We start from the raw sequence: 71,430 nt of genomic DNA on the forward strand, positions 1-71,430 counted from the left end.
CGGTCCCCTCTCTCCCCCTTTCCCCTCTCCTGGCCCCCCTCTCCCCGGTCCCATCTCTTCCCCTTTCCCCTCTCCTGGCCCCCCTCTCCCCGGTCTCCTCTCTCTCCCTTTCCCCTGTTCTGTTTCTGTGCAATAACTAGTTACCGATAAAAGCTCTCTGCCTGAAATGTCTTCTAATTAGGTTTACAGACCATACTGACACCCATCTCCCTCGCTCTCTCTCTCTCTGTGTCTCTCTGTCTCTCTCTCTGTCTCTCCCTCTCTCCGTGTCTCTCTCTCTCTCTCCTGTCTCTCTCTCTCTCTCTGCCTCTCTCTCTGTCTTCCTGTCTCTCTCTCTCTGTCTCGCTCTCTCTGTCTCTCTCTCTCTCTGCCTCTCGCTGTCTGTCTCTCACTCTGTCTCTCTCTCTGTGTCCCTCACTTTGTCACTCTCTCTGTCTCTGTCTTTGTCTCTGTCTCTCTCTCTCTCCCTCTCTCTCTATATTATTATATACTAGCTGAGTGCCGGCGGTGCTGAGGGATTTTGAGGGCATGTTGTTGTTGGAAGAGAGAGAGAGAGCGACTGGGGGGAAGAGAGAGCACGACTGGGGGGAAGAGAGAGAGCGACTGGGGGTAAGAGAGAGTGCAATTGGAGGGAAGGGGGGAAGGGGGGGAAAGGGGAGGGGGGAATGGAGGGGAGGGTGGAGGGGAGGGGGAAGGGCGGGGAGGGTGGAGGGAAGGGGAGGGGGGGAGGGAAGGGGAGGGGGAAGGGAGGGGAGGGGGGAAGGGAGGGGGGAAAGGGGAGGGGGAGGGGGGAAGAAAAGGGGGGAAGGGAGTAAGAAGGGGGGGAAAGGAGTAAGAAGGGGAGGAGGGGGAAGAAGGGGAGGAGGAGGGGGGGAAGGGGGGAAGAAGGGGAGGAGGAGGGGGGAAGGGGGGAAGAAGAGGGGGAGGGGGGAGGAGGAGAGGGGGGAGGAGGGGGGGTGCAGAAGGAGGAGGGGGGTGGAGTGGGTGGGGGGGAGGAAGGGGAGGGGGGAGGGGGGGAGGAAGGGGGTGAGGAGGGGGGAGCGGGGTGGGGGGGAGCGGGGAGGGGGGAGGGGAGGAAGGGGGGTGGGGGGAAGGTGGGGGGAGGAAAGGGAGAGGGAGCCAGCAGACCCTCTCCTCTCTGCCGGCGATGGGGGGGAAGGAGGGGGAAGGGGGAGAGGGGTTAGTCCCCGAGCCCCGCCCCCGATCTCCCGATGTCCCGCCCCCCGATCTCCCGATGTCCCGAGCCCCGCCCCCCGATGTCCCGAGCCCCGCCCCCCGCCCTCCCGAGGCCCGATCTCACGAGGCCCGATCTCCCGAGCCCCGCCCCCCGATCTCCCGAGCGCCGATCTCCCGAGGCCCGATCTCCGATCTCCCGAGCCCCGCCCCCCATCTCCCGAGGCCCGATCTCATGAGCCCCGCCTCCACCCCCACAAGCCCGGATCTGCCGAACCCCGAGCCCCGCCCGCCACCCGAGCCGGCTTCAATAGCAGAGAGAGAGACGCTGCCGCGCAACCTACCGCGTGAGGCCGGGCCGGACTTAAGTCACGCGCGCTGACTCCTGCCCCACCCACCTTTACTACGATGGCGGCGGTGGCGACGCTCGGCTCAGGCCCGCCCCCTCCAGCCTTCACAAAGATGGCGGCGATCGCGAGCCGTTTGTTGAGCGCGACGGGTGGTGCCTCGCTCAGGCGTGGCTGGGCAACAGAGGCCCAGGCTTACAGGCCTGGAAAAACGGTGAAAGGTAGGAAAATTCTAGATGTTAGAGAAAAGATTGACAAATTAATTAACTTTTTTAAAAACAATTTGTGTTTTAATAGCTACTTTTTTTTGCTGGAAATGTAGATTTGAAAAGAAACACACAGAAAGTGGAAAAAGAAATGAAAAGTTTGGAATCAAGATGGCGGTGACTCACCTCGGTTCATAATGATAAGGCCCGCCCACACATGCACCGATTGGTCAACCGTCAGGTCACTGAACTGTACGATTGGTCAATCATCACATCACTCAACTGTAGGATGGTCCGCCCGCTCACACAATGAACCCGCCCCCACTCGATGCAAATGAGCAGATAATGAGAGGAATTTTGAACGTTTTTTGGATACTGTCGGCACAATTTTTGTCCAACCGTCGGCACAATTTTTGTCGGAGAAAAAAGTAAATACGCCTACAAGAGTCCCCTAATGATGAGCTTTCTTTTGATATAACATATGCGTAGGTACGCTCTATAACTTTTGATTGTATAGCCGGCCAGAGAGACAGACAGAGAGACAGACAGAGACAGACAGATAGACATATCCTTTTATATATATATATAGATATATATATGTGTATGTCGCTGTCCCTGTCTGCCTGTTGGCTAGTCTCTCTCTCTGTCTTTCACTCTCTCTGTCTGTTTCTATCTGTTTGTGTGTGTCTCTCTCTGCCTCTCTCTCTCTGTCTCTGTCTCTCACTCTCTCTCTCTGTCTCTCTCTCTCTGTCTCTCTCTCTCTGTCTCTCTCCCTCTCTGTCTCTCTGTCTCTCTCTCTCTTTGTCTGTCTCTGTCTCTCTCTGTCTCTCTCTTTCTCTCTTTCTCTGTCTCTGTCTGTCTCTCTCTCCCTGCCCCTCTCTATCTCTCACTCTCTGCCTCACTCTGTCTCTCACGCTCTGTCTCTCTCGCTCTGTCTCTCTCTTTTCTCTATCTCTCTCTCCAATTCCAATTCAAATGCTTTATTGGCATGAAAGTTTACAGAGAACCATATTGCCAAAGCTTACATAGCAAAAAAGGTACAGTTTTCCAACATTCTGTAGGTGTCAATCGATTTGACATTTGTTGGGTACATACAATATTACTTTTAAACAATATTAATTTTAAACAGTCTTTGTACTTCATTTGGTACGTTCAATAATAATTTTAAACAGTCTTAATTTTAAACAGTCCTCAGGTTGTGACATGTTGTTACATATTTGACCCCAAGGTATGGTCTGTCTCCTTCTCCCAGGACTCTCTCTGTCTCTGTCTCTCTCTCTCTCTCTCACTCTTTCTCTTTTGTCTGTATCTCTCCCTCTCTGTCTCTCCCTTTCTGTCTCTCTCTCTCTGTTTCTCTTTCTGTCTCTCTCTCTCTCTCTCTCTCTGTCTGTCTCTCTCTCTGTCTCTCCCTCTCTCTCTCTGTCTCTCTCTCTCTGTCTGTCTCGCTCTCTCTCTCTCTCTCTCTCTGTCTCTCTCTCTCTCTCTCTCTCTCTCTCTGTCTCTCTCTCTGTCGCTGTCTCTCTCTCTGTCTGTCTGTCCCTCTCTATCGCTGTCTCTGTCTCTCTCTCTCTCCAGTTTGAGGATGGGTGTTGTTACCTATGTTTCTCCTCAAAATGATACCGTTGACATCATTGAATGTCGAAGTTCACAGAATTATGGAACACACAGTAATAACTGTCATTGGCCATAATAAGCAATCACTTGACAGTGGCACTTACTGCAAAATCTTGTGAGTTTCAGCTGGGAACTGCAAAGCAGGTTACAGTCCAAGCGTTGAGTTCTTGTTTGACCTAACCTTGAGCCAATTCCACAGCACCTCTCCTCACACCTGCATTTTATACCCTTTTCTTTTCATTGTTCGTGACCCACTATGCATTTCCGCAGTTCCACATTACCCACTGCAATTAACCCGGCCCTTGCCCTTGTCAATAACTTTAGTGTCAGTGATTTTTTTTCCATAGACCAACTCCTCTCAGGGCCATTGACCTGAAACGTGAACTCTGTTTCTCTCTCTACAGATGATGCCTGACCTGCTGAGTATTTCCAGCATTTTTTTTGTTTTTCTTCCTCTATTGCATCTATATTCATAATCTCTCTCCCTCCCTGTCTCTGTCTCCCTCCAGGGCCGCAATCTCACCAACCAAGGCGGGGTCGGTGTCATGGTCTCAGTCTGCAGCCTGCTCCATCCCGCTCTCTTTGGGCTTGTTAAGCCCCGCCCTGTGTGATTCCTGGCCAATTAATAGGAAGCAGCCGGTTTCCTTAAAGGGTCCATGTCCAAGTTTACTTTAACCGTTGTGCTGTCATTGAGGTGCTGCAAACACTGACGAGCTCTGCACAAAGGTGCACGCTGCACCCAGGCTCTCCCATGACTCCCTCCATATGCTTATAGCATGCAGGGAGGTTCTCTTCCCTTCCTATGGGCGGAAGACTGGTTGTGCATTGCACAGGAGGACACAAGCAGGGATGTGGTCAGGAGGACCAGGCTGCAGTGGTGCAAGCCTTTCAATGATCTCAGTAGATCAGAAAACATTAATGCCAAGCCACACTCAACTTCATCCTGCTTTGCCACTCATCACATCCACATCACTCTGCCTTCCCTACCCTACTCCTGCACATCCTTACTCACACCAACTTACCTTGCACTGCACCCATCCCTTTCTACCTACATTATCCCTTCCCCGCACACTAGCCACACCTCACACTCACCCTCATCCTAGTGCAAGCATACCAACTAGCAACACACAGGGGCAGGCACTTGGGTGTTTAGCCAATGTTCATGTGAAGTTTCTGGTAATGTGCTGTCAAACATTGAAACCTTTATTGGTGAGACATAGGGGTACCACCCCCCTACCCCTGCAATGGTGATTAGTGTAAAAGGAATGGGCATTGTAGAGATGCTTCATGGTGTTTGTGTGGGATGGTGCCAACCTGGCGCATCATGTGGCAGCCAGGGTGTACAGCGTCAAGTGAAGCAAATCTGGCCATGGTGAGGCCATCCCTGACCTCCCGGGCAGCAATCTGGTCGGGTGCTGAGGCCCTGTGTCCTGTGCAGCATCAGTTGATTGCCGAGAAGGCTGATCTTGTAGTTGTTGCTGCTGGTGTGATCAGTGATGCTGGTGTTGGGCTGATTGTGGTAGGATTCTGAGGACCAAGGTGAGATATTTTCAAGGGCAACGATGCTGATGGAATAGATGGCAGGTGAGGTTGAGATGACAGAAGTGACCTGTCACTGGTCAGAGAGGTTGTTCCAAAGAGGTGGCACTGGATAGAGAGTTGGCTCCAAACACTTGCAAGCTGCAGAAAGCTCAATGGGGAAAAATTCAGTATCGCCCCGTTTGGGACGCCATTATCGGCCGTGCGCAAAGTTTAGCGCCTGGCGCTAATTATCGCCTCGACAGCAAACTTGGATTTTATCGCCACTGGGGGTGATTGGAGCGCTAAATCAGGTGCTTCACACCTGTCTTAAGGTGCTAACGCTGAGGAGCGAGGCGCTACCTCAGAGCGCTGGCGAAGCAAGGAAGGGCAAATCAAAATCAACCTGCAAAGTGCTGCTCAGTATCCAAAACTCCTTCACACAGCGTTGAATCTCTCCAGAGTCTCTCTCTCTCTCTCAGAATGCGTGGTGCAAAAATGTCACCAACCAAAAAAAAGGCAGGAAGCGGTCACCTTTAAATAGCGCTCCCCCAGTCCCTTCCTGACTGCAAAACGCTCCCCTCAACCTGTCGTTGCTAGCGGCAGGCGGTAAGGCAGGGGGCGCCACTCAATATCCGGTCCGGGGCGCTACCTGAGCGTTGCGCACTCAACTGATGTCATGATCTGCTGGCGCAAGAGATCGTGGCGGTCGTGCTTAGCGCCACCGCAAAATGTCTAGTTAATTTCGCGAGCGGCAGAAACATTGCTGCGCCCAGGCGCTAGTTGCTTTGCGCCCCATTAGTGCCCTCTTAAGGCGCTAACAGGAGGTGCAAACAACTGAATTTTTCCCCCCAATGTGTCTTCCAAACGCAGTAAGCAACAGCTTCTGAGCTTGGAAAGTGAACAGCTGTAACATGGGATCTTTTATATAACTTTGACAGCTGTCAGATCATTAGATAATTCAAATGCTGAATCCGAGCAGCGGGTAACCCGTGGGGCAGCACGTAAAATTGAAATGTAGGTTTAAATAACAGTTAATTGGATGTTAACAACCCATTTAATGATGCAAATTGCTCCACTGCCGCTTGGTGTCGGGTCTGTTCAGCACCGACAGACCCGACACCTGGTAGGCTCGCGTGAAGGCGGGTTGACAGCGTGGTCGCTACCCACTGTCAATCTTTGCTATTTTGATAGCGGACCCACCTCTGAACCCGTCCTCTGAGCACCGGCAAAATTCAGCCCGCTCTCTCTCTCTGTCTAACATTATCTCTCTTTCTCAGTCGATGTCTCTGTATCTGTTTCTCTTCCCTCCCCCTCTCCCCCACCCACTCTCGCGCTCTCTCTCTCTCTCTCACTGTTCCCCTCTTTCTCTTTCCCACTCTCTCTCTCCCCACTCTCTCTCTCTTCCCACTCTCTATCTCTCCCTCTTCCCCTTTCTCTCTTTCCCCCTCTCTCTCTCTTCCCCACTCCCTCTCCCCCAACCACTCTCTCTCTCTCCCCATTCTCTCCCCCCACTCACTCTCTCCCTATTTCCCTCTCTTCTCTCTATCCCCACTCTCTTTCTCACTTTTCCCCTCTCATCTCTTCCCCCTCTCTCTCTCTCCCACCCACTCTCTCTTTCTCCCCCCATTCTCTCTCTTTCCCCCACTCTCTCTCTCACTTTCCCTCTCTCTCTCTCTCGCCCACCACTCTCTCTCTCTCTCTATCCCCACTCTCTCGCTGTCACTTTCCCCTTCTCTCTCTCTCTCCCCACCCCACTCTCTCTCTCCTCTTTCCCCACTTCCTCTCTCTTCCCCCTCCCCCCTTCCTCTCTCTCTCTCTCCCTCCCTTCTTTCTCCCACTTCCTCTCTCTTTTCCCCCTTCCTCTCTCTCTCTCATTCAGACACATATGCACGTCGGTAAAATAATGACATATGTGAGTTAAGTTCCTGTCTGTAAAAATAAAGCTGACACTAACTACTGGAAAGTTAATATATAGTGTCGCTGCCAAAAGATCTGTGCCCATTAAACACTCGGGGAATGTCATGGGGCGTCAGTTGTGCTCATGGTGGAATCGTTCTGCACTGGTGGATCGCTGGCATTCCATATTTATTTATTTTGCTTCGACAAGTATTTCTCTAACTGCTCTACTTCCTGCAGGGAGCCAGCTCTCGACGACCCAACCCCCCGGCACCAATAGCATTAGATCAAGACCTGCTCCATTTGTAGCAGACTGACGGCCTGGTCAAGTTGATTTACGAGACCTAAGGGGTTAATTTTGGTGAAAGAGTGAAAACAGGCACTAAATGGGTGCTGTGCTAATAAGTGTCTGGTTTTAACACGCAATTTTGGGCCGAACTGCTGATTCCCATAACTTGAATTTGCCAGGAGGTGCTAAAACAGAGACACCTGCAGGTTTAGCACTCAAGCGCTGATTAGATGCAATTTTTCATGGAGCGGTATCTGTGGGCTCCACTCACTCACTTCCACTGCAGGTTTGGAGTGTGCTGGCGGACACACAATGGCCCGTTTCAGGATGGCTCGGGGTCGCTGTTAGGAGAGGGCGTTAGGTAAAGTGCTATCCACCATGTACAGCCTCTTTAAATGAGCGCTAGCAGGCAATCAGCCCCTTAACGACACTCCAGGCGGCTGTTCCTAGCGATGGCTTCAACTCCTTTACCAAGATGGCGTCTTGTGGTAAGTGCATTCTAAACCAGCGTTGCAGTTTAAGACCACATCTTGGTCACCTCTTTGGCGCCTAAAGCTTAAGGCCAAACTAGCCCCCTTTTTGTGTTGTGTCCTACTGATTGGTTTTGAAGAATAGCCACAAACCAGGCAGCCAATTTGTGAACAGCAGATCCCACAGCAAGTGCAATAAATCACTAGTTAACCTGTTTCTGGAGGTGTTGGTTAATGGTTGATTATTGGCCAGGATATTGGGAGAACTCCCCTGCAATTCCTCCAATATTGCCACAAGATCTTTTGCATCCACTTGAACAGGCAGACGGAGCCTCGTTTTAAAGGGGGCGATTTTAAACCTGTGGGAATACTGACGAGATTGGGGGCAACGCTGCTTTTACATTCCCCCCGCATTCTCTCCCTGTTGGAGTCAATGGCGAGTTATATTGGGCGTTCCATCCCATCCTTTGGGCTTCCCGGGGAAGTTAGGTTAAAATTCCCCTCAATGCCTCATCTGAAAGTCTGTTCCTCCCACAGTGCAAGGCTCGCTCAGTACTGGAGTGTCAGCCTGGATTATGCGCTCAAATCCTGGAGTTCACACTGTGAGCTTGTCATTTGAAGGTGAGCGAACCGCCACTGAGGGCAAGTTGATTCATTTCAAGCACATGCACCGCAAACAGGGTCAATACGGTCTGCCCAGATTGGGCATATTGTACCCAGTGAGCGAAGTATTATCTGTCGTAAAGGTTGGTCTGTGAGTTTTTATTCCGTTGCCATTTGATAAATGTTACTATTTCCCTTCCAGAGCCTTTATCCTGGGATGGATTCGTTCTTAATAATAAACATCTTGATATATCTGGGTGAGTTGTGAAAGATCTATTATTACTATTTAAAACGTTATTGGTGCCCTTGATACTTATTTGAGATCTAAATGTGATATTTGACCTCATTAACATTCAGACCATTTGGCGCAGTTTGATGTTGAATTCCCAACATTATACTTGCTGGATTAGACAATGGGTAAAGTGTCCTGATTTTGTCACAGCAGCTTTAGCGTTGAAATCAAGCGCCCAACAACTGGACTCAAATTGATCTTCATATTTCATCTGATGTAGCAATTGAGACCTTCAGAACCCAGATTGCTTCAACCTTTCTGTGTCTGGGTAGAAATTCACGGTCAGCAACTCGAAAAACACACAAGGAAAACGTGTTTTATCCATATTTACATTTATGCTGAGTAATGTATTAGCCGTGGCTCAGTGAGTGGCACTCTCACCTCTGAGTCAGTGGGTCGTGGGTTCAAGGCCTACCCCAGAGACCTGAGCACCAAAGTCTAGACCGACACTTCCAGTGTCTGTACTGAGGGAGTGCCGCACTGTCGGAGGGGCAGTACTGAGGGAGCGCCGCACTGTCGGAGGGTCAGTACTGAGGGAGCGCCGCACTGTCGGAGGGGCAATACTGAGGGAGCGCCGCACTGTCGGAGGGGCAATACTGAGGGAGTGCCGCACTGTCGGAGGGGCAGTACTGAGGGAGCGCCGCACTGTCGGAGGGGCAGTACTGAGGGAGCGCCGCACTGTCGGAGGGGCAGTACTGAGGGAGCGCCGCATTGTCGGGGGGTCAGTACTTGAGGGAGCGCCGCACTGTCAGAGGGGCAGTACTGAGGGAGTGCTACACTGTCAGAGAGGCAGTACTGAGGGAGCACTGCACTGCTGGAGTGGCAGCACTGAGGGAGTGCCACCCTGTCGGAGGGGCAGTACTGAGGGAGTGCCACCCTGTCGGAGGGGCAGTACTGAGGGAGTGCCGCACTGTCAGAGGGGCAGTACTGAGGGAGGGGCAGTACTGAGGGAGCACCACACTGTTGGAGGGGCAGTACTGAGGGAGCGCTGCACCATTGGAGGGGCAGTACTGAGGGAGCGCCGCACTGTCGGAGGGGCAGTACTGAGGGAGCACTGCACTGTCGGAGAGGCAGTACTGAGGGAGTGCCACACTGTCAGAGGGGCAGTACTGAGGGAGCGCCAGACTGTTGGAGGGGCAGTACTGAGGGAGTGCTGCACTGTCGGAGGGGCAGTACTGAGGGAGCTCCGCACTGTCGGAGGGGCAGTACTGAGGGAGCACTGCATTGTTGGAGAGGCAGTACTGAGGGAGTGCCACACTGTCAGAGGGGCAGTACTGAGGGAGCACCACACTGTTGGAGGGGCAGGACTGAGGGAGCGCCACTCTGTTGGAGGGGCAGTACTGAGGGAGTGCCGCACTGTCAGAGGGGCAGTACTGAGGGAGCGCCGCACTGTCGGAGGGGCAGTACTGAGGGAGCGCCGCACTGTCGGAGGGCAGTACTGAGGGAGCGCCGCACTGTCGGAGGGGCAGTACTGAGGGAGCGCCGCACTGTCGGAGGGGCAGTACTGAGGGAGCGACGCACTGTCGGAGGGGCAGTACTGAGGGAGCACTGCACTGTTGGAGGGGCAGTACTGAGGGAGCGCTGCACTGTTGGAGGGGCAGTACTGAGGAAGCGCCGCACTGTCGGGGGGTCAGTACTGAGGGAGCGCCGCACTGTTGGAGGGACAGTACTGAGGGAGCGTTGCACTGTCGGAGCGGCAGTACTGAGGGAGCCTTGCACTGTAGGAGGGGAAGTACTGATGGAGTGCCGCACTGTCAGAAGGGCAGTACTGAGGGAGCGCCGCACTGTCGGAGGGGCAGTGCTGAGGGAGCCCTGCACTGTCAGAGGTGCCATCTTTCGGATGAGATGTTAAACCGAGGCCCAGTCTGTCCCCTCAAGTGGACGTAAAAGATTTTATTGCACTATTGGAAGAGCAGGACGTGCTCCCCGGTGTCCTGGGGGCAATATTGATCCCTTAATCAACATCACAAACAAATAGGTTATCTGGTCATTTACCTCATTACTGTTTGCAGAAGCTTGCTGTGTGGAAATTACCTGCTTTCCTACGACAGTTCAAAAGTCTTTAATTGGCTGTAATTTCTTTAACAAATCGCTGACTGAGAGTCACACGCAGGTACCTGTCGGTATGTTATTGGTTTCAAAGTTCCCCGCCCATTCTTACCTGGGTATGTGCATAGGTGAATTAAATTAAATAACATTTCTGATTTGTTCCAGGGTTCACCGCAGCTGTGACCGCCCAAGGTAAATATACAAAATACAGAGGAGATTGCTGACAGACCCGCTCTGATTGACATGTGGGTGTGGTGGTGCGGGGCTGGGAAGGTAGTGTAAATAGCTTGGGTGAAGGGGCGACAGGACTGAGGTACGTGGCATGTGGAAGAAGCGGCATTGATGGGCCGATTGGTTTTTTCTTACATAAGAGCATCAGAATTAGGAGCAGGAGTCGGCCATTCGGCCCCTCGAGCCTGCTCTGTCATTCAATAAGATCATGGCTGATCATCGGCCTCAACTCCACTTTCCCGCCCGATCCCCATATCCCTTGAATCCCCGAGAATCCAAAAATCTCGCGATCTCAGCCTTGAATATACTCAATGACTGAGCCCCCACAGCCCTCTGGGGCAGAGAATTCCAAAGATTCACCGCCCTCTGAGTGAAGAAATTCCTCCTCATCTCAGTCCTCAATGGCCGAGCCCTTATCCTGCGACCTCTGATTCTTGTCCAAAGCTTTCTTATAATCTTGTGGTCACTCTGCCTTTGAGACCATCAGCCTGTTCAATGAGACCCCTTCCGGTCCATATTACAATAAAATGGAAAACAGTTTCTCTTTTGAACGTGGCTGGTGAAATATCCACCAAAGGACATATTAAGGAACACGCAGGCAGTGCCTCTCCGCCCAGTAACGATAAGGCCTCCAGGCCTCGCCTCCCACAGGCTGCACCGCCCTTTCCAAACGAAATCCAGTGGGAGAGGCCCACAGAACAAGGCGGCTAACGGTGGGAATGACAACGGCGGAATTCCGAACCGATCCCAAATGTCAATCACAGGATTCCTGGTGACTTGCAGTGGCTCCCCTCACTCAGAAAGATTCAGTGACCAGAACAATGATTCGCCTCTTACAGAAACCTTTACCGCTCACGGTGATTTATTCATGATATAAATATTCAATTAGTTTCCCAAAATATCAAAAGATATCAATAAAATTTACACCTTGTCATAAACCTCATCATCGAGAAACTACCTATGAAATAACACTGGACGGCCAGCTGGTGGCGCCGTCCAAGGAGTATAAATACTCGGGCGTTGGCCCCAGCTTGCCAGGGACATTTTGTAAAGACAAGGAGCTAGTGAAATACAACTAGACTTCCATGTTCTGAAACAAGTTGATTAAAGCCTTGCTTAATGCTCACACCAAGTGTGTAGTGAGTTTTATTACGTCACACATTTTCTCCAGAAGGAGTCTTTAACTGTTTGAGGGAGGTTTATTTTGCAGCCTTACTTAGAACAGGGAGGTAAGAGCGTTATGTAACTGTCTCCAAGCACTTCTATTGGTCCCTTATAACTTGGTAGAACATGTTCACTCTGCTGATTTCTAAATCTTTTTCAGCCTTCAACACCACGCCAAGTCCAGGTAAACTTGCAATCCCATTCATTGCTGCTCTTTGTCAAACAGTTTAAACTCTCTCTCCCTCCCTGTGCCCCGTGTGTGAATCTCCTCTCCCGCATCTTATCTAAAGCCACATCCCTTCACTTTAATGCCAGGGTTTCTTTTTCTGCTCCACCCTGCTCTTATTTTATATATTGGAGTAGATTTTCAACTTTAAATGAATGCATTTAAAAAGCATGGTTTCTATAAGACCGGCAACTCCCTCACTGCACCTTTCCGTACGCGAGAAGATGGAAATCTACACCATTTAGTTTGACATTAATTTTGTGCATATTAAAGTGAGAACCACAGTGATTAGCAATAGACATTCTTGAGGCATGTGATGTCATCATCAAACACTCCCAGGGCAGGTACAGCACGGGTTAGATACAGAGTAAAGCTCCCTCTGCACTGTCCCATCAAACACTCCCAGGGCAGGTACAGCATGGGTTAGATACAGAGTAAAGCTCCCTCTACACTGTCGCATCAAACACTCCCAGGGCAGGTACAGCACGGGTTAGATACAGAGTAGAGCTCCCTCTACACTGTCCCATCAAACACTCCCAGGGCAGGTACAGCATGGGTTAGATACGGAGTAAAGCTCCCTCTACACTGTCCCATCAAACACTCCCAGGGCAGGTACAGCACGGGCTGGATACAGAGTAGAGCTCCCTCTACACTGTCCCATCAAACACTCCCAGGGCAGGTACAGCATGGGTTAGATACAGAGTAAAGCTCCCTCTACACTGTCCCATCAAACACTCCCAGGGCAGTTGCAGCACGGGTTAGATACAGAGTAAAGCTCCCTCTTCACTGTCCCATCAAACACTCCCAGGGCAGGTATAGCACAGGTTAAATACAGAATAAAACTCCCTCTACACTGTCCCATCAAACACTCCCAGGGCAGGTACAGCACGGGTTAGATACAGAGTAAAGCTCCCTTTACACTGTCCCATCAAACACTCCCAGGGCAGGTACAGCACGGGCTGGATACAGAGTAGAGCTCCCTCTACACTGTCCCATCAAACACTCCCAGGGCAGGTACAGCATGGGTTAGATACAGAGTAAAGCTCCCTCTACACTGTCCCATCAAACACTCCCAGGGCAGGTACAGCACGGGTTAGATACAGAGTAAATCTCCCTCTACACTGTCCCATCAAACACTCCCAGGGCAGGTACAGCACGGGTTAGATACAGAGTAAAGCTCCCTTTACACTGTCCCATCAAACACTCCCAGGGCAGGTACAGCACGGGTTAGATACAGAGTAAAGCTCACTCTACACTGTCCCATCAAACACTCCCAGGGCAGGTACAGCACGGGTTAGATACAGAGTAAAGCTCCCACTACACTGTCCCATCAAACACTCCCAGGGCAGGTACAGCATGGGTTAAATACAGAATAAAACTCCCTTCTGTCCTCCTGCACCTTATGCTGTTAATTACCCATCCGTTCACAGGTTTGACGCCTGGTATTTACAACCTGCTAGTTCGATTATCAAACTGTTGTGAAGAAACAGGATAAATCTCGAGCTATGATGAGCAGACAAAAAGTCAAGAAATCTGACATATTTTCTCATAAATTGCTCTGTAACTTTGTTGTCGTGGTTTATTTTTGATTGTAATGGTAATTATATTTTGGAGGTAAGTTATGATTGTTTAAGGTAGGCGTGATCGGTGGCGGAAATTTGGGGTAATTATTCGCGTCGAAATCTTCTTTCCCATTTCTGCCGCATTGTGACATTTCACTTTCACTGCAGCCGTTCTGAACAGTGCGGGAGGTTTATCCCTGACTCCCCCTGGCTGTGCCCAACTTTACATCTGTGTTGTCATGTCTCTAATTCTCTGTAATTATATAAATAGAATATAATTGGCTTAATCCTCACTCCAGACCGTGATCCAAGGCGAGATGACGAGAACTGTTTATAACACAGCGAGTTGCTGTGATCTGGAATGTGCTGTCTGAAAGGGCGGTGGAAGCAGATTCAATAGTAACTTTCAAAAAGAGAATTGGATAAATACTTGAAGGGGAAATATGTGCAGGGCTGTGGGGGAAACAGCAGCGGGGAGTGGGACTAATTGGAGAGCTCGTTCAAAGAGCCGGCACAGGCACGATGGGCCGAATGGCCTCCTTCTGTGCTGTAAGATTCTCTGATTCTGTGATTCTACGGGGACACAACAGTTCGCCATTCAGTGTCCGGGATGCCAGTCTCTAATGAGATGTCCAACACTGGGCTGGATGTTCCTGTTCCCAGTAACACCGACACTGCTCGGTGTTGCCCTGTGCTCCCAGGCCATTTGCTGCAGGTGATGTCATCTGACACATTTCGGAGGTGTGTTCAGCGCTCTATAAGGGCATTTATTGTTAATTCATTCATTTAAAATATGTTAGGTTGACGCTTCCTGCGGTTGTATTGATGATAGCGCCGATATCAGCTCTTCTAATTGTTGCTTTTAATATTGTTCTGCTCTGCAATATACTCAAAACTGATTCCAGCCTTTCATTTCATGGTTCGAGCACCACTAGTATTGGTGGTTGTGGAGCTTATCCCACCGTTCTCACAAGTACAATGGTTATTTCCTTTTTCGATTCCTTCAGCGTTGCACGAGGCTTGTGCAGAAGAATTTTGCACAGAGGGGGAGACGTGCGGTGAACGAAATGGAAAGTTTGGCTGCGTTTGCACCAATGTGTCTGACAGCGGGAGCAGCAACAATTATGGTGAGTTGGATTCTGCCCCCAACCAGAGGAAATAGTTTCTCTCTCTCTCCCCCTATCGAATCCTTTTAACATTTTAAACCTCTCGATTAGATCACCCCTTAATCTTCTAAAACTCGAGGGAATACAAGCCCAGTCTGTGCCAACCTGGCCTCGGAATTTAACCCTCTAAACCCCAGTATCAGTCTGGTGAATCTACGCTGCTCCCCACCCCCTTCAAGGCCAAGATATCCCTCCTGCGGCGCGGTGACCTTCAGAAATAAGAAAGAATTAGGAGCAGGAGTCGGCCATTCGGCCCCTCGAGCCTGCTCCGCCATTCAATCAGGTCATGGCTGATCTTCGACCTCAACTCCACTTTCCTGCCCGATCCCCATATCCCTCGATTCCCCTAGAGTCCAAAAATCTATCGATCTCAGCCTTGAATATACTCAATGACTGAGCTTCCACAGCCCTCTGGGGCAGAGAATTCCAAAGATTCACCGCCCTCCGAGTGAAGAAATTCCTCCTCATCTCAGTCCTCAATGGCCGACCCCTTATCCGGAGACTGTGACCCCTGGTTCTAGACTCTCCAGCCAGGGGGAAACGACCTCTCAGCATCGACCCTGTCAATCCCCTTCAGAATCTTAGACCTTTCAATCTCATTCTTCTAAATTCCAGAGAGTATGTAAAGTAGATGAGTCGAGATTTCTCTGCCCGGTTTATAATCTGAGCACTCTTGGATTCCAGACTATGCCTTGAGGTGTAACGGTGCCGACAGCACAGTGTCCCTGTCCCGGTGTATGTTATTTGATGCTGGATTCTCCAGCAGTGCCTTACATCTGAATGACCCCAATTGTGTGGGAAATATTAGCCAAGGGCGCGTGGTGTTTCCATTTGTGAGTAACAGAATAACCTGCGGCAACGACCTCAAGGTGGGTACAATTCAACTTGCTTTCTGTTTCTTTTCTCTCTCAATGCATTATTGCTTCTCTTTGCTGAAGGTGCTGACTGGGACTGGGTGCAGGTTCCGTGGGAGTCAGTCAGTCCACAAGCACCCATCCTCCCATCCAAGTGTCCATTCTTCCCGGCCTATGCAGCGCCCGATTTTAACTTCCTTTGTATGACGGGTATTGCTTTCGCCCATTTTACACAATCGCCAAAAGTCAAAATGACCCCACCAGCATGCCTGGTTCAAGTTGGAAAGTGCCTGATGTTTATAACGGTGGAAACAGTGTCTTTTCTTTTACTGATAAGAAATTAAATGTCTGCCACATTCAGGTAGAGAAGGGAGTGTATGTGGTGCAACATTGGCATCTACTGGCGAAGTGGCACATGACACTCAGGCTTCACTGTTTCAGAGCAACTCACCTAACATTGATGCTAAACTTCAGTCCGAGCTACTCGGCATCCCGTGCTGAGAATGACTTGGCCTGGAGAGGTCTCAGACCCCATACGGTGCCTGTGAGCAGGTGGGTGTGTCGACTCGCTTGTACTCGCCTGGTGGTTATACGGGGTGAAACCGTGACAAAGCGGGAAAATGCGACAAGGTGGTCCAACCCTGATCAAGACCCAGTCAGAAGTGCTGGCGGAGCCGCCTGGTAGTGAGGGGAAGGTCCGAGCTCTGGTTGGGGGAAGGACGGAACTGATTAATGCTCACATGGGCGATGCCCTTAAAACTATACCCCAGTAACAGCACCTTCATGACAGGGAGCAAGACAACTGTTGAGGGAAATAAATCTAATGATTTAGTACCTGATGAATGTTGAACCTAATTAACTGTTGATGTACATCAAGGTGAACAGCACACACTTCATATATTCCAACACCATCAGAGGTACAGCCGAGACCGAGGCTGGGTCCGGGGCAATCATCACAAGGAATCACAATTTTACCATCAATTTGTCGTGTGTTTATCCTCTAACCATTAATGTGTCCTCGTCAGTGGTAATCTCAGCGGTGCAAAGGTAAGTTACCGATAACCTGAAACATTGCCCATTGCCATCAGTAACACAAGGGTAGGTGGTCATGTTACTGGACTGTGATCCAGAGGAGGCGACTTCATAATCCCCACCTATGGCAGTTTGAGAATTGAAATTCAGGTTAAAACATCTGGAAGTAATAAAAAGTGACCATAAATTGTCATTAAAAAAAACACAACTGGTTCACTGATGTCCTTTAGGGGAGGAAACCTGCCGTTCTTCCCCGGGCTGGGCCCGTGTGTGACTCCAGTCCCACACCAACGTGGTTGACTCTTTGGAGTTAGGGATGGGCAATTAATGCTGGCCTTGCCAGCGACGCCCACAGCCAATGAATTTAAAAAATGAGGCGTGAAATAGATCGATAAAATGTTATGCAAATTACTGCTTGTTTCATAAGAACATAAGAAATGGGAGCAGGAGTCAGCCATTCGGCCCCTCGAGCCTGCTCCGCCATTCAATAAGATCACGGCTGATCTTCTACCTCAACTCCACTTGCCCGCCCGATCCCCATATCCCTCGATTCCCCTCGAGTCCAAAAATCTCTCGATCTGAGCCTTGAATATACCCAATGACTGAGCCTCCACAGCCCTCTGGGGTAGAGAATTCCAAAGATTCACAACCCTCTGAGTGAAGAAATTCCTCCTCATCTCAGTCCTCAATGGCCGACCCCTTATCCTGAGACTGTGACCCCTGGTTCTAGACTCCCCAGCCCAGGCGGGAAACATCCTCCCTGCATCTACCTTGAGATAAGAATTGTATATGCTTCAATTAGATCACCTCTCATTCTTCTAAACTCTGGGGAAGATAGATTCAATGCTGCTATCAGCCCAAAACAAAATGTTTGGTTTACAAAACGTCAAACATCTTGAAAATAGTTTGGTGAAAATTAGATATTAGAAGTTTTTTTTACCGCCACAAGATAGGTGAGACGTGGAACCGACTCGCAAAAGGAATTGGACTAATATCGGTCCAGAAAGGTTACTGAGGTAATAGAGATATTAAAGAAAACAGAAAATGCGAGGAATACTCAACAGGTCAGGCAGAATCTGTGGAGAGAGAAACAGAGTTAACGTTTCAGGTCGATGGCCTTTCATCAGAACCGATATTAATACATGGCTTTGATTCGCGGTACAGTTTGGGGAGGGTAGGGGAGGGTAGGGGGGAGGTCCAGGATGGATTAACTAGACATGAAATGTTAAACCCGAGTCCCTTCTGTTGCGGATATGGTGTTTGGAAGTTGCAGTGATGCCGATTCCAAGGTACTGACATTATTTTCCCAGTGTAATAAACATAACTTTACCATCGGGCGAGGGATCTTTTGAAACGAAGATGCTGGTTTATCGCGACCCTGGATACAATCAGCCCTTCACCCAGACACCGGTCCTGCTCGGGGTGAATGACAAAATCTACGTTGGAAGCATCGTGTCGGGAATAGATGCCGATCGGTTCATGTTGACCCTGAGCAACTGCTGGGCTACTCCGGGCAGGGAGCCAGACTCGCCCACACAATGGAACTTCATAACCAACCAGTGAGTGTTGGGGGAATTGGCGGAATATTGCAACAGAGCTTTCTTCGGGAATAGTTTTTAAATCTTCATTGGGTTTTATTAGTTGCTTTTCATGAAACAGGTGTCCTAGCACCCTTGATGGAACAGTGAACATCGAAGAAAATGAACTTACCACCGTAGCCCGCTTCTCTTTCAATGTCTTTCGATTTGTTGGCGATGCGAGTGAGATCTACATTCACTGCCAAATGCAACTATGCAATGTCCAAACTACCAGCTGCCTTGCGGTAAGTATCGGTGTCCTCTTGCGTACCAGACATCCCGTTTTATTTACACAACTGCTGAGTTTTATACCAAGACCAGGATTCTAGTACAAAACTGAAACTCAGCTAGATCAGGGAGGTTGAGGCGCAGTTAAGATCCACTAAACCTAACTTGTCCGACATCCAGTTCTGGATGAGCAGAAATTTCCTCCAATTAAATATTGGGAAAACCGAAGCCATTGTTTTCGGTCCCCGCCACTAACTCCGTTCCCTGGTCACTGACTCCATCCCTCTCCCTAACATCTGTCTGAGGCTGAACCACACTGTTCGCAACCTTGATGTCATACTCGACCCTGAAATTAGCTTTTTTTTTTTAATTCGTTTTTATGGGATGTGGGCGTCGCTGGCAAGGCCTGCATTTATTGCCCATCCCTAATTGCCCTTGAGAAGATGGTGGTGAGCCGCCTTCTTGAACCGCTGCAGTCCAAATTTTCCAAAAATCGCTTCCGACCCCATATCCACAGCATAACAAAGACCGCCTATTTCCACCTCCGTAACATCGCCCGTCTCCGCCCTTGCCTCAGCTCATCCGCTGCTGAAACCCTCATCCACGCCTTTGTTACCTCGAGACTTGACTATTCCAACGCACTCCTGGCTGGCCTCCCACATTCTACCCTACGTAAACTTGAAGTCATCCAAAACTCTGCTGCCCCGTGTCCTAACTCGCACCAGGTCCCGTTCACCCATCACCCCCTGTGCTCGCTGACCTACATTGGCTCCCGGTTAAGCAACGCCTCGATTTCAAAATTCTCATCCTTGTTTTCAAATCCCTGCAAGGCCTCCTCACCCCTCTCTATCTCTACGACCTCCTTCAGCCCCACAAACCTCCGAGATATCTGCGCTCCTCTAATTCTGCCCTCTTGAGCATTCCTGATTATAATCGCTCTGCCATTGGTGGCCGTGCCTTCTGTTGCCTGGGCCCTAAGCGCTGGAATTCCCTCCCTAAACCTCTCCGCCTCTCTACCTTTCTTTCCTCCCTCTTTGACCAAGCTTCTGGTCATCTGCCCTAACTTTTCCTTATGTGGCTCGTGTCAAATTTTTTGTTGTATAAACACTCCTGCGAAGCGCCTTGGGACGTTTCAGTGCGTTAAAAGCGCTGTATAAATACAAGTTGTTGTTGTTGTAATCACAAAATTGGAGCCTCATTATTTGGAGGCAGTGATTTGTCATCATCCCAGTATCACGGTCCCTCCCTCAGCAAATGTCGATTGACCAGGGATCTGTTTCAGGTACCTGTGCCCACTTGGAACGGCGTAGAGGCGAAACCCGTTTCATTCTAGGAATTTACATCCAGGAAAGTTCATAAACTTTCATCTTAGCGGGCTAGCTTGATTCAAACCCCAAAACCTGTAACAACCTGTTTTACACCCGGGCCCATTTTATCTCAAAACACTGGGACGAGAAGGCGCAACTTAGCGAAATAACGTTTAACAGTAACAGAGGCGTTTGGAGTACATTGCTTTGAGAAATCAATGTCTTGCAGTCACCTGTCTGGCTCTGATAAATGGGAACTGTTGCCCATTCATACCACCGCTTGTCTGCACAAGACATCTGACTCGTGGCTGCAGGGTCTGAACCAGGGTCAAGCACACTGGGGTTAAAGGATAAACCAGCAGAATAAATTTCACTCTGGGTGGGCATCCAAATATTGGATACCGGGGTCCCTGCCTTTCTGCTGGACTGTCTGGGATGTGTCTTTAGTTTTAGGGAAATGATTGACAGAAAAGTATGTCACTGCCTCGGGGTGACACTTGCCAAATTGCTGTATTGTTACTGTAATAACACACTGGCAGTGGATTGTGATGAATTCAAGACAGGCGGTTTTGTTGAGAGAATATATTTTTCGTGAATTGTTATTTAGGAGCTGAAACGAAACTGAATGTTTATTCCATTGATAACTTGTCTCTTTACTTTGTCCTAAATGCAGCAATGTCCCAGGGGCAGAGCTGGCGGGAGACCATCTAACGGAACTACTCACACCACCGGTCCCTATCATAAAAAGTTACAACACGACGGTATGGTATTGCCGAGAAATATTATTCAGCTTTGTCTGATTATGGTTTTCCATTTTTCTCCCCCCCCCCCCCCACCCGCCGCCAACAACCTCGCCCCCGCTCTCCCCCCAACTCCTCACCCGCTTTACCGTCGGATCTGACTCCGTCCGGGAGACATTCCACGGGTGCGGACAGAACAGGCATCTAATCTTCATGGGTCAGTCTAGCCGGTGAGTGTAGACAGGGGCATTCGACTGTGAAGGGATCGCAGCCGAGTTGGATCCTAATCTCAGGCGGCGCCCTCCAGGAGTCACTGGGCGGTGGTCAGGTGTGGGGTCTCTGGGTGACTGCCCTGTTAACTGAACACAACCTGGGTGTAATACCCAGTACCCCGCTGCCTCTAACCCTAACCCTAACCCATACCCTAACACTAATCCTAAACCTAACCCTAAGCCTAATGCTAACCCTAACCCTAACCCTCTAACCCTAACCCATACCCTAACCCTAATCCTAACCCAGGACCCAGCAACCTCTAGCACTAACACTAATCCTAACCCTAACCCATACCCTAACCCTAATCCTAACCCAGAACCCAGCAACCTATAGCCCTAACCCTAACCCTAACCCTCTAAACCTAATCGAACCCTAACCCAAACCCTAACCCAGGATCCAGCAACCTCTAATCCTAACCCTAACCCTAACCCGAACCCTAACCCACTGCCTCTGACCCTAATCTAAACCTAACCCATACCCTAACCCTAATCCTAACCCAGGACACAGCAACCTCTAATCCTAACCCTAAGCCTAACCCTAACCCAAACCCGAACGCTCTAACCCTAATCTAGCCCCAGCCCTAACCCTAACCCTAACACTAATCCTAACCCTAACCCTAACCCAGGACCCAGCAACCTCTAACCCTAACCCTAACCCTAATCCTAACCCAGGACACAGCAACCTCTAGCCCTAACCTTAACCCTAACCCTCTAACCCTAATCTAACCCTTACCCTAACCCAAACCCTAACCCAAACCCTAACCCAGGATCAAGCAACCTCTAACCCTCTACCCTAATCTAACCCTAACCCTAACCGGCTGCCTCTAACCCTAATCTAACCCTGACCCTAACCCTAACCCTAATCTAACCCTAACCCTAACCCTAACCGGCTGCCTCTAACCCTAATCTAACCCTAACCCTAACCCTAACCCATACCCTAACCCTAATCCTAACCCAGGACCCAGCAACCTCGAACCCTAACCCTAACCCTCTAACCCTAATCTAGCCCCAGCCCTAACCCTAACTCTAACCCTAATCCTAACCCTAACCCTAATCCTAACCCAGGACCCAGTAACCTCTAACCCTAACACTAACCCAAACCCTAATCCTAATTTAGCACCCCGCTGCCTCTAACCCTAACCCTAATCCTAACCCAGCATCCCGCTGCCTCTAACCCTAACCCAAACCCTAACCCGAACACTAACCCTAACCCTAACCCTAATCCTAACCCAGCACCCCGCTGCCTCTAACCCTAACCCTAACCCTAACCCTAACCCGAACACCAACCCTAACCCTAATCCTAACCCAGCACCGCACTGCCTCTAACCCTAACCCAAACCCAAACCCTAACCCTAACCCGAACACTAACCCTAACCCTAACCCAGCACCCCGCTGCCTCTAACCCTAACACTAACCCTAACCCTCTAATCCTAACCCTAACCCTAACCCAGGCCCCAGCAACCTCAAATCCTAACCCTAACCCTAACCCAGGCCCCAGCAACCTCAAATCCTAACCCTAATCCTAACCCAGGTACCAGCAGCCTCTAACCCTAACACTAACCCTAACCCTCTAATCCTAACCCTAACCCTAACCCAGGACCCAGCATCCTCTAACCCTAACCCTAACCCTAATCCTAACCCTAACCCTAACCCTAATCCTAACCCAGGACCCAGCAACCTCTAATCCTAACCCTAACCCTAAATGCAGTGTCTCATTACATGTTACACTTACCCCCTCATCCATGAACATTTAGATCTTTATAATAAGCCAAATCCTCATATTCAAATGCAACCTATTTCACATTTACAGAAATTAAATTGAAAATCACTGAACCAAAGGCAGCGATTGTTACTCAGGAGGGACATTTAGAAAGGTCGACTGCACCTGGGGGGTTCTGATACACAACACGTGCTGTTAGAAAACATTTTGCAAGTTTGGAATACACTAGGAGCAGAGCAAATGCTTGTGAACATTTACATAGCCTGCCAAAGGGAGAGGTGATTTATAACCTGGGATTTAAGGGGGGCTGAGATGCGGCGAGGAGTGAACGGGAATTACAATCTGCCTTTGACGGAGGTGCGTAATCTGCTGCTCAGGAACCGGGAAATTGCGACCTGTGAAATATTTAATTCTTGGTGTCTGTTTTACCGACAGGTAAATCTAACCGCGGAAATCCCAGGCAACCTACACACTGGGTCACCATGGCAACGCTGTGTGTCGCAAGAATGATTGGATATTTGCATTAATTATCCTGGGCGAGAATCGATGACCAGTTAGACAAGAATTGAAAATTAATGATTTCTCTACATATATGGGGGGGGGGGGGAACATGTCAGGGGAAAGGCTACTGAGTTATACCATTAATCTCAGCAGTAATTGCAGCATTTGATGTACTCTAGGGTTAACTATGTTTGCAAAGTATCCTGACAACAATACACTTTGTAACCCTTGATCTCTGGTGTAAATGCACGAATTGAAATAATTTTCCGGCTTGATTCCTTCCTTTTCCAGTAACGAGTATATTATCTCCTAAAAATTTCTAGCAATTGAATTGCCAATTCTAAACTGCACAAGAGGTTCCCTGGGTGACGAGGAGGAGTCGGTGGATGCCAGTGACGTGAAAGGGATTTCTCTACATTGCTCAGCAGCACTGGGTGGAAAGCCGGAGGAGTGCAAACATTCCCTGGCCTCTCGTCTCATTGAAACTTATAAAGTTCTGACAGGACTGGACAGACTAGATGCAGGAAGGATGTTCCCGATGGCGGTGGAGTCCTGAACCAGGGGTCACAGTCTAAGGATAAGGGGTAAGCCATTTAGGACAGAGATGAGGAGGAATTTCTTCACCCAGAGAGTGGTGAACCTGTGGAATTCTCTACCACAGAAGGCAGTAGAGGCCAATTCATTAAATATATTCAAGAAGGAGTTGGATATATTTCTTAAGGCTAAGGGGATCAAGGGATATGGGGAGAAAGCAGGGACAGGGTACTGAATTTGGATGATCAGCCATGATCTCATTGAATGGCGGAGCAGGCTCGAGGGGCCGAATGGCCGACTCCTGCTCCTATCTTCAATGTTTCTGTGTTTCTTCCTGGAAATCAGGGGACACAGGACAACCTGGGCCCTCTTTCTTGGAGTCTCGCTCAACCCCAACTCCAACCCCTCACCCCCACCCCAGCACAGCAATACACCCACTAGGGTAAGAACCTCAACAGCAGGACCCTCCAAACCTCTCCCCGGGCCCAACTCAACCTCACAAACCAAGGCCAAACATGCTGCTTGACCTCTGCGAGCGGTACTTCCCCCCTCACTCCATGGTACACACTGCAGCCACGGTACGCCGGTGGTGGAGGAGTGAAGGACATTGGGACCGAGCCACACAGGGAGTCAAACTCGAGGAGAAAGGTCTTGGTGTAGGTAGGCAGGGAGAAGTGAGCTGTTCAGTTGCTGTAGCATTCGATGATGCTGGATTTGTCACCTCGGGAATCATTACTCTAACTCTCTCTGGAAACAAGGTATTGACTTGGATAGAGAACTGGTTGGCGGACAGAAAGCAAAGAGTTGGAATAAACGGGTCGTTTTCTGAGTGGCAGGCAGTGACTAGTGGGGTACCGCAAGGATCGGCCCGAGGACCCCAGCTGTTCACAATATATATTAATGATCTGGACGAGGGAATTGGATGTAATATCTCCAAATTTGCAGACGACACAAAGCTGGGTGGGAGGGTAAGCTGTGAGGAGGATGTCGTGAAACTCCAATACGATTTGGACAGGTTGGGTGATTGGGCAGAAACATGGCAAATGCACTATAATGTGGATAAATGTGAGGTTATCCACTTTAGTGGCAAAAACAGGAAGGCAGATTATTATTTGAATGGCAATAGATTGGGAGAAGGGGAAGTGCAAAGAGACCTGGGTGTCCTTGTGCACCAGTCGTTGAAGGTAAGCATGCAGGTGCAGCAGGCGGTTAAGAAGGCAAATGGTATGTTGGCCTTCGTAGCAAGCGGGTTCGAGTACAGGAACAAGGATGTCTTGCTACTGATGTACAGGGCCTTGGTGAGACCGCACCTTGAGTATTGTGTGCAGTTTTGGTCGCCTTACCTGAGGAAGGACGTTCTTGCCATGGAAGGAGTGCAGCGAAGATTCACCAGGCTGATACCTGGGATGGCAGGAATGACGTATGAGGAGAGATTGTGTCGATTGGGCTTATACTCACTGGAGTTTAGAAGATTGAGAGGGGATCTCATCGAAACCTATAAAATTCTGTCAGGCCTGGACAGACTAGATGCAGGAAGGATGTTTCTGATGGCCGGGGAGTCCAGAACCAGGGGTCATAGTCTAAGGATAAGGGGTAAGCCATTTAGGACTGAAATGAGGAGGAATTTCTTCACCCAAAGAGTGGTGAACCTGTGGAATTCTCTGCCACAGAGGGCGGTGGAGGCCAGTTCATTAAATATATTCAAGAAAGAGTTGGATATATTTCTTAAGGCTAAAGGGATCAAGGGATATGGGGAGAAGGCAGGGACAGGGTACTGAATTTGGATGATCAGCCATGATCTCATTGAATGGCGGAGCAGGCTCGAAGGGCCGAATGGCCTACTCCTGCTCCTATCTTCTATGTTTCTATGTTTCTATGACCCAGTCACTTCCCCTTGATCCAGACAGTTTCACCTGTGGCATTTTTGCACGTCATTTACATTTGAGAACCAACTTCTGCAATTAAAACAGAACAATCAATCTGTAATATACTAAAAAATCTTACTTCTGCCGCACTCTGTCCAAAAGAAAAGCCTTAATTCGCTGTTGTTATTTTGTGTCACACTGTTGCAGCAATTTTATTCCATTATAAATTTCTCAGGGCAGGGAGGCGCTACAGAGAACCTTGCACACTGCAGCCAAGTGGTGGTGGAGGGGGTGAATATTGAGTCCAGTGCGGGGGCACTGATCACACAAACTGCTCTGTCCAATCCTGGATGGTGTCGAGCCTCTTGAATGGGTTTCTGTTAGAGCTGCACCAGTCCAGGTGAGCATTCCATCACACTCCTGATTTGAGCATCGTAGATGGTGGAAAGACTTCGAGGGGTCGGGTGAGCTATTTGCTGCAGTGCATCCTGCCTTTGCCTCGGTCTTGTAGTCCCGGTGTTGATGCAGTTGGTCAGATACTGGCCAGTGATTACCCCCAAGAAGGTCACAGTGGGAGCCTCCGAGAAGGTGGTGCTCTTGAAGGTTGGGCTTTCTTTCCTTGGAGAAGGTCATTACCTGGCACTTGTGCGGTGCAAATCTTACTCACCACTCTTCAGCCAATGTCTGGATGTTGCCCAGGTCTTGTTTCATTGTTCGAGGAACAAAAGCAAACTACTGCGGATGCTGGAAATCTGAAATAAAAACAGAAAATGCTGGGAAATACTCAGCCGGTTAGGCAGCATCTGTGGAGAGAGAAACAGAGTTAACGTTTAACATAGAAACATAGAAGATAGGAGCAGGAGTAGGCCATTCGGCCCCTCGAGCCTGCTCCGCCATTCGATGAGATCATGGCTGATCATCCAAACTCAGTAGCCCGTACCTGCCTTCGCCCCATATCCCTTGCTACCTTTAGCTCTAAGAAATATATCTAACTCCTTCTTGAATATATTTAAAGACTTGGCCTCAACCGCCTTCTGTGGTAGAGAATTCCACAGGTTCACCACTCTCTGGGTGAAGAAATTCTTCCTCATCTCTGTCCTAAATGGCTTACCCCTTATCCTTAGACTATGACCCCTGGTTCTGGACTCTCCGACCATCGGGAACATTCTACCTGCATCTAGTTTGTCCAGAACTGTCAGAATTTTATACGTTTCGATGAGATCCCCTCTCATTCTTCTAAACTCCAGCGAGTATAAGTCCAATCGACACAATCTCTCCTCATACGTCATTCCTGCCATCCCAGGGATCAGCCTTGTGAATCGTCGCTGAACTCCTTCCATGGCAAGAACATCCTTCCTCAGATAAGGCGACCAAAACTGCACACAGTACTCAAGGTGTGGTCTCACCAAGGCCCTGTACAACTGCAGCAGGACATCCTTGCTCCTGTACTCAAACCCTTTTGCTATGAAGGCCAACATACCATTTGCCTTCTTCACCGCCTGCTGCACCTGCATGTTTACCTTCAGCGACTGGTGCACAAGGACACCCAGGTCTCGTTCCACTTCCCCTTCTCCCTATCTATTGCCATTCAGATAATAGTCTGCCTTTCTGTTTTTGACACCAAAGTGGATAACCTCGCATTTATCCACGTTATATTGCATCTGCCACGCTTCTGCCCAATCACCCAACCTGTCCAAATCATCCTGGAGTTTCTCGGTATCCTCCTCGCAGCACACACGCCCACCCAGCTTTGTGTCATCTGCAAACTTGGAGATATTACATCTAGTTCCCTTATCTAGATCATTAACATATATTGTGAATAGCTGGGGTCCAAGGATCGATCCCTGTGGTACCCCACTAGTCACTGCCTGCCACTCAGAAAAAGACCCGTTAATTCCTACTCACTGCTTTCTGTCCACCAACCAGTTCTCTATCCAAGTCAATACCTTGCCCCCAATCCCATGTGCCTTAACTTTACACGCTAATCTCTTATGCGGGACCTTATCGAAAGCCTTTTGAAAGTCCAAATACACCACATCTACTGGTTCTCCCTTATCTATTTTCCCAGTTACATCCTCAAAAAATTCCAGTAGATTAGTCAAGCACGATTTACCATTTGTAAATCCAAGTTGACTTTGTCCGATCCTGTCACTGTTTTCCAAGTGCTCAGCTATTACATCCTTTATAATGGACTCTAGCATTTTCCCCACTACCTTTCATCAGAACTGATTAGAATCGACCTGCAATGTTAACTCTGTTTCTCTCTCCACAGCTGCTACCCGAGCTGCTGAGTATTTCCAGCATTTTCTGATTTTATTTCATTGCCAGAGGAGCTGTAAATGGAGCTGAACACATTGGAATAGGAATATAGGAACAGGAGGAGGCCATTCAGCCCCTCGAGTCTGTTCCGCTATTCAATTAGATCATGGCTGATCTGTATCATAACTGCATGGTACACACTGCAGCCACGGTGCGCTGGTGGTGGAGAGAGTGAATGTTTAAGGTGGTGGATGGGGTGCCGATCAAGCGGGCTGCTTTGTCCTGGATGGTGTCGAGCTTCTTGAGTGTTGTTGGAGCTGCACTCATCCAGGCAAGTGGAGAGTATTCCAGCACACTCCTGACTTGTGCCTTGTAGGCGGTGGAAAGGCTTTGGGGAGTCAGGAGGTGAGACACTCGCCGCAGAATACCCAGCCTCTGACCTGCTCTTGTTGCCACAGTATTATGTGGCTGGTCCAGTTAAGTTTCTGGTTAATGGTGACCCCCAGTATGTTGATAGTGGGGGATTCGGTGATGGTAATGCCATTGAATGTCATGGGGAGGTGGTTATATTCTTACTTGTGGGAGATAGTCATTGCCTGGCACTTGTGTGATGCGAATGTTACCCGCCGCGTATCAGCCCAAGCCTGAATGTCGTCCAGGTCTTGTTGCATGCGGGCATGGACTGCTTCATTATCTGAGGAATTGTGAATGGCACTGAACACTGTGCAGTCATCAGCGAACATCCCCACTTCTGACCTTATGATGGAAGGAAGGTCATTGATGAAGCAGCTGAAGATGGTTAGGCCTAGGACATTGCCCTGAGGAACTCCTGCAGCGATGTTCTGGGGCTGTGATGATTGACCTCCAACCACCACAACCACCTTCCTTTGTGCTAGTTATGACTCCAGCCAGTGGAGAGTTCCCACCCCCCCGATTCCCATTGATTTCAGTTTTACTAGGGCTCCTTGATGCCACACTCGGTCAAATGCTGCCTTAATGTCAAGAGCAGTCACTCTCACCTCACCTCTTGAGTTCAGCTCCTTTGTCCATGTTTGGTGGAACCCAAAGTGGGCCTCAGTGAGCAGGTGCCATTTGATAGCACAGTCAACAACACCTTCCATCACTTTGCTGATGATTGAGAGTAGATTGATGGGGCGGTAATTGGTCGGATTGGATTTGTCCTGCTTTTTGTGGACAGGACATACCTTGGCATTTTTCCACATTGTTGGATAGACGCCAGTGTTGTAGCTGTACTGGAACAGCTTGGCTAGAGGTGCAGCTAGTTCTGGAGCACAAGTTTTTAGCATGACAGGCGGGATGTTGTCGGGGCACACAGACTTTGCTGTATCCAGTGTGCTCAGCTGTTTCTTGATATCACGTGGAGTGAATCGAACTGGCTGAAGACTGACTTCTGTGATAGTGGTGACCTTGGGAGGAGGCTGATTTGGGTCATCCACTCTGCACTTTTGGCTGAAGATGGTTGCAAACGCATGAGCCTTGTCTTTTGCATTCATGTGCTGGGCTCCATCATCATTGAGGATGGGGATATTCATGAAGCCTCCTCCTCCTGTTACTTGTTTAATGGTCCACCACCATTCACAAGAATGGTGGTGGACCAGAACTGTGCACGGTGCTCCAAGTGTGGTCTAACCAAGGTGTATGGAGACCAGAACTGTGCACAGTGCTCCAAGTGTGGTCTAACCAAGTTATATGGAGACCGGAACTGTGCACAGTGCTCCAAGTGTGATCTAACCAAGGTATATGGAGACCAGAACTGTGCACAGTGCTCCAAGTGTGGTCTAACCAAGGTATATGGAGACCAGAACTGTGCACAGTTCTCCAAGTGTGGTCTAACCAAGGTATATGGAGACCAGAACTGTGCACAGTGCTCCAAGTGTGGTCTAACCAAGGTATATGGAGACCGGAACTGTACACAATGCTCCAAGTGTGATCTAACCAAGGTATATGGAGACCAGAACTGTGCACAGTGCTCCAAGTGTGGTCTAACCAAGGTATATGGAGACCAGAATGGTGCACAGTGCTCCAAGTGTGGTCTAACCAAGGTATATGGAGACCAGAACTGTGCACAGTGCTCCAAGTGTGGTCTAACCAATGTATATGGAGACCAGAACTGTGCACGGTGCTCCAAGTGTGGTCTAACCAAGGTATATGCAGACCAGAACTGTGCACGGTGCTCCAAGTGTGGTCTAACCAAGGTATATGGAGACCAGAACTGTGCACAGTGCTCCAAGTGTGGTCTAACCAAGGTATATGGAGATGAGAACTGTGCACAGTGCTCCAAGTGTGGTCTAACCAAGGTATACGGAGACCAGAACTGTGCACAGGGCTCCAAGTGTGGTCTAACCAAGGTATACGGAGACCAGAACTGTGCACAGTGCTCCAAGTGTGATCTAACCAAGGTACATGGAGACCAGAACTGTGCAGAGTGCTCCAAGTGTGGTCTAACCAAGGTATATGGAGACCAGAACTGTGCACAGTACTCCAAGTGTGGTCTAACCAAGGTATATGGAGACCAAAACTGTGCACAGTGCTCCAAGTGTGGACTAACCAAGGTATACGGAGACCAGAACTGTGCACAGTGCTCCAAGTGTGGACTAACCAAGATATATGGAGACCAGAACTGTGCACAGTGCTCCAAGTGTGGTCTAACCAAGGTATATCGAGACCAGAACTGTGCACAGTGCTCCAAGAGTGGTCTAACCAAGGTATATGGAGACTAGAACTGTGCACAATGCTCCCAGTGTCGTCTAACCAAGGTATATGGAGACCAGAACTGTGCACAGTGCTCCAAGTGTGGTCTAACCAAGATATATGGAGGCCAGAACTGTGCACAGTGCTCCAAGTGTGGTATAACCAAGGTTTATAGAGACCAGAACTGTGCACAGTGCTCCAAGTGTGGTCCAACCAAGGTGTATATGGAGACCAGAACTGTGCACAGTGCTCCATGTGTGGTCTAACCAAGGTATATGGAGACCAGAACTGTGCACAGTGCTCCAAGTGTGGTCTAGCCAAGGTATACGGAGACCAGAACTGTGCACAGGGCTCCAAGTGTGGTCTAACCAAGGTATACGGAGACCAGAACTGTGCACAGTGCTCCAAGTGTGGTCTAACCAAGGTATATGGAGACTAGAACTGTGCACAATGCTCCCAGTGTGGTCTAACCAAGGTATATGGAGACCAGAGCTGTGCACAGTGCTCCAAGTGTGGTATAACCAAGGTTTATAGAGACCAGAACTGTGCACAGTGCTCCAAGTGTGGTCCAACCAAGGTATATGGAGACCAGAACTGTGCACAGTGCTCCATGGGTGGTCTAACCAAGGTATATGGAGACCAGAACTGTGCACAGTGCTCCAAGTGTGGCCTAACCAAGGTATATGGAGACCGGAACTGTGCACAGTGCTCCAAGTGTGGTCTAACCAAGGTATATGGAGACCAGAACTGTGCACAGTGCTCCAAGTGTGGTCTAACCAAGGTATATGGAGACCAGAACTGTGCACAGTGCTCCAAATGTGGTCTAACCAAGGTATATGGAGACCAGAACTGTGCACAGTGCTCCAAGTGTGGTCTAACCAAGGTATATGGAGACCAGAACTGTGCACAGTGCTCCAAGTGTGATCTAGCCAAGGTATATGGAGACCAGAACTGTGCACAGTGCTCCAAGTGTGGCCTAACCAAGGTATATGGAGACCGGAACTGTGCACAGTGCTCCAAGTGTGGTCTAACCAAGGTATATGGAGACCAGAACTGTGCACAGTGCTCCAAGTGTGGTCTAACCAAGGTATATGGAGACCGGAACTGTGCACAGTGCTCCAAGTGTGGTCTAACCAAGGTATATGGAGACCAGAACTGTGCACAGTGCTCCAAGTGTGGTCTAACCAAGGTATATGGAGACCAGAACTGTGCACAGTGCTCCAAATGTGGTCTAACCAAGGTATATGGAGACCAGAACTGTGCACAGTGCTCCAAGTGTGGTCTAACCAAGGTATATGGAGACCAGAACTGTGCACAGTGCTCCAAGTGTGATCTAGCCAAGGTATATGGAGACCAGAACTGTGCACAGTGCTCCAAGTGTGGCCTAACCAAGGTATATGGAGACCGGAACTGTGCACAGTGCTCCAAGTGTGGTCTAACCAAGGTATATGGAGACCAGAACTGTGCACAGTGCTCCAAATGTGGTCTAACCAAGGTATATGGAGACCAGAACTGTGCACAGTGCTCCAAGTGTGGTCTAACCAAGGTATATGGAGACCAGAACTGTGCAGAGTGCTCCAAGTGTGGTCTAACCAATGTACATGGAGACCAGAACTGCGCAGAGTGCTCCAAGTGTGGTATAACCATGGTTCTATACAGGTTTAACACAACTTCCCTGCTTTTCAGTTCTATCCCTCTAGAAATGAAGCCCAGCCCTTGGTTTGCTTTGTTTATGGCCTCATTAACCTGCGTTACTACTTTTAGTGATCGGTGTCCCTGTACCCCCAGATCCCTCTGCCCCTCTACCCCATTTAGACTCTTATTTTCCAAGGAGTGTGTGGCCTCCTTATTATTCCTGCCAAGCTGTCCCACCTCGCACGTATCAATATTGAAGGTCATTTGCCAATAATGCGATCATTCTGTAAGTTTATTAATGTCTGGCTGTACTTTGTCACAGTCCTCTGTATTAACTACACCCCCCAATTTGCACCGATCCTTGTGGGACACCGTTTCCCGCTATTTATAATCTCCCAACAGTGGCATCTGCTGGCAGATTAACACCTAACAACCCCCCACACACCCCCCACAACGCCCCCCCCCACCCTCCCACGGGTTTCCATTGTACTCGTGTATTCAGCGATTCAGTGAGATCTTTATTTAATGTCACACCGTCCCATAGAAACATAGAAACATAGAAGATAGGAGCAGGAGTAGGCCATTCGGCCCTACGAGCCTGCTCCGCCATTCAATGAGATCATGGCTGGTCATCCAATTTCAGTACCCTGTCCCTGCCTTCTCCCCATATCCCTTGATCCCTTTAGCCTCAAGAAATATACCCAACTCTTTCTTGAATATATTTAATGAACTGGCCTCCACCGCCCTCTGTGGCAGAGAATTCCACAGGTTCACCACTCTCTGGGTGAAGAACTTCCTCCTCATTTCAGTCCTAAATGGCTTACCCCTTATCCTTAGACTATGACCCCTGGTTCTGGACTCCCCGGCCACCATAAACATCCTTCCTGCATCTAGTCTGTCCAGGCCTGACAGAATTTTATAGGTTTTGATGAGATCCCCTCTCAATCTTCTAAACTCCAGCGAGTATAACCCCAATCGACACAATCTCTCCTCATACGTCATTCCTGCCATCCCAGGTATCAGCCTGGTGAATCTTCGCTGCACTCCTTCCATGGCAAGAACGTCCTTCCTCAGGTAAGGCGACCAAAACTGCACACAATACGCAAGGTGCGGTCTCACCAAGGCCCTGTACAACTGTAGCAAGACATCCTTGTTCCTGTACTCGAACCCTCTTGCTACGAAGGCCAACATACCATTTGCCTTCTTAACCGCCTGCTGCACCTGCATGCTTACCTTCAGCGACTGGTGCACAAGGACACCCAGGTCTCTTTGCACTTCCCCTTCTCCCAATCTATTGCCATTCAAATAATAATCTGCCTTCCTGTTTTTGCCACCAAAGTGGATAACCTCACATTTATCCACATTTTAGTGCATTTGCCATGTTTCTGCCCAATCACCCAATCTGTCCAAATCGTACTGGAGTTTCACGACATCCTCCTCACAGCTTACCCTCCCACCCAGCTTTGTGTCATCTGGAAATTTGGAGATATTACATCCAATTCCCTCGTCCAGATCATTAATATATATTGTCAACAGCTGGGGTCCTAGGACCGATCCTTGCGGTACCCCACTAGTCACTCTCTGCCACTCGGAAAACGACCCGTTTATTCCAACTCTTTGTTTTCTGTCCGCCAACCAGTTCTCTATCCAAGTCAATACCTTGCCCCCAATCCCTTGTGCCTTAATTTTGCAAGCTAATCTCTTATGCGGGACCTTATTGAAAGCCTTCTGAAAGTCCAAATACACCACATCCACTGGTTCTCCCTTATCTATTTTACCAGTTACATCCTCAAAAAATTCCAGTAGATTAGTCAAGCATGATTTACCTTTTGTGAATCCATGTTGACTTTGTCCGATCCTGTCACTGCTTTCCAAGTGCTCTGCTATTACATCTTTTATAATGGACTCTAGCATTTTCCCCACTACCAATGTCAGGCTTACCAGTCTATAATTCCCCGCTTTTTCTCTACCAGCATTTTCAATAAATGTAAAAAAAAAAGTAATGATTAAATGTATAAAGTGCGAACACAAAACAACCTCATTAAATCCCACACTTTAAAATATGTCAACTTTTAATGTTAAAAATAAACTAAAATGTTAGCATCCACAATTTATGACTTTCTAAATTGCTTCCCAATTGAAACGTTTTACAGATTACATTTAAATAAAGAGGAGGCATCATTGATGGGTTACTGGGAGACACATATTCAAATCCCCGCTGATTGTCCCGGTTCTTGAGGGTTGGTCAATTTTTACTTTACTGGGGTGGCGGAGGTCTGACACCATGTTCTACAGATCAGTGTTCAGAGCAGGTTCACACCTGGTGGCGTGTTAATGATGCCTTATCTCGCTGTCCACAGTAACTGCCTGTTACCAATGCACAATCTGGTGGCGGCGGGTCTGGCTGCAGTATGTGTACAGGAAGGTCAGGAGCATCAGCAGGGCAGAGACGGCGGCAACGGAGGCCAGAGTATACCAGATGAGCCGCATCGCGCTGCTCTCCACCGCCTTGTGTCTCCTGAACGGGTCATAAACCCGGAGGTGAAAGGAGCCCGCGAGTTTCTCGGACACGAAGCACTTGTAGACGCCCTGGTCCGCCGTTTGAGCGCCTGTGATGGTGTAAGTGCTGTTACCGGTGGCTTCATCCAGTGTGTGTTTGCCGCCCGGGTGCTTGGCCAGATTGTGGCGTGTGGCCAAGGGGGGGTTCCTCTGCCAGGACACGGGGGTATAAAGCGAGGCCTGGGGGCATCTGAACGTCACATTGCCATGGATGTTGACCAGGTAGGTCTCGAACAGGAGCACTCGCGTGTCATTGAGCAGCGCAAAGCGTCTGCCTGGCAGTTCGTGGCGGTGAAGTTGCTCTGCACCGGCCGAGTCGGTGGCGCATGGGACCAGGCAGGGCTCCAGGGAGAGCTCGGGGCCCCGCGGCGGGAGCTTCTGTCCTCCTCCCACCACCGCCAGTCCACATGGCACCGGCTTCCCCTCCGCATCGCTGAAGCGAGTGTAGCAGAAGCCCAGGCGGCGCCTCTGCCCCGGGGCATCGCAGCGGTTGCACTGCTGCCAGGTATTCCACACCGTCAACATCTCCAGGTGCCTCTCCCCCAGCTCCAGGTAGCGGCTCGGCAACGCCGGCACGCCCAGGGATTTCCCCGACACGTGCATCTGCTCGATATCCTGCACGTCCACCTCATAATAAGCCAGGGTTTTCTCTCCAGCTTTGCAGACATACACCCCCGAGTCCTGCACCGCGGGCGAGCGGATGAGGAGGTTGGTAGACTGAAGCTGACAGCGCGACTGGAGATTGTGCAGCGATTCGCCGCTCTCTGTGCCCGCCCCGACTCCCACCAGGGTCACTGGCTCGGACCCAGGCTCCGAGCTGTTGGAGTAGACCCAGGAGACGGCTCCGGCCTGGCCCGGCCCGTTAGGACAGATCAGAGTGGCCGGATTCCGGGTGACCAAAGGGATCTGACAGGGTCGGTGCGGGAGACAGGAGATCGCCTTTCCTGGGAATATCACCGACACGTGGCTCAATAAAAGCACGATTATTAAAGCGGGACACAGTCCCAACATGATTCAGTGCACTCAGCGATCAGCACACACAGCCACGGATTCTGGCAGCTTCCCTCGTCCAGTCTTGTAATCAGAAGACAAAGGTTCAGGGCATCACCCTGGAGACAACAGTGAGGTGAACAATGTTGTGAGCGTCGCCTCTCTCTGCCGCAACAATGGGCATTCACTGAATTATTCCACCCAATCTCACTGGATCAGTTATAAGATCAATCTGACATAGGATTACCTCGGATAAACGGCAAAGAAAGAGGCCATTCGGCCCAACCACTCCAGCCTCCTCCCGTCTTTCCTCGTCTAACTCGATCATAGAAGATAGGAGCAGGAGTAGGCCATTCGGCCCCTCGAGCCTGCTCCACCATTCAATGAGATCATGGCTGATCCTCCAAACTCAGTACCCTGTCCCTGCCTTCTCCCCATATCCCTTGATCCCATTAGCCTTAAGAAATATATCCAACTCCTTCTTGAATATATTTAATGAATTGGCCTCCACTGCCTTCTGTGGTAGAGAATTCCACAGGTTCACCACTCTCTGGGTGAAGAAATTCCTCCACATCTAAGAACATAAGAACATAAGAAATAGGAGCAGGAGTAGGCCAATCGGCCCCTCGAGCCTGCTCCGCCATTCAATAAGATCATGGCTGACCTGATCCTAACTGCCAATCTACTATCACAGAACCATCTCCTGAATCTAACAGAATTAGACACACGAAATAGGAGCAGGTTCAGGCTACACGGCCCCTGGGCCTGCTCCGCTACCCACAGGGCCATGACCGATCCGAACCTAGACTCATGTCCAAATTCCTGCCCGCTCCCCGTAACCCTTAATTCCCTTTACTTCTAGGAAACTGTCTATTTCTGTTTTAAATTTATGTAATGATGTAGCTTCTACAGCTTTTTGGGGCAGCATATTCCATGGACCTACCACCCTCTGAGTGAAGTAGTTCCTCCTCATCTCAGTTTTGAAAGAGCAGCCCCTTATTCTAAGACTATGCCCCCCAGTTCTAGTTTCACCCATCATCGGGAACATCCTCCCCGCATCCACCCGATCCAACCCCTTCACAATCTTATATGTTTCAATCTCTGTCCTAAATGACTTATCCCTGATCTTCATACTGTGACCCCTGGCTCTGGACTCCCCGGCCATCGGGAACATCCTTCCTGCATCTAGTCTGTCTAGTCCTGTTAGAATTTTATAAGTTTCAATGAGATCCCCTCTCATTCTTCTAAACTCCAGCGAGTATAAGCCCAATCGACCCCAATCTCTCCTCATACGTCATTCCTGCCATCCCAGGTATCAGCCTGGTGAATCTTCGCTGAACTCCTTCCATGGCAAGAACATCCTTCCTCAGATAAGGTGACCAAAACTGCGCACAATACTCAAGGTGTGGTCTCACCAAGGCCCTGTACAACTGCAGCAAGACATCCTTGTTCCTGTACATAAGAACATAAGAAATAGGAGCAGGAGTAGGCCAATCGGCCCCTCGAGCCTGCTCCACCATTCAATAAGATCATGGCTGATCTGATCCTAACCTCAAATATTCTATCACTCTACATCCCTCCCGAACCCATGTGATCTCCTGGGAGAGGCAAAAAACCAGATAAAAATCCCAATGGCCAATTTGGGAGAAAAACATTTGGGAAATTCCTCTCCGACCCATCTAGGTGATTGAAACTCTTCCAGGAGATCACTCTGTCCCTATATTTTCTACAGTACTTACCTTCTGTAAAAGGTGATCTCCAATCCAGCCAGGAACAGGAATAGAACCATCTCCTGAAATCTAACACATAATTAGAACACAAGAAATAGGGGCAGAACCAGGCTACATGGCCCCTGGGCCCACTCCGTTACCCACAGGGCCATGACCGTTCCAACATAGACTCATGTCCAATTTCCTGCCCGCTCCCCGTAACCCCTAATTCCCTTTACTTCTAAGAAATTGCCTATTTCTGTTTTAAATTTATTTAATGATGTAGCTTCCACAGCTTTCTGGGGCAGCAAATTCCACAGACCTACTACCCTCTGAGTGAAGAAGTTTCTCCTCATCTCAGTTTTGAAAGAGCAGCCCCTTATTCTAAGATTATGCCCCCTAGTTCTAGTTTCACCCATCATTGGGAACATCCTTACCACATCCACCCGATTAAGCCCCTTCACAATCTTATATGTTTCAATAAGATCGCCTCTCATTCTTCTGAACTCCAATGAGTAGAGTCCCAATCTACTCAACCTCTCCTCATATGTCCACCCCCTCATCCCCGGGATTAACCAAGTGAACCTTCTTTGTACTGACTCGAGAGCAAGTATGTCTTTTCTTAAGTATGGACACCAAAACTGTACGCAATATTCCAGGTGCGGTCTCACCAATACCTTGTACAACTGCAGCAATACCTCCCTGTTTTTATATTCTATCCCCCTAGCAATAAAAGCCAACATTCCATTGACCTTCTTGATCACTTGCTGCACCTGCATACTAACTTTTTGAGTTTCGTGCACCAGGACCCCCAGATCCCTTTGTACGACAGTACTTTCCAGTTTCTTGCCATTAAGATAATAACTTGCTCTATGATTTTTCCTGCCAAAGTGCATAACCTCACACTTTCCAGTATTGTATTCCATCTGCCAAATCTCTGCCCACTTACTTAGCCTGCCTATGTCCCTTTGCAGGTTTTTTATGTCCTCCTCACTCACTACTTTCCTTCCCATCTTTGTATCATCTGCAAACTTTGATATGTTACACTCGGTCCCCTCCTCCAAATCATTAATATAGATTGTAAAGAGTTGGGGACCCAGCACTCGCTACGAAGGCCAACATACCATTCGCTTTCTTAACCGCCTGCTGCACCTGCATGCTTGCCTTCAGTGACTGGTGCACAAGGACACCCAGGTCTCCCAATCTATTGCCGTTCAGATAATAATCTGCCTTCCTGTTTTTGCCACCAAAGTGGATAACCTCGCATTTATCCACATTATACTACATCTGCCCAATCACCCAACCTGTCCAAATCATACTGGAGTTTCTCAGCATCCTCCTCACAGCACACACGCCCACCCAGTTTTGTGTCATCTGCAAACTTGGAGATATTACATCTAGTTCCCTCATCTAGATCTTTAATATATATTGTGAATAGCTGGGGTCCTAGCACCGATCCCTGCGGTACCCCACTAGTCACTGCCTGCCACTCGGAAAAAGAGCCATTTATTCCAACTCTTTGCTTCCTGTCTGCCAGCCAGTCCTCTATCCAAGTCAGTACCTTGCCCCCAATCCCATGTGTTTTAACTTTACACGCTATTCTCTTATGCGGGACCTTATCAAAATCCTTCTGAAAGTCCAAATACACCACATCCACTGGTTCTCCCTTATCTAGTCTACCAGTTACATCCTCAAAAAATTCCAGCAGATTAGTCAAGCATGATTTACCTTTTGTAAATCCAAGTTGACTTTGTCCGATCCTGTCACTGTTTTCCAAGTGCTCTGCTATTACATCTTTTATAATGGACTCTAGCATTTTCCCCACTACCGATGTCAGGCTTACCGGTCTATAATTCCCCGTTTTCTCTCTACCACCTTTTTTGAATAGTGGGGTAAGATTAGCTATCCTCCAATCCATGGGAACTGTTCCAGAATCTATAGAAATTTGGAAGGTGACCAGCAATGCATCTACTATTTCTAGGGCCACTTCCTTAAGTACCCTAGGATGTAGATTATCAGGCCCTGGGGATTTAACGGCCTTCAATCCCATCAATTTCCCTAACACCATTTCCCTACAAACCCAGCATAATCCTCTACTCCCTTCTCCCTCATGTGCTTGTCTAGCCTCCCCTTAAATGCATCGACACCATTGGCTTCAACCACTCCCTGTGGTAGCGAGTTGCACATTCTCACGGCTCTGGGTAAAGCTGCTTCTTCTGAATTCCCTACTGGATATCTTGGTGACTATCTTATATTGATGGCCTCTAGTTATGCCTTTTCTCACAAGTGTAAACACTCTCTCTCCTTTTGTTCTCTAACCTGAACCATTCTAAACCCTTCAACACCATCTAAAATACTGTTTGCATTTTACTACACATTTCCACAAATTCGTACTTAGTATTAGTGTTTGGAATTATACTAGAGACAAGATAAGTCAGAGATTATATATCTTCAATAACAGATACCCGGGAGTGAGTTACAGGCTGGAATCTAATCGTGGGATTCAGGGGGGTTTATATATAGAATAACAGATACCCGGGAGTGAGTTACAGGCCGGAATCTAATCGACGGGTTCGGGGGGGTTTATATATAGAATAACGGATACCCGGGAGTGAGTTACAGGCTGGAATCTATTCGATGGGTTCGGGGGGTTTATATATAGAATAACAGATACCCGGGAGTGAGTTACATGCCGGAATCTAATCGAGGGGTTCGGGGGGGTTTATATATAGAATAACGGATACCCGGGAGTGAGTTACAGGCTGGAATCTATTCGATGGGTTCGGGGGGTTTATATATAGAATAACAGATACCCGGGAGTGAGTTACAGGCTGGAATCTAATCGAGGGGTTCGGGGGTTTATATACAGAATAACGGATACCCGGGAGTGAGTTACAGGCTGGAATCTATTTGAGGGGTTCGGGGGGTTTATATATAGAATAACAGATACCCGGGAGTGAGTTACAGGCCGGAATCTATTCGGGGGGTTCGGGGGGTTTATATATAGAATAACAGATACCCGGGAGTGAGTTACAGGCTGGAATCTAATCGAGGGGTTCGGGGGGTTTATATATAGAATAACAGATAGCCAGGAGTGAGTTACAGGCTGGAATCTAATTGAGGGTTTCGGGGGCTTATATATAGAATAACAGATACCCGGGAGTGAGTTACAGGCTGGAATCTAATTGAGGGGATCGGGGGGTTTATATATAGAATAACAGATACCCGGGAGTGAGTTACAGGCCGGAATCTAAACGAGGGGTTCAGGGGGTTTATATATAGAATAACAGACACCCGGGAGTGAGTTACAGGCTGGAATCTAATCGAGGGGTTCGCGGGGTTTATATATAGAATAACAGATATCTGGGAGTGAGTTACATGCTGGAATCTAATCGAGGGGTTCGGGGGGGTTTATGTACAGAATAACAGATACCCGGGAGTGAGTTACAGCCTGGAATCTATTGGAGGGTTTCGGGGGGTTTATATGTAGAATAACAGATACCCGGGAGTGAGTTACAGGCTGGAATCTAATCGAGAGGTTTGGGGGGTTTATATATAGAATGACAGATACCCGGGAGTGAGTTACAGGCTGGAATCTAATCGAGGGGTTCATATATAGAATAACAGATACCTGCGAGTGAGTTACAGGCTGGAATCTAATCGAGGGGTTCATATATAGAATAACAGATACCCGGGAGTGAGTTACAGGCTGGAATCTAACCGAGGGGTTTGTGGGGGGTTATACATAGAATAACAGATACCCGGGAGTGAGTTACAGGCTGGAATCTAATCAAGAGGTTTGGGGGGTTTATATATAGAATAACAGAAACCCAGGAGTGAGTTACAGGCTGGAATCTAATCGAGGGGTTCGGGAGGGTTTTATATATAGAATAATGGATACCCGGGAGTGAGTTACAGGCTGGAATCTAATCGAGGGGTTCGGGGGGGTTTATATATAGAATAACAGATACCCGGGAGTGAGTTACAGGCTGGAATCTAATCGAGAGGTTCAGGAGATTTATATATAGAATAACAGATACCCGGGAGTGTGTTACAGGCTGGAATCTAATCGAGGGGTTCGGGGGGGTTTATATGTAGAATAACAGATACCCGGGAGTGAGTTACAGGCTGGAATCTAATCGAGAGGTTCAGGAGATTTATATATAGAATAACAGATACCCAGGAGTGAGTGGCAGGCTGGATTCTAATCGAGGGGTTGGGGGGTTTATATATAGAGTAACAGATACCCGGGAGTGAGTTACAGGCTGGAATCTAATCAAGGGGTTCAGGGGGTTTATATATAGAATAACAGATACCCGGGAGTGAGTTACAGGCTGGAATCTAATCGAGGGGTTAGGGGGGTTTATATATAGAACAGTTACCCGGGAGTGAGTTGCAGGCTGGAATCTAATCGAGGGGTTCGAAGGGTTTATATATAGAATAACAGATACCCGGGAGTGAGTTACAGGCTGGATTCTAATCGAGGGGTTGGGGGGTTTATATATAGAATAACAGATACCCAGGAGTGAGTTACAGGCTGGAATCTAATCGAGGAGTTCGGGGGGTTTATATATAGAATAACAGATACCCGGGAGTGAGTTGCAGGCTGGAATCTAATCCCAGGGTACGGGGTGGTTTATATATAGAATAACAGATTCCCGGGAGTGAGTTGCAGGCTGGAATCGAATCAAGCGGTTCAGGGGGATAATTTATATAGAATAACAGATACCCGGGAGTGAGTTACAGGCTGGAATCTAATCGAGAGGTTCGCGGGGTTTATATATAGAATAACAGATACCCGGGAGTGAGTTACAGGCTGGAATCTAATCGAGGGGTTCAGGGGGTTTATATATAGAATAACAGATACCCGGGAGTGAGTTACAGGCTGGAATCTAATTGGGGGGGTTCGGGGGGGTTTATATATAGAATAACAGATATCCGCGAGTGAGCTACAGGCTGGAAACTAATCGACGGGTTCGGGGGGTTTATATATAGAATAATAGATTCCCAGGAGTGAGTTACAGGCTGGAATCTAATCAAGGGGTTTGGGGGGGGTTTATATATAGAATAACAGATACCCGGGAGTGAGTTGCAGGCTGGATTCTAATCGAGGGGTTCGGTGGGTTTATATATATAGAATAACAGATACCCGGGAGTAAGCTACAGGCTGGAATCTAATCGGGGGGATTCAGGGGGATTTATATATAGAATAACAGATATCCGGGAGTGAGTTACAGGCTGGAATCTAATCGAGGGGTTCGGGGGGTTTATATATAGAATAATAGATTCCCAGGAGTGAGTTACAGGCTGGAATCTAATCGAGGGGTTCGGGGGTGGTTTTTAAAAATCTAGAATAACAGATACCCGGGAGTGAGTTACTGGCTGGAATCTAATTGAGGGGTTTCTATATAGAATAACAGATACCCGGGAGTGAGTTACAAGCTGGAATCTAATCGAGGGGTTATGGGGATTTATATATAGAATAACAGATACCCGGGAGTGAGTTACAGGCTGGAATCTAATCGAGGTGTTCGGGGGGGTTTATATATAGAATAACAGATACCCGGGAGTGTGTTACAGGCTGGAATCTAATCGAGGGGTTCGGGGGGTTTAAATACAGAATAACAGATACCCGGGAGTGTGTTACAGGCTGGAATCTAATCGAGGGATTCGTGGGGTTTATATATAGAATAACAGATACACGGGAGTGAGTTACAGGCTGGAATCTAATCGAGGGGTTCGGGGGGTTTATATATATAGAATAACAGATACCCGGGAGTGAGTTACAGGCTGGGATCTAATCGAGGGGTTCGGGGGGGTTTATATATAGAATAACAGATACCCGGGTTTGAGTTACAGGCTGTAATCTGATCGAGGGTTTCGGGGGTGGGGGTTTATATGTAGAAAATAACAGATACCCGGGAGTGAGTTACTGGCTGGAATCTAATTGAGGGGTTTATATATAGAATAACAGATACCCAGGAGTGAGTTACAGGCTGGAATCTAATCGAGGGGTTCAGGGGGTTTATATATTGAGTAACAGCACCCGGGAGTGAGTTGCAGGCTGGGATCTAATCGATGGCATCAGGGGGTTTATATATAGAATAACAGATACCTGGGAGTGAGTTACAGGCTGGAATCTAATCGAGTGGTTCGGGGGGGGTTATATATAGAATAACAGATACCCGGGAGTGAGTTACAGGCTGGAATGTAATCGAGCAGTTCGTGGGGCTTATATATAAAATAACAGATACCCGGGAGTGAGTTACATGCTGGAATCTAATCGAGGGGTTCGGGGGGGTTTATGTACAGAATAACAGATACCCGGGAGTGAGTTACATCCTGGAATCTATTGGAGGGTTTCGGGGGGTTTATATGTAGAATAACAGATACCCGGGAGTGAGTTACAGGCTGGAATCTAATCGAGAGGTTTGGGGGGTTTATATATAGAATGACAGATACCCAGGAGTGAGTTACAGGCTGGAATCTAATCGAGGGGTTCATATATAGAATAACAGATACCTGCGAGTTACAGGCTGGAATCTAATCGAGGGGTTCCGGGGGTTTATATATAGAATAACAGATACCCGGGAGTGAGTTCCAGGCTGGAATCTAACCGGGGGGTTTGTGGGGGTTTATATATAGAATAACAGAAACCCAGGAGTGAGTTACAGGCTGGAATCTAATCGAGAGGTTTGGGGGGTTTATATATAGAATAACAGAAACCCAGGAGTGAGTTACAGGCTGGAATCTAATCGAGGGGTTCGGGAGGGTTTTATATCAAATCAAATCAATCAAATCAATCAAATCAAATCAATCAAAGCAACTTTTATTGTCATTGTTAGTGCACAAGTGCAGTACAACGAAATGTAGGCTTGCGGCTCCCGAGAGTGTACAATTTGGATTAGGACACTTAAACATTTCAACATACATTTGTACATGCATATTAGCATAAATATGACCATAATAAAGTGAATAAAGTGCATCGGTAGATGTGCAGGCTTTGGTGTTTATTTGTGGAGTTCAGTAGGATGACAGCCCTGGGAAAGAAGCTGTTCCTAAATCTGGTCGTACGGGTGCGAATGGATCTGTAGCGTCTTCCAGATGGTAGGAGGGTGAACAGACTGTGGCTGGGGTGGGTAGGGTCTTTGATGATGGTCCGTGCCCTCCGTAGACAGCGTTTCTGATATATATGTTCTATGGTCGGTAGCCGGGTGCCGGTAATGCGTTGGGCAGTTTTGACTACCCGCTGCAGGGCTTTCCGGTCATGGGAGCTACAGCCGCCGTACCATACCGTGATACAGTTTGTCAGGATGCTCTCTATAGTGCAGCGGTAGAAGTTAGAGAGGATCGGGGGTGACAGATTACATCCCTTCAGCCTCCTCAAGAAATATAGGCGCTGCTGGGCCTTCTTCACCAGAGAGGAGGTGTTGAGGGACCAGGAGAGGTCTTCCGTGATGTGGACTCCGAGGAACTTAAAGCTGGCCACCCTTTCCACCTCCACCCCATTGATGTGGATGGGGGTGTGACTTCCACCTTTGGACTTCCTGAAGTCCACGATTATTTCCTTTGTTTTCTTGGTGTTAAGGGCCAGGTTGTTGTCGGCGCACCACTTCACGAGATGCTGGACCTCCTCCCTGTAGGCTGACTCATCATTGTTGGTGATCTGGCCGACTACTGTGGTGTCATCTGCAAACTTGATGATGGTGTTCGAACCATTAACAGCCACACAGTCGTGGGTGAAGAGGGAGTAGAGGAGGGGGCTCAGCACACATCCTTGTGGGGCCCCCGTGTTCAGGGTCGGGGGGGGGAGGTGTGGTTGCCTAATTTGACAGACTGGGGTCTGTTTGTTAGGAAGTCCAGGGTCCAGTTGCAGAGGGAAGTGTTCAGGCCAAGGCCTATATATAGAATAACGGATACCCGGGAGTGAGTTACAGGCTGGAATCTAATCGAGGGGTTCGGGGGGTTTATATATAGAATAACAGATGCCCGGGAGTGAGTTACAGGCTGGAATCTAATCGAGAGGTTCAGGGGGTTTATATATAGAATAACTGATACCAGGGAGCGAGTTACAGGCTGGAATCGAATTGAGGGGTTCAGGGGGTTTATATATAGAATAACAGATACCCGGGAGTGAGTTACAGACTGGAATCTAATCGAGGGGTTCGGGGGGTTTCTATATAGAATAACAGATACCCGGGAGTGAGTTACAGACTGGAATCTAATCGAGGGGTTCGGGGGGTTTCTATATAGAATAACAGATACCCGGGAGTGAGTTACAGGCTGGAATCTAATCGAGGGGTTCGGGGGGGTTTATATATAGAATAACAGATGCCCGGGAGCGAGTTACAGGCTGGAATCGAATTGAGGGGTTCAGGGGGTTTAAATATAGTCTAACAGATACCCGGGAGTGAGTTACAGGCTGGAATCTAATCGAGGGGTTGGGGGGTTTATATATAGAATAACAGATAGCCAGGAGTGAGTTGCAGGCTGGAATCTAATCGAGGGGTTCAGGGGGTTTATATATAGAATAACAGATACCCGGGAGTGAGTTACAGGCTGGAATCTAATCGAGGGGTTCGGTGGGGTTTATATATAGAACAGTTACCCGGAAGTGAGTTGCAGGCTGGATTCTAATCGAGGGGTTGGGGGGTTCATATATAGAATAACAGATACCCAGGAGTGAGTTACAGGCTGGAATCTAATCGAGGGGTTCGGGGGGGTTTATATATAGAATAACAGATACCCGGGAGTGAGTTGCAGGCTGGAATCTAATCCCGGGGTTCGGGGAGGTTTATATATAGAATAACAGATACCCGGGAGTGAGTTACAGGCTGGAATCTAATCGAGGGGTTCGGGGGGTTTATATATAGAATAACAGATACCCGGGAGTGAGTTGCAGGCTGGAATCTAATCCCGGGGTTCGGGGAGGTTTATATATAGAATAACAGATACCCGGGAGTGAGTTACAGGCTGGAATCGGATCGAGCGGTTCAGGGGGATAATTTATATAGAATAACAGATACCCGGGAGTGAGTTACAGGCTGGAATCTAATTGGGGGGGTTCGGGGGGGTTTATATATACAATAACAGATATCCGCGAGTGAGCTACAGGCTGGAATCTAATCGACGGGTTCGGGGGGTTTATATATAGAATAACAGATACCCGGGAGTGAGTTACAGGCTGGAATCTAATCGAGGGGTTCGGGGGGTTTATATATAGAATAACAGATACCCGGGAGTGAGTTACAGGCTGGAATCTAATCGAGGGGTTCAGGGGGTTTATGTATAGAATAACAGATACCCGGGAGTGAGTTACAGGCTGGAATCTAATCGAGGTGTTCAGGGGGTTTATATATAGAATAACAGATAACCGGGAGTGAGTTGCAGGCTGGAATCTAATCGAGGGGTTCGGGGGGCTTATATATAGAATAACAGATACCCGGGAGTGAGTTACAGGCTGGAATCTAATCGGGGGGATTCAGGGGGGTTTATATATACAATAACAGATATCCGGGAGTGAGCTACAGGCTGGAATCTAATCGAGGGGTTCGGGGGGTTTATATATAGAATAATAGATTCCCAGGAGTGAGTTACAGGCTGGAATCTAATCGGGGGCATTCAGGGGATTTATATATAGAATAACAGATATCCGGGAGTGAGCTACAGGCTGGAATCTAATCGAGGGGTTCGGGGGGTTTATATATAGAATAATAGATTCCCAGGAGTGAGTTACAGGCTGGAATCTAATCGAGGGGTTCGGGGGTGGTTTTTAAAAATCTAGAGTAACAGATACCCGGGAGTGAGTTACAAGCTGGAATCTAATCGAGGGGTTATGGGGATTTATATATAGTCTAACAGATACCCGGGAGTGAGTTACAGGCTGGAATCTAATCGAGGGGTTGGGGGGTTTATATATAGAATAAAAGATAGCCGGGAGTGAGTTGCAGGCTGGAATCTAATCGAGGGGTTCAGGGGGTTTATATATAGAATAACAGATACCCGGGAGTGAGTTACAGGCTGGAATCTAATCGAGGGGTTCGGGGGGGTTTATATATAGAACAGTTACCCGGAAGTGAGTTGCAGGCTGGATTCTAATCGAGGGGTTGGGGGGTTCATATATAGAATAACAGATACCCGGGAGTGAGTTACAGGCTGGAATCTAATTGAGGGGGTCGGGGGGTTTATATATAGAATAACAGATACCCGGGAGTGAGCTGCAGGCTGGAATCTAATCCCGGGGTTCGGGGAGGTTTATATATAGAATAACAGATACACGGGAGTGAGTTACAGGCTGGAATCGGATCGAGCGGTTCAGGGGGATAATTTATATAGAATAACAGATACCTGGGAGTGAGTTACAGGCTGGAATCTAATTGGGGGGGTTCGGGGGGGTTTATATATACAATAACAGATATCCGCGAGTGAGCTACAGGCTGGAATCTAATCGAGGGGTTCGGGGGGTTTATATATAGAATAATAGATTCCCAGGAGTGAGTTACAGGCTGGAATCTAATCGGGGGCATTCAGGGGGTTTATATATAGAATAACAGATATCCGGGAGTGAGCTACAGGCTGGAATCTAATCGAGGGGTTCGGGGGGTTTATATATAGAATAATAGATTCCCAGGAGTGAGTTACAGGCTGGAATCTAATCGAGGGGTTCGGGGGTGGTTTTTAAAAATCTAGAGTAACAGATACCCGGGAGTGAGTTACAAGCTGGAATCTAATCGAGGGGTTATGGGGATTTATATATAGAATAACAGATACCCGGGAGTGAGTTACAGGCTGGAATCTAATCGAGGGGTTCGGGGGGGTTTATATATAGAATAACAGATACTCGGGAGTGTGTTACAGGCTGGAAGCCAATCGAGGGGTTCGGGGGGTTTAAATACAGAATAACAGATGCCCGGGAGTGAGTTACAGGCTGGAATCTAATCGAGGGATTCGTGGGGTTTATATATAGAATAACAGATACACGGGAGTGAGTTACAGGCTGGAATCTAATCGAGGGGTTCGGGGGTTTTATATATAGAATAACAGATACCCGGGAGTGAGTTACAGGCTGGGATCTAATCGAGGGGTTCGGGGGGATTTATATATAGAATAACAGATACCCGGGTGTGAGTTACAGGCTGGAATCTAATCGAGGGGTTCAGGGAGTTTATATATTGAATAACATACCCGGCAGTGAGTTACAGGCTGGAATCTAATCGAGGGTTTCGGGGGTGGGTGTTTATATATAGAAAATAACAGATACCCGGGAGTGAGTTACAGGCTGGAATCTAATCGAGGTGTTCAGGGAGTTTATATATTGAATAACAGTACCCGGGGGTGAGTTGCAGGCTGGAATCTAATCGAGGGCATCAGGGGGTTTATATATAGAATAACAGATACCTGGGAGTGAGTTACAGGCTGGAATCTAATCGAGAGGTTTGGGGGGTTTATATATAGAATGACAGATACCCGGGAGTGAGTTACAGGCTGGAATCTAATCGAGGGGTTCATATATAGAATAACAGATACCTGCGAGTGAGTTACAGTCTGGAATCTAATTGAGGGGTTCCGGGGGTTTATATATAGAATAACAGATACCCGGGAGTGAGTTACAGGCTGGAATCTAACCGGGGGGTTTGTGGGGGCTTATACCTAGAATAACAGATACCCGGGAGTGAGTAACAGCCTGGAATCTAATCGAGAGGTTTGGGGGGTTTATATATAGAATAACAGAAACCCGGGAGTGAGTTACAGGCTGGAATCTAATCGAGGGATTCGTGGGGTTTATATATAGAATAACAGATACACGGGAGTGAGTTACAGGCTGGAATCTAATCGAGGGGTTCGGGGGGTTTATATATAGAATAACAGATACCCGGGAGTGAGTTGCAGGCTGGGATCTAATCGAGGGGTTCGGGGGGGTTTATATATAGAATAACAGATACCCGGGTGTGAGTTACAGGCTGGAATCTAATCGAGGGGTTCAGGGAGTTTATATATTGAATAACATACCCGGGAGTGAGTTACAGGCTGGAATCTAATCGAGGGTTTCGGGGGTGGGGGTTTATATATAGAAAATAACAGATACCCGGGAGTGAGTTGCAGGCTGGAATCTAATCGAGGGCATCAGGGGGTTTATATATAGAATAACAGATACCTGGGAGTGAGTTACAGGCTGGAATCTAATCGAGAGGTTTGGGGGGTTTATATATAGAATGACAGATACCCGGGAGTGAGTTACAGGCTGGAATCTAATCGAGGGGTTCATATATAGAATAACAGATACCTGCGAGTGAGTTACAGTCTGGAATCTAATCGAGGGGTTCCGGGGGTTTATATATAGAATAACAGATACCCGGGAGTGAGTTACAGGCTGGAATCTTACCGGGGGGTTTGTGGGGGCTTATACCTAGAATAACAGATACCCGGGAGTGAGTAACAGCCTGGAATCTAATCGAGAGGTTTGGGGGGTTTATATATAGAATAACAGAAACCCGGGAGTGAGTTACAGGCTGGAATCTAATCCAGGGGTTCGGGAGGGTTTTATATATAGAATAACGGATACCCGGGAGTGAGTTACAGGCTGGAATCTAATCGAGAGGTTCGGGGGGGTTTATATATAGAATAACAGATACCCGGGAGTGAGTTACAGGCTGGAATCTAATCGAGGGGTTCAGGGGGTTTATATATAGAATAACAGATACCCGGGAGCGAGTTACAGGCTGGAATCGAATTGAAGGGTTCAGGGGGTTTATATATAGTATAACAGATACCCGGGAGTGAGTTGCAGGCTGGAATCTAATCAAGGGGTTCGGAGGGGTTTATATATAGAATAACAGATACCCGGGAGTGAGTTACAGGCTGGAATCTAATCGAGGGGTTCGGGGGGGTTTATATATAGAATAACTGATACCCGGGAGTGAGTTACAGGCTGGATTCTAATCGAGGGGTTGGGGGGTTTATATATAGAATAACAGATACCCGGGAGTGAGTTGCAGGCTGGAATCTAATCGAGGGGTTCGGAGGGGTTTATATATAGAATAACAGATACCCGGGAGTGAGTTACAGGCTGGATTCTAATCGAGGGGTTGGGGGGTTTATATATAGAATAACAGATACCCGGGATTGAGTTACAGGCTGGATTCTAATCGAGGGGTTGGGGGGTTTATATATAGAATAACAGATACCCGGGATTGAGTTACAGGCTGGATTCTAATCGAGGGGTTGGGGGGTTTATATATAGAATAACAGATACCCGGGAGTGAGTTACAGGCTGGAATCTAATCGAGGGGTTCGGGGGGGTTTATATATAGAATAACAGATACCCGGGAGTGAGTTACAGGCTGGAATCTAATCGAGGGGTTCGGGGGGGTTTATATATAGAATAACAGATACCCGGGAGTGAGTTACAGGCTGGATTCTAATCGAGGGGTTGGGGGGTTTATATATAGAATAACAGATACCCGGGAGTGAGTTGCAGGCTGGAATCTAATCGAGGGGTTCGGAGGGGTTTATATATAGAATAACAGATACCCGGGAGTGAGTTACAGGCTGGATTCTAATCGAGGGGTTGGGGGGTTTATATATAGAATAACAGATACCCGGGATTGAGTTACAGGCTGGATTCTAATCGAGGGGTTGGGGGGTTTATATATAGAATAACAGATACCCGGGAGTGAGTTACAGGCTGGAATCTAATCCCGGGGTTCGGGGTGGTTTATATATAGAATAACAGATACACGGCAGTGAGTTGCAGGCTGGAATCGGATCGAGCGGTTCAGGGGGATAATTTATATTGAGTAAAAGATACCCGGGAGTGAGTTACAGGCTGGAATCTAATCTAGAGGTTCGCGGGGTTTATATATAGAATAACAGATACCCGGGAGTGAGTTACAGGCTGGAATCTAATTGGGGGGGTTCGGGGGGGTTTATATATAGAATAACAGATATCCGCGAGTGAGCTACAGGCTGGAATCTAATCGACGGGTTCGGGGGCTTTATATATGGAATAATAGATTCCCGGGAGTGAGTTACAGGCTGGATTCTAATCGAGCGGTTCGGGGGGTTTATATATAGAATAACAGTTACCCGGGAGTGAGTTGCAGGCTGGAATCTAATCGAGAGGTTCGGGGGATTTATATATAGAATAACAGATACCCGGGAGTGAGTTACAGGCTGGGATCTAATCGAGGGGTTCGGGGGGTTTATATATAGAATAACAGATACCCGGGAGTGAGTTACAGGCTGGAATCTAATCGTGGGATTCGGGGGGGTTTATATATAGAATAACAGATACCCGGGAGTGAGTTACAGGCTGGAATCTAATCGAGGGGTTCGGGGTTTTTTTATATAGAATAACAGGTACCCGGGCATGAGTTACAGGTTGGAATCTAATCGAGGGGTTCGGGGGGTTTATATATAGAATGACAGATACCCGGGAGTGAGTTACAGGCTGGAATCTAATTGGGGGGTTCGGGGGGTTTTATATATAGAATAACAGATACCCGGGAGTGAGTTCCAGGCTGGAATCTAATCCAGGGGTTCGGGGGGTTCATATATAGAATAACGGATACCCGGGAGTGAGTTACAGGCTGGAATCTAATCGAGGGGTTCGGGGGGTTTATATATAGAATAATAGATTCCCAGGAGTGAGTTACAGGCTGGAATCTAATCGGGGGCATTCAGGGGGTTTATATATAGAATAACAGATATCCGGGAGTGAGCTACAGGCTGGAATCTAATCGAGGGGTTCGGGGGGTTTATATATAAAATAATAGATTCCCAGGAGTGAGTTACAGGCTGGAATCTAATCGAGGGATTCGGGGGTGGTTTTTAAAAATCTAGAGTAACAGATACCCGGGAGTGAGTTACAAGTTGGAATCTAATCGAGGGGTTATGGGGATTTATATATAGAATAACAGATACCCGGGAGTGAGTTACAGGCTGGAATCTAATCGAGGGGTTCGGGGGGGTTTATATATAGAATAACAGATACTCGGGAGTGTGTTACAGGCTGGAAGCCAATCGAGGGGTTCGGGGGGTTTAAATACAGAATAACAGATGCCCGGGAGTGAGTTACAGGCTGGAATCTAATCGAGGGATTCGTGGGGTTTATATATAGAATAACAGATACACGGGAGTGAGTTACAGGCTGGAATCTAATCGAGGGGTTCGGGGGTTTTATATATAGAATAACAGATACCCGGGAGTGAGTTACAGGCTGGGATCTAATCGAGGGGTTCGGGGGGATTTATATATAGAATAACAGATACCCGGGTGTGAGTTACAGGCTGGAATCTAATCGAGGGGTTCAGGGAGTTTATATATTGAATAACATACCCGGGAGTGAGTTACAGGCTGGAATCTAATCGAGGGTTTCGGGGGTGGGTGTTTATATATAGAAAATAACAGATACCCGGGAGTGAGTTACAGGCTGGAATCTAATCGAGGGGTTCAGGGAGTTTATATATTGAATAACAGTACCCGGGGGTGAGTTGCAGGCTGGAATCTAATCGAGGGCATCAGGGGGTTTATATATAGAATAACAGATATCTGGGAGTGAGTTACAGGCTGGAATCTAATCGAGAGGTTTGGGGGGTTTATATATAGAATGACAGATACCCGGGAGTGAGTTACAGGCTGGAATCTAATCGAGGGGTTCATATATAGAATAACAGATACCTGCGAGTGAGTTACAGTCTGGAATCTAATCGAGGGGTTCCGGGGGTTTATATATAGAATAACAGATACCCGGGAGTGAGTTACAGGCTGGAATCTAACCGGGGGGTTTGTGGGGGCTTATACCTAGAATAACAGATACCCGGGAGTGAGTAACAGCCTGGAATCTAATCGAGAGGTTTGGGGGGTTTATTTTTAGAATAACAGAAACCCGGGAGTGAGTTACAGGCTGGAATCTAATCGAGGGATTCGTGGGGTTTATATATAGAATAACAGATACACGGGAGTGAGTTACAGGCTGGAATCTAATCGAGGGGTTCGGGGGGTTTATATATAGAATAACAGATACCCGGGAGTGAGTTGCAGGCTGGGATCTAATCGAGGGGTTCGGGGGGGTTTATATATAGAATAACAGATACCCGGGTGTGAGTTACAGGCTGGAATCTAATCGAGGGGTTCAGGGAGTTTATATATTGAATAACATACCCGGGAGTGAGTTACAGGCTGGAATCTAATCGAGGGTTTCGGGGGTGGGGGTTTATATATAGAAAATAACAGATACCCGGGAGTGAGTTGCAGGCTGGAATCTAATCGAGGGCATCAGGGGGTTTATATATAGAATAACAGATACCTGGGAGTGAGTTACAGGCTGGAATCTAATCGAGAGGTTTGGGGGGTTTATATATAGAATGACAGATACCCGGGAGTGAGTTACAGGCTGGAATCTAATCGAGGGGTTCATATATAGAATAACAGATACCTGCGAGTGAGTTACAGTCTGGAATCTAATCGAGGGGTTCCGGGGGTTTATATATAGAATAACAGATACCCGGGAGTGAGTTACAGGCTGGAATCTTACCGGGGGGTTTGTGGGGGCTTATACCTAGAATAACAGATACCCGGGAGTGAGTAACAGCCTGGAATCTAATCGAGAGGTTTGGGGGGTTTATATATAGAATAACAGAAACCCGGGAGTGAGTTACAGGCTGGAATCTAATCCAGGGGTTCGGGAGGGTTTTATATATAGAATAACGGATACCCGGGAGTGAGTTACAGGCTGGAATCTAATCGAGAGGTTCGGGGGGGTTTATATATAGAATAACAGATACCCGGGAGTGAGTTACAGGCTGGAATCTAATCGAGGGGTTCAGGGGGTTTATATATAGAATAACAGATACCCGGGAGCGAGTTACAGGCTGGAATCGAATTGAAGGGTTCAGGGGGTTTATATATAGTATAACAGATACCCGGGAGTGAGTTGCAGGCTGGAATCTAATCAAGGGGTTCGGAGGGGTTTATATATAGAATAACAGATACCCGGGAGTGAGTTACAGGCTGGAATCTAATCGAGGGGTTCGGGGGGGTTTATATATAGAATAACTGATACCCGGGAGTGAGTTACAGGCTGGATTCTAATCGAGGGGTTGGGGGGTTTATATATAGAATAACAGATACCCGGGAGTGAGTTGCAGGCTGGAATCTAATCGAGGGGTTCGGAGGGGTTTATATATAGAATAACAGATACCCGGGAGTGAGTTACAGGCTGGATTCTAATCGAGGGGTTGGGGGGTTTATATATAGAATAACAGATACCCGGGATTGAGTTACAGGCTGGATTCTAATCGAGGGGTTGGGGGGTTTATATATAGAATAACAGATACCCGGGATTGAGTTACAGGCTGGATTCTAATCGAGGGGTTGGGGGGTTTATATATAGAATAACAGATACCCGGGAGTGAGTTACAGGCTGGAATCTAATCGAGGGGTTCGGGGGGGTTTATATATAGAATAACAGATACCCGGGAGTGAGTTACAGGCTGGAATCTAATCGAGGGGTTCGGGGGGGTTTATATATAGAATAACAGATACCCGGGAGTGAGTTACAGGCTGGATTCTAATCGAGGGGTTGGGGGGTTTATATATAGAATAACAGATACCCGGGAGTGAGTTGCAGGCTGGAATCTAATCGAGGGGTTCGGAGGGGTTTATATATAGAATAACAGATACCCGGGAGTGAGTTACAGGCTGGATTCTAATCGAGGGGTTGGGGGGTTTATATATAGAATAACAGATACCCGGGATTGAGTTACAGGCTGGATTCTAATCGAGGGGTTGGGGGGTTTATATATAGAATAACAGATACCCGGGAGTGAGTTACAGGCTGGAATCTAATCCCGGGGTTCGGGGTGGTTTATATATAGAATAACAGATACACGGCAGTGAGTTGCAGGCTGGAATCGGATCGAGCGGTTCAGGGGGATAATTTATATTGAGTAAAAGATACCCGGGAGTGAGTTACAGGCTGGAATCTAATCTAGAGGTTCGCGGGGTTTATATATAGAATAACAGATACCCGGGAGTGAGTTACAGGCTGGAATCTAATTGGGGGGGTTCGGGGGGGTTTATATATAGAATAACAGATATCCGCGAGTGAGCTACAGGCTGGAATCTAATCGACGGGTTCGGGGGCTTTATATATGGAATAATAGATTCCCGGGAGTGAGTTACAGGCTGGATTCTAATCGAGCGGTTCGGGGGGTTTATATATAGAATAACAGTTACCCGGGAGTGAGTTGCAGGCTGGAATCTAATCGAGAGGTTCGGGGGATTTATATATAGAATAACAGATACCCGGGAGTGAGTTACAGGCTGGGATCTAATCGAGGGGTTCGGGGGGTTTATATATAGAATAACAGATACCCGGGAGTGAGTTACAGGCTGGAATCTAATCGTGGGATTCGGGGGGGTTTATATATAGAATAACAGATACCCGGGAGTGAGTTACAGGCTGGAATCTAATCGAGGGGTTCGGGGTTTTTTTATATAGAATAACAGGTACCCGGGCATGAGTTACAGGTTGGAATCTAATCGAGGGGTTCGGGGGGTTTATATATAGAATGACAGATACCCGGGAGTGAGTTACAGGCTGGAATCTAATTGGGGGGTTCGGGGGGTTTTATATATAGAATAACAGATACCCGGGAGTGAGTTCCAGGCTGGAATCTAATCCAGGGGTTCGGGGGGTTCATATATAGAATAACGGATACCTGGGAGTGAGTTACAGGCTGGAATCTAATCGAGGGGTTCGGGGGGTTTATATATACAATAACAGGTACCCGGGAGTGAGTTACAGGCTGGAATCTAATCGAGGGGTTCGGGGGAGTTATATATAGAATAACAGATACCCTGGAATGAGTTACAGGCTGGAATCTAAGCGAGGGGTTCGGGGGGGGTTATTATCTTCTGTTGATGAGGGACTACCGAACTTTTCTCTTTTTTGCTCGTTTTCCAAGTCATGCCAACAGACTGTTGACCCGGAACTGTGTCCGGTGTTCTCCTGGAATATATATCTAAACCCTTGGAATCACTGGCTTCTGGAACATTCTCGGCATCTCCTCGAGTTTTGATTCTATCTATTTTCATCTCCATCATCAAACTGTTTGTCACTGAAAGCCTGGCGCGGAATCCGTTGCCTTCAAACATCCCCTCTACTCTTTCAGTTCAACTTCCGTTCCCAAGATGTTGGTATTTATGTTTATTCTGATCTTCCTACTGCTCACTTTAGTTCCCTTGAATCACCCATTTGCCATTTATTACCACTAAAAATATCTGCCTCCGTGCAAGTTTAGTGTAGCTGAGGGGTGACCTGATCGAGGTCTTTAAGATTATGAAGGGGTTCGATAGGGTAGACGTAGAGAAGATGTTTCCACTTGTGGGGGAGACCAGAACTAGGGGCCATCAATATAAGAGAGTCACTGATAAATCCAATAGGGAATTCAGGAGAAACTTCTTTCCCCAGAGAGTGGTGAGAATGGGGAACTCGCTACCACAGGGAGTGGTCGAGGCGAAGAGCAGAGATACATTTAAGGGGAAGCTGGATAAACACACGAGGGAGAAAGGAATAGAAGGATATGGTGATGGGGTGAGATGAAGAGGGGTGGGAGGAGGCTGGTGTTGATGGGGTGAGATGAAGAGGGGTGGGAGGAGGCTGGTGTTGATGGGGTGAGATGAAGAGGGGTGGGAGGAGGCTGGTGTTGATGGGGTGAGATGAAGAGGGGTGGGAGGAGGCTGGTGTGGATGGGGTGAGATGAAGAGGGGTGGGAGGAGGCTGGTGTTGATGGGGTGAGATGAAGAGGGGTGGGAGGAGGCTGGTGTGGATGGGGTGAGATGAAGAGGGGTGGGAGGAGGCTGGTGTTGATGGGGTGAGATGAAGAGGGGAGGGAGGAGGCTGGTGTTGATGGGGTGAGATGAAGAGGGGTGGGAGGATGCTGGTGTTGATGGGGTGAGATGAAGAGGGGTGGGAGGAGGCTGGTGTTGATGGGGTGAGATGAAGAGGGGTGGGAGGAGGCTGGTGTTGACGGGGTGAGATGAAGAGGGGTGGGAGGAGGCTGGTGTTGACGGGGTGAGATGAAGAGGGGTGGGAGGAGGCTGGTGTTGACGGGGTGAGATGAAGAGGGGTGGGAGGAGGCTGGTGTTGACGGGGTGAGATGAAGAGGGGTGGGAGGAGGCTGGTGTTGATGGGGTGAGATGAAGAGGGGTGGGAGGAGGCTGGTGTTGATGGGGTGAGATGAAGAGGGGTGGGAGGAGGCTGGTTTTGAAGGGGTGAGATGAAGAGGGGTGGGAGGAGGCTGGTGTTGATGGGGTGAGATGAAGAGGGGTGGGAGGAGGCTGGTGTTGATGGGGTAAGATGAAGAGGGGTGAGAGGAGGCTGGTGTTGACGGGGTGAGATGAAGAGGGGTGGGAGGAGGCTGGTGTTGATGGGGTGAGATGAAGAGGGGTGGGAGGAGGCTGGTGTTGATGGGGTGAGATGAAGAGGGGAGGGAGGAGGCTGGTGTTGATGGGGTGAGATGAAGAGGGGTGGGAGGATGCTGGTGTTGATGGGGTGAGATGAAGAGGGGTGGGAGGAGGCTGGTGTTGATGGGGTGAGATGAAGAGGGGTGGGAGGAGGCTGGTGTTGATGGGGTGAGATGAAGAGGGGTGGGAGGAGGCTGGTGTTGATGGGGTGAGATGAAGAGGGGTGGGAGGATGCTGGTGTTGACGGGGTGAGATGAAGAGGGGTGGGAGGAGGCTGGTGTTGATGGGGTGAGATGAAGAGGGGTGGGAGGAGGCTGGTGATGGGGTGAGATGAAGAGGGGTGGGAGGAGGCTGGTGTTGACGGGGTGAGATGAAGAGGGGTGGGAGGAGGCTGGTGTTGACGGGCGTGAGATGAAGAGGGGCGGGAGGAGGCTGGTGTTGACGGGGTGAGATGAAGAGCAGTGGGAGGAGGCTGGTGTTGACGGGCGTGAGATGAAGAGGGGCGGGAGGAGGCTGGTGTTGACGGGCGTGAGATGAAGAGCAGTGGGAGGAGGCTGGTGTTGACGGGGTGAGATGAAGAGGGGTGGGAGGAGGCTCGTGTGGAGCACAAACACCGGCACGGATCTGTGGGGCTGAATAGCCTGTTTCTGTGACATACATTCTGTGTAATTTGTGTAACATTATCTGTTTCTCCCTTTCAGCGGAATCTGCTGATCATGGTTCTTTTGTCAAGAAAGAAAACAAGGGCCCCAAAAAACACATCTTTCTCTTTCGGAGAGCTTGTAATTTGATCGCCAGGGTGGAAGGTGGGTGGAGAGTAAGACTTGCGGGAGGTTTGAGAAAGAGCTTTGGCAAGGTTCCAGAAGGAACAACTGCTCGAGGGAAAGGAAGACGACAGTTGGCGCTTACTTCCAGTAAAACTATGTTTAGCATTTCTAATAGTGGACTCACAGAACTTACAGAGATAGATTTGACACAGGATACCTCAGACTGAAGAAGGTACAATCGGCATAATGTTAATGACAGATAAGAGAGGGGCGTTATATGTGGAAACAAAATGCACTGACGGCAGGGTGAAGAATGAGATGTTTAAATTTCAATGACATGTATCACTACATTGACACAGACGGGAGGAGCAGTAGAGTTCAGGAGGCAGTAGGTTCAGGGGGACACTGCAAAGGATTCTCAAGAAGTACCCCACTTGCGAGATTAATTGTGGCAAAGAACTTGCAAAGTGGGAGTTCTGGCAATACATCTTGGCAGAGGCAAACGTGAGGCAATGGGCATAGGAACAGGAGGAGGCCTAACAGCCCCTCGCACCTGTTCAGACCCAACGTCACGGGTTCAGACCCAAAATCATGGGTTCAGTCCCAGCATCATGGCTTCCCGCCAAAGTCATGAGGAGCGGATAGACCGAGTAATTACAGGCCAGTCAGCCTAACCTCGGTTCTGGGCAAATTATTGGAAAGAATTCTGAAGGACAGTATTAATCGTCATTTAGAAATGCACGGATTAATCAAGGACAGTCAGCGTGAATGGGGTAAGGGAAGGTCATGTCTGACTAACTTGATTGAATTTTTTGAACAGGCAACAGGGAGAGTCGATGAGGGTAGCGCATTTGATGTAGTCTTCATGGATTTTAGCAAGGCTTTTGACAAGGTCCCGCATGGCAGACTGTCAGAAAAGTAAAAGCCCATGGGATCCAAGGGAAAGTGGCAAATTGGATCCAAAATTGGCTCAGTGGCAGGAAGCAACTGTAATGGTCAATGGGTGGTTTTGTGACTGGAAGGCTGTTTCCAGTGGGGTTCCGCAGGGCTCAATACTGGGTCCCTTGCTTTTTGTGGTATATATCAATGATTTAGACTTCAATGTCGGGGGTATGATTAAGAAGTTTGCAGATGATACAAAAATTGGCCGTGTGGTTGATCGTGAGGAAGAAAGCTGTAGACTGCAGGAAGATAGCAATGGACTGGTCAGGTGGGAAGAAAAGTGGCAAATGGAATTCAAAATGGACAAGTGTGAGGTAATGCAATTCTAGAGGGCTAACAAGGAAAGGGAAAACACAATAAATGGTAGGACACTGAGAAGTGTAGAAGATCAGAGGGACCTTGGCGTGCAGGTCCACAGATCCCTGAAGGTAGCAGGACAGGTAGATCAGGTGGTTAAGAAGGCACAGGGGATACTTGCCTTTGTTAGGTTAGGCATAGAATATAAGAGCAGGGAGGTTATGCTTGAACTGTATAAAACACTAGTTAAGCCTCAGCTAGAGTACTGCGTGCAGTTCTGGTCCCCACATTACAGGAAAGATGTGTTCGCACTAGAGAGGGTACAGAGGAGCTTTACAAGGATGTTGCCGGGATTGGAGAGTTTTAGTGATGAGGAAAGACTGGGCAGGCTGGGGTTGTTTTCTTTGAAACAGAGGAGGCTGAGGGGAGGTTTAATTGAGGTGTATAAAATGATGAGGGGCCTCGATAAGAGTGGAGAGGAAGGACCTATTCCCTTAGCAGAGAGGTCAACAACCAGGGGGCCGAGATTTAAAGTAATTGGTCGAAGGATTAGAGGGGAGTCGAGGAGAACTTTTTCACCCAGAGGGTGGTGGGGGTCTGGAACTCACTGCCTGAAAGGGTGGTAGAGGCAGAAACCCTCATCGCATTTAAATAGTACTTGGATATGCACTTGAAGAGCCGTAACCTACAGGGCTATGGACCAAGAGCTGGACAGTGGGATTGGGCTGGAGAACTCTTCTTCAGCCAGCGTGGACAAGATGGGTCGAATGGTCACCTTCTGTGCGGTCATTTTCTGTGATTGTATGAGTTCCTAACCCAGCATCATGGGTTCCTGTCCCACTTTTCCCTGCTTTTGTGCCCAGGAACTGAGTTTTTCCCGGGCACAAAACAATCAAATTGGGCCTTTTAAATGGAGTCGTCGTCGTACGTGTCTTCACACTGTTCCCTTTGGGGAACTGCATGAAGTGGTGGAAGGATTTCTGGCTGCGATTAACGCTCCTTCCGTGACCGTAACCATCTTCGTACCAGCCATTAGGGTGGTTAGTCCTATGGCGGGAGGGTTTTACGGGCTCCCACCACTCATACGAGGTGGGGGGCCACCCACACCCACGGACGCAAGTATCCCGCTGGATGTCAACCCAGAATTTAGAGCCGGAGCTCCGACTCCACTTGCCGGGATTGTCTGGAGCGGGGTTCGAAACCCTACACCTTCTGGCCCAGCGATGGGGATGCTACCGCTACGCCAAAGGCCCACTCCCATTAAATGGAGTAAAGAAGCAGAAGTATCTGAGTGTACAGATACCCAGGTCACTCACAGTGACAACTCAAGTAGACAGTGCCAAGTGAACGGAGGTAGCTTCAGCAGCACACAGAGTATTGAACAGTCTTGTGCACCCCATGGTCAGAAGAATAAAAAAGCAATGGGAAGGTGCAGCATCAATTTACTAAGGCATTACTGGCCATGAGAGGTGATCGTTATGAAATGAGAATGGACAAGACCGGCTTTTTTTTAACTAGAGCTGAGAAGGGGTGCCCTGATAGAGGCCTACATTGCAAGAGGATTTGAGTACAGGAGCAAGGACAGTTGTACAGGGCCTTGGTGAGACCATACCTGGAGTATTGTGTGCAGTTTTGATCTCCTTACCTAAGAAAGCATATACTTGCCATAGAGGGAGTGCAGCGAAGGATCACCAGACTGATTCCTGGGATGGCAGGACTGTCGTATGAGGAGAGGTTGGGTCGACTAGGCCTGTATTCACTAGAGTTTAGAAGCATGCGAGGGGATCTCATAGAATTCTGACAGGGCTGGACAGACTGGATGCAGGGAGGATGTTTCCCCTGGCTGGGGGGTCTAGAACGAGGAGTCGCAGTCTCAGGATACAGGGTAGGACAATTAGGACTGAGATGAGGAGAAATTTCTTCACTCAGAGGGTGGTGAAGCTGTGGAATTCTCTACCACAGAAGGCTGCGGAGGCCAAGTCACTGAATATATTTAAGAAGGAGATCGATAGATTTCTAGACACAAAGGGCATCAAGGGGTATGGGGAGAGAGCGGGAATATGGTATTGAGATAGAGGATCAGCCATGATCATATTGAATGGCGGAGCAGGCTTGAAGGGCCGAATGGCCGACTCCTGCTCCAATTTTTCTATGTTTCTAGGCCTACAAGATTAGGGAGAGTTTGATAAATAGCAATAGACTGATAACGAGAGCTGACAAATTTAAGATAATCACGAAAATTAAAAAGATGGTCAGGATAACAATTCTCTACACAGCAGGTGATAAGAATTCAGAATTTGCTGCTACAACGCACCTTTGAAACATAGGAAATAAGTTATTTAAGAATGCAATTAGATGTTTGCTTGTAAAAGAGGAATATTATAGGATATGGGAGGTGTGGAAAGTGGGATTAGACTCGGTGCTTCATATGTGATGACTTGATGCCAGATCATTCTATGATTCCAACTATTTTAAAACGAATCTGACCTACAGTATCCCCATTATAATGTACTTGCCCCCATCACCACACACACAGTGCATGCACCCTCTCAGTAATGTATACAATAGTTAACACAAAGAGCCACATACAGAAGAATATGGACTACAGAGTCCATGTTTTAATTTTATAAAGTTATTGCAGACGTGTACAGGTTGGTAATGGTTCTCCATCTGTTGCAAACCCCCTGCCCATTCCTGCATTAACTTGTATAGAATCATGGAAGCTCTAACCTGGTTACTTGATTCTAACTCAATGCAGTTATGTCCAATGCGGCTGAATCCAGATTATTACAGTGCAACTCAAAGTCTTTCATGCAATGCAGTGACGGTCTCCAATGCAGCACAGTCAGGGCCTTTAACTCAGTCAATGTTTCCTGAATATAACTCAGAGGGCATCTGATACAATTCAGTTCGGTTGTCTTCCGTGTGGCTCCGTCAAGGTGACCATTGCAGCTCAATCCAGGCATCCCAGGTGTGTCTAATCCAACTCAAAGACTGCAAGGCAGCTTGCTGATGGTCTGCCTCCAAAGCAATTCAGTCCCAAATGGTTCCCATCTGGGTCAGTTGAGCTTTCACAATGCAGCCCAATCCAAATCAGTCATGGTCTCCAATGCAACTTAGTCTGGGTACCTCCAATGTAGCTTGCTCCGAGAGGCTCTGATACATCTCAATCCCGGTGTCTCCAATACCCAGCTTGCTCTGGGTCTCTCCAATGCAGCTTGGTCCCGATCTCTCCAATGCAAATCAATCTGGGTGCCTCCTATGCAGCTCAATCTCACTGACTCCAATGCAGCTCGCTCTGGGTCTTTCCAATGCAATTCAGTCCCTCCAATGCAGCTTGCTCCTAAGTGTCTCCAATGCAGCTCAATCCCACTGGCTCCAATGCAGCTCACTGTGGGTCCTTCCAATGCAGCTCATTCCCGGTGACTCCAATGCAGTTCAGTCCCTCCAATGCAGCTCATTCCCACTGGCTCCAATGCAGCTCACTGTGGGTCCTTCCAATGCAGCTCATTCCCGGTGACTCCAATGCAGTTCAGTCCCTCCAATGCAGCTCATTCCCAGTGCCTCCAATGCAGCTCATTCCCGGTGTCTCCAATGCAGCTTGTCCCCAGTGACTCCAATGCAGCTCATTCCCGATGACTCCAATGCAGCTCAATCACAGTGTCTCCAATGCAGTTCGTTCCCATTGTCTCCAATGCAGCTCATTCCTGGTGACACCAATGCAGCTCATTCCGTGACTCCAATGCAGTTCATTCCCAGTGCCTCCAATGCAGCTCGTTCCCAGTATCTCCAATGCTGTTCAGTGCCTCAGATCAGCTCAATCACAGTGTTTCCAATGCAGTTCAGTCCCAGTGCATACAATGCAGTTCAGTGCCTCTAATGCAGCTAGTTTACAGTCCCTCCAATGCAACTCAGTCCACTGTATCCAATGCAGCTCAGTAGCTCCAATGCAGCTTGCTCGTGGTGCCTCCAATGCAGCTCAGTCCCTCCAATGCAATTCAGTCCTGGTGTCTCCAATGCAGCTCAGTCCCGGTGCCTCCAATGCAGCTCAGTCCCGGTGCCTCCAATGCAGCTCAGTCCTGGTGTCACCAATGCAGCTCGTTTGTTCCAACGCAGCTCATCCCCGGTGCATCCAATGCCGCTCAGCTGTGGTGTCTCCTATGCAACTCAGTCTGGTGTATCCAATGCAGCAGACGGTGCCTGTATGAATGCATGGGTTGGGGGGGAGAGGTTGGAGCAGTGCATTGGGTTGGTTGGGGGAGGTTGGAGCAGTGCATTGGGCGCGGGAGGAGCATTGCATTGCATGGAGGAGGTTGGAGCAATACATTGGTAGGAGGAGGAGGCTGGAGTGGTGCATTGGGGAGGTAGGCGTGGTGCATTGGGGTCTGGCGTGCAGGGAAGGGAAGGGAAGAGGGCCTGCCCCTACCCCTTGCCCCCCTGGCCCTCACAGCACCTCGCACCAGCACGAGTGCAGCAGCTCGGCCAGCGCGCTGACCGCGAAGACCAGGGCAAAGGCGCCGACCACGGCGTGCATGGCGCCCAGCAGCCGGCCCGAGTGCAGACGGCGGGGCGGCGGTGGGTCAGCCAGCTCCAGGTGGAAGGCGGCGGCACGGCGGCCGCGCACCCAGCAGCGGTAGATGCCCTGGTCGGCCCGCCGCAGGCCATCGATGCGGTAGGCAGCGCCGCCAGTCGCCTCCTCCAGCTGGTGGGTGCCGGGGTGGCCACGGCTGGGGCGCAGCAGCTCCAGCCGGGTGACCGGGGTGGCGTCGCGCTGCCAGGACACCGGGGTGTAGACCGAGGCACCTGGGCAGGCCAGGCGCACGTCCGCCCGCAGGTCCAGCAGGCGTGTCTCCAGCAGGAGCGTGCGTGGCTCCAGCCACCAGGCCGCGGGGTCGTGCCCGTTCTCACGCCCGTCCGCGGGGGTGCGCACGTCGCCCAGCAGCTGCCGCGCCTGATTGGCCAGCTCACCGGCGGCGTGCGCAGCCCCACACTGGCGGCGGCAGGTCTCGTAGCGCAGCTCGGGGCCGCGCCGGGGCAGTGCCTGGCCCAGGCCCAGCTGCAGCAGGCCGCAGGGGAGGGCCGGGGCTTGTGTTTGGGCCTCCTCCTCATCCTCCTCCTCCTCCAGGGCCGCGTAGCAGAAGCCTAGCCGCTTCCGCTCGCCGGTAGCCCCGCAGCGGTCGCAGTCCTGCCAGGGCCCCCAGCGGGTGTGGAGCTGGAGCCTGAGCCCCGAGGCCCCGCTCCCGATCCGCACCGTCTGGTTGGCCAGCGGCGCCTGGCCCAGGCCACGGTGCGAGACGTGCAGCAGCGCCGAGTCCTGCACATCCACCCGGTAGGAGGCCAGAGTCCGGCCCCCGGCTCCTCCAGCTCGGCACAGGTAGAGCCCCGAGTCCCCGGGCCGGGCCCAGGCCACCAGTAGCGCCCCACCCCGCACCAGCGCCCGGCCGCCCAGCTCCACCAGTGGCCCCCGCCGAGCCCGGGCCCCCCGCGGCCCGATGAAGGTGCGAGGCTGCTGGGTCTGTCCCGGAGCCGGGGACTGGCCCAGGCTGAGGTACTGCCAGTGCAGCGACTCGGCCTCGGCCTCCAGCGCCCCCGGGCAGCGCAGGGTGAGCGGGTTGTGGGAGAGGAAGGGCAGGGCACAGGGCCCCGGGCTGGAGGCTCCCTCCTCCTCCCCCGGACACTCGCCTCCTCCTCCCACCGCCTCCTGCTTCTCCAGCAGCCGCGGGAGGCTCCCGAGCAGAGCTAGCAGCGCCACCGAGAGCAGGATCGGCGTCTGGCCATACATCGCAACGGGGGGTCAGGGGTCAGTGCCCGGAGCGGAGGGTCAGTGTCCGGAGGGTCAGTGTCCGTAGCGGAGGTCAGTGTCCGGAGCGAAGGGTCAGTGTCCGGAGCGAAGGGTCAGTGTCCAGAGCAAAGGGTCAGTGTCCAGAGCAAAGGGTCAGTGTCCAGGGCGAAGGGTCAGTGGCCGGAGCGAAGGGTCAGTGGCCAGAGTGAAGGGTCAGTGGCCGAGGCTCAGTGACCGGTGTCCGAGGTTCGAAGCTCAGTGACCGGTGTCCATGGTCCAAAGCTCAGTGACCGGTGTCCGAGGTCCGAAGCTCAGTGACCGGTGTCCGAGGTCCGAGGTTCAGTGACTGGTGTCCAAGGTCCAAAGCTCAGTGACCGGTGTCCGAGGTCCGAAGCTCAGTGACCGGTGTCCGCGGTCCGAAGCTCAGTGACCGGTGTCCAAGGTCCGAGGTTCAGTGACTGGTGTCCAAGGACCGAAGCTCAGTGACTGGTGTCCGAGGTCCGAAGCTCAGTGACCGGTGTCCGAGCTCCAAAGCTCAGTGACCAGTGTCCGAGGTTCGAAGCTCAGTGACCGGTGTCCGAGGTCCGAAGCTCAGTGACCGGTGTCCGAGGTCCGAGGTTCAGTGACTGGTGTCCAAGGTCCGAAGCTCAGTGACTGGTGTCCGAGGTCCGAAGCTCAGTGACCGGTGTCCGAGGTCCGAAGCTCAGTGACCGGTGTCCGAGGTCCGAAGCTCAGTGACCAGTGTCCGAGGTCCGAGGTTCAGTGACCGGTGTCCAAGGTCCATAGCTCAGTGACCGGTGTCCGAGGTCCGAAGCTCAGTGACCGGTGTCCGAGGTTCAGTGACCAGTGTCCGAGGTCCAACGTTCAGTGACCGGTGTCTGAGGTCCAATGTTCAGTGACCGGTGTCCGAGGTCCGAAGCTCAGTGACCAGTGTCCGAGGTCCAACGCTCAGTGACCGGTGCCCGGGACCCGAGTGTTCGAGGCTCAGTGACCGATGTCTGGGATCCGAGTGTCCAAAGCTCAGTGACCGGTGTCCGGGACCCGACTGTCCAAAGCTCAGTGACCGGTGTCCGGGACCTGAGTGTCCGAAGCTCAGTGTCCGAGTGTCCGAAGCTCAGTGTCCGAGTGTCCAGGACCCGAGTGTCCGAGGCTCAGTGTCCGAGTGTCCGGGACCCGAGTGTCCGAGGCTCAAGTATTCAGAGTCCGAGGTCTGAAGCTCAGTGTCCAAGTGTCCGGGACCCGAGTGTCCGAGGCTCCGGTGTTCGGTGTCCGAGGTCCGAAGCTCAGTGTCCGAGTGTTCGGGACCCGAGTGTCCGAGGCTCTGGCGTTTGGTGTCCGAGGTCTGAAGCTCAGTGTCTGAGTGTCCAGGACCCGAGTGTCTGAGGCTCCAGTGTTCGGTGTCCGAAGCCCGAGGTCCGAAGCTCAGTGTCCGAGTGTCCGGGACCCGAGTGTCCGAGGCTCAGTGTCCGAGTGTCTGGGACACGAGTGTCCGAAGCCCGAGGTCCGAAACTCAGTGTCCTAGTGTCCGAGGCTCCAGTGTTCGGTGTCCGGGACCCGAGTGTCCGAAGCTCAGTGTCTGAGTGTCCGGGACCCGAGTGTCCGAGGCTCAGTGACCGGTGTCCGGGACCCGAGTGTCCGAGGCTCCGGTGTTCGTTGTCCGAAGCCCAAAGCTCAGTGTCCGAGTGTCCGGGACCCGAGTGTCCGAGGCTCAGTGTCCAAGGCTCCAGTGTTCGGTGTCTGAGCCTCTGGTGTCCGGTGTCTGGTGACCGAGGCTCCTGGCTGCTGGCCGGAGAGTGGGAGGAGCCTAGGCCCCCGGGGTCATTGTGAGGTCATAAGGAACCCATGTGAAGTCATGGGGAGGGGCCTATGGTGATGTCATGGGAGTGGGGCATAGTGACATCATCAGGGGAGTGGGCTGTGCGGAGGTCACCGGTCAGGGTATTGAGGGGTCACGGGGGTGGGGACTGTGCTGAGGTCACTGGTCAGTGTATTGAGAGGTCACTGGGGGAGGGGACTGTGCTGAGGTCACCGGTCAGGGTATTGAGGGGTCACTGGGGGTGGGGACTGTGCTGAGGTCACCGGTCAGTGTATTGAGGGGTCACGGGGGTGGGGACTGTGCTGAGGTCACTGGTCAGTGTATTGAGGGGTCACGGGGGTGGGGACTGTGCGGAGGTCACCGGTCAGGGTATTGAGGGGTCACGGGGGTGGGGACTGTGCTGAGGTCACTGGTCAGTGTATTGAGAGGTCACTGGGGGAGGGGACTGTGCTGAGGTCACTGGTCAGTGTATTGAGGGGTCATCAGAGGAGTGAACTGTGCTGAGGTCACCGGTCAGGGTATTGAGGGGTCACCGGGGGTGGGGACTGTGCTGAGGTCACTGGTCAGGGAATTGAGGGGTCACCGGTGTAGTGTATGTACCTTTAAGAGAGAACTACTTTTACAGCTCCTGTATACTGTAGTACCGGCAGTGACCACACCTGTATATAAGCCTTGAGCATGCCTCTGTACCCCAGTCTTGAGACTACCCTACTCCAGTAAACACCTGTTGATTGTTAAGTTACAGCATCCGTCTGGTTATTGAAAAACATCATACTCTCAGAATCACGGATCTAACAGTGGCGACGAGTGTCGATTCGAATCTACCTGCAACTCTGCATTTCCCTTCGAGGATTCGCTCCAGAGGACGGTGGAAGAAAGTCGAGGCCAGAAGCACGGGCGTCGACCACGAGCAACCGCCCAGTCGTCCGGCAGAGAGTGAACATCGCAGGGGAGGCTGTGGAGAGCCGGGCTTGGTTCCCCAGCCACGACGATCAGCAACAGACTGACGACAGGTACAGCGCAGACCCTTCCCGGACAGCGGCGGCTGGAGCCGACCGACGGCGGAGAGAAAGCCGAGCAGCGTCGACGGGGTAAGATAGAGGGTGAAGCGCACAGGGCGCAGCCAGGGGTTGAAAACCGAGCGGCGTCGAGCAAAAACAAAACGGAGAGAGAGAGGGTAAAGCAGCAGCCGGGTTCAGGACCGAGCGGCGGAAACGGGAAAGGCACACAGAAAGAAAAAAAAAATGCGCAGAGCACAGCCAGGGCTCAAGGGCTGAACAGTGTCCGTGGGGAGAAGAAGGGAGAGCGCGGGAGACGCTATTGAGCCGCGGAGAAGAAGGAAGAACGCGGGAGACACCATTTTTAGAAGCCGCAGCGGAGAAGAAAGGCGAGCGCGGGAAGGAAGGAAAGTGCGGGAGACGCCATTTTGTGCCAGCGGAGAAGAAGGGGAAGCGCGGGAGACGCCATTTTTGACTGTTAAATCACACCCAGGGATGCCGAAGAGTGGCAGTATCTCTACGTTCGACAATGAAGTCGAAGATTGGGCGACATATGTGGAACGTATTGAGGTGTACTGCAGGGTGAATGAAGTGCAAGGTGCTAGGAAAGCACTGGTTTTGTTAAATTCCATGGGTGCAAAAACTTATGGGTTACTGCGAAACCTAATAACCCCAGAGAAGCCTGTGGACAAGAATTTCGGAAGCATAGTAGAAATCCTACAGGACCACTTAAACCCCACACCGCTGCTGATAGCAGAACGATTTAAGTTCCATAAAAGGAACCAACACAAAGACGAAAGCAATGCTGAGTACTAAACGGAACTGCGCAAGCTATCGAAACACTGCCAGTTTGGAGTGGGACTAGCAGATACGTTAAGGGACAAGTTTGTGTGTGGGCTGCAAAGCGAAGGAACCCAGAAATGGCTTCTATCAGAAAAGGATCTTACGCTGGACAAGGCTTTCAGCATGGCAGTATCACACGAAGCAGCCGCAAGGGGCGCTGCAGAGATACAACAGAGACCGCAAGAATGTGGCACCAATGAAATGTCCTATGGAACAGGGATGTGCTATCGCTGCGGCAGAACAACACACGACCAGAAGGATTGTTGGTTCAAGGACCAAGTGTGCAGACAGAGTGGAAAAGCAGGACACATAGCAAGAGTCTGCAGGTCTGGGAAGAAAACCAACAGTAAGAAATCTCCACAGGAGAAGTACAAAAAGGTACACCAGGTGATGGACAGTGGTTCAGACGAACAGAAAAGTGACACAGACTCCGGAAGCAAGGAGCTGGGTTGTCTGAAACTACATAAGGTAACCAAAATGGAGGATCACCAGACTATCTGGGTTACACGCAAGATAGACGGAGTCCAAGTGAAAATGGAATTGGACACAGGATCAGCCCTAACAGTCATAAACCAAAGGGACTACAAGCGGCTATTTTCACATATACCCTTGAAAGCTACAGAGATTGTCTTGAAGACGTACACGGGGCAAAAAGTCTACCCCAAAGGAAAAATAAGGGTGAAAGTGATATACAAAGGCCAGGAAATACCTAAAATGGACCTATATGTATTGCCAGATGGAGGACCACCACTGCTAGGACGTGAATGGATCCGGAAGATACAATTAGATTGGCATTCCATACAGGCACTGAAGGTTGAGGCCAAAAAGGATGACGACGGCACACCTGGACGACTGTCAAAAATGCTAACTGATGCAAAAGAAGTGTTCCAGGAGGGACTCGGAACACTAAAAGGCATAACAGCAACGATTAAAATAGAGGAAAATGCAAGCCCAAAGTTTCTTAAGGCCTTATGCGATCAGACCAGCTGTCGAAGCAGAGCTGGAAGGGTTGGAACGTTCAGGAGTACTGCCCAGAGTGGACTGGAGCGAGTGGGCTACACCCATCGTTCCTGTAATGAAGAGGTCGTTGAGTAATACGCCTGGGGAACCAAAGAAGGTCCGCATCTGTGGGGATTTTAAGGTGATAGTGAACCCAGTCCTTCACACGGTACAATATCCGCTTCCACGAATTGAGGATATTTTTGCCTCGCTATCTGGAGGTAAACACTTCACCAAAATTGATCTAGCCCAGGTGTACTTGCAAATGGAGGTAGAAGAAGCCTCGAAACAATACCTTACGATTAACACACATAAAGGTCTCTATCAATACAACCGGCTGGTGTTCGGGGTAGCATCAGCTCCGGCTATTTGGCAAAGGGCGATGGATCAAGTCCTGCAAGGAATTCCAGGGACCCAGTGTTATTTGGACGACATCCTGGTCACGGGCGAAAATGACAGTGATCACCTCGCCAACTTGGAGAAGGTGCTCACCAGATTAAAGGAATATGGGCTACGAGCTAATCGCCACAAGTGCGAGTTTTTCCAGAAGCAGATCTCGTATTGGGGCCACGTCATCGATGAAGAGGGGTTACATAATTCCCCTGAAAAGATTGAGGCAGTAGTCAAGGCTCCAGCACCGGAAAATGTGTCACAACTGAGGTTGTTCCTCGGGCTGGTAAACTACTACCATAAGTTCTTACCAAATTTGTCCACGGTATTACACCCACTGAACACCCTACTGCAAACAGGGGTACCATGGAAGTGGAATGACGAACGTAGACGAGCTTTCCAGAAGTGTAAAGAATTGATCACATCAAAAGAGGTGTTGGCCCATTTCAACCCAGCACTACCAATTCGTTTGGCATGTGATGCATCACCCTATGGTATTGGAGCGGTGCTGTCGCACAAATTCCCAGACGGGTTGGAGATGCCAGTAGCCTTTGCATCTCGGTCACTAACCTCAGCCGAGCGCAACTACACCCAGATTGACAGGGAGGCCCTCAGCCTGCTATGGGGAGTAAAAAAATTCAACCACTATCTGCATGGGCAGAAGTTCACCTTGCTGACTGACCACCAACCACTTGTCTCCATCTTTAATCCTAAGAAGGGCGTTCCAGTGATGACTGCACAACGGTTACAAAGATGGTCCCTGTTTCTAGGGGCGAATCAATATGAAATAGAATATAAAGGCATGAAACAGCATGGAAATGCTG

General features: G+C 49.5%; 3 protein-coding genes across 4 annotated transcripts; 1 reads left to right on the forward strand and 2 right to left on the reverse strand.

Annotated features, from left to right (window-relative positions):
- The first annotated feature begins 1,331 nt into the window (after window positions 1-1,331).
- LOC147110180 (uromodulin-like) lies at window positions 1,332-23,302 on the forward strand. 2 transcript variants are annotated; one of them, XM_086004111.1, is made up of 11 exons: window positions 1,361-1,741; window positions 8,322-8,376; window positions 10,626-10,652; window positions 12,016-12,039; window positions 14,651-14,770; window positions 15,494-15,678; window positions 16,541-16,710; window positions 18,006-18,254; window positions 18,355-18,517; window positions 20,481-20,568; window positions 22,975-23,302. In XM_086004111.1, the coding sequence occupies exons 2-11, from the start codon at window positions 8,337-8,339 to the stop codon at window positions 23,064-23,066; spliced, it is 1,158 nt and encodes a 385-aa protein (XP_085860237.1). In that variant the 5' UTR covers window positions 1,361-1,741; window positions 8,322-8,336; the 3' UTR covers window positions 23,067-23,302. The 2 variants fall into 2 exon arrangements, with proteins under 2 accessions (XP_085860238.1, XP_085860237.1); XM_086004112.1 differs by lacking the exons at window positions 20,481-20,568; window positions 22,975-23,302 and having other exon boundaries at window positions 1,332-1,741; window positions 18,337-18,448.
- Window positions 23,303-34,099: 10,797 nt separating this feature from the next.
- On the reverse strand, window positions 34,100-35,670 carry LOC147110181 (protein FAM187B-like). The gene has a single exon (XM_086004250.1). It carries the CDS (start codon window positions 35,613-35,615, stop codon window positions 34,416-34,418), a length of 1,200 nt encoding a protein of 399 aa, XP_085860376.1. The 5' UTR covers window positions 35,616-35,670; the 3' UTR covers window positions 34,100-34,415.
- A 26,694-nt stretch (window positions 35,671-62,364) lies between these two features.
- On the reverse strand, window positions 62,365-67,343 carry LOC147110182 (protein FAM187B-like). The gene has a single exon (XM_086004114.1). It carries the CDS (start codon window positions 65,558-65,560, stop codon window positions 64,223-64,225), a length of 1,338 nt encoding a protein of 445 aa, XP_085860240.1. The 5' UTR covers window positions 65,561-67,343; the 3' UTR covers window positions 62,365-64,222.
- Between the last annotated feature and the right edge of the window lie 4,087 nt (window positions 67,344-71,430).

The sequence above is a fragment of the Somniosus microcephalus genome, chromosome 12 (genome assembly GCF_052327205.1).
Source record: "Somniosus microcephalus isolate GS21.2 chromosome 12, FLI_Smic_1.0, whole genome shotgun sequence".
In the NCBI taxonomy this organism is placed as follows: Eukaryota; Metazoa; Chordata; class Chondrichthyes; order Squaliformes; family Somniosidae; genus Somniosus; species Somniosus microcephalus.

Bases quoted from the DNA above. Each gene is read 5' to 3' on its own strand.
- LOC147110180 (XM_086004111.1), top strand. From the start codon at position 8,337: ATGGATTCGTTCTTAATAATAAACATCTTGATATATCTGG. The intron at 12,040-14,650 runs GTAAACTTGCAA...CGATTCCTTCAG, and splicing joins CAACACCACGCCAAGTCCAG to CGTTGCACGAGGCTTGTGCA. The intron at 18,255-18,354 runs GTGAGTGTTGGG...TTCATGAAACAG, and splicing joins TGGAACTTCATAACCAACCA to GTGTCCTAGCACCCTTGATG.
- LOC147110182 (XM_086004114.1), bottom strand. From the start codon at position 65,560: ATGTATGGCCAGACGCCGATCCTGCTCTCGGTGGCGCTGCTAGCTCTG.
- LOC147110181 (XM_086004250.1), bottom strand. From the start codon at position 35,615: ATGTTGGGACTGTGTCCCGCTTTAATAATCGTGCTTTTATTGAGCCAC.